This window comes from Ylistrum balloti, unplaced genomic scaffold (genome assembly GCF_031769215.1).
Source record: "Ylistrum balloti isolate Yb309-2 unplaced genomic scaffold, AGI_CSIRO_Ybal_v1 Utg371026, whole genome shotgun sequence".
NCBI classification, from domain to species: Eukaryota; Metazoa; Mollusca; class Bivalvia; order Pectinida; family Pectinidae; genus Ylistrum; species Ylistrum balloti.
This window is the reverse complement of record NW_026782570.1, coordinates 47,564-119,652: the sequence shown is the minus strand read 5'-3', so window position 1 is coordinate 119,652 and position 72,089 is coordinate 47,564. Positions and strand designations below refer to the sequence as shown.

At 34.9% G+C, this 72,089-nt stretch overlaps 3 protein-coding genes and 1 pseudogene across 3 annotated transcripts in view; 1 reads left to right on the top strand and 3 right to left on the bottom strand.

Annotated features, from left to right (window-relative positions):
• Positions 1 to 10,097, bottom strand: part of LOC132560173 (uncharacterized) — a 13,864-nt gene extending 3,767 nt beyond the window's left edge. Inside the window, exons 1-2 of the mRNA XM_060224825.1 lie at positions 9,670 to 10,097; positions 7,900 to 8,130 (exon numbers count right to left, since the gene is read on the bottom strand). Of these exons, the coding sequence (XP_060080808.1) occupies positions 7,900 to 8,130; positions 9,670 to 10,027 (589 nt within the window). The 5' untranslated portion in view covers positions 10,028 to 10,097. The remainder of the gene's footprint in view (positions 1 to 7,899; positions 8,131 to 9,669) is intronic.
• Positions 10,098 to 43,419: 33,322 nt separating this feature from the next.
• Positions 43,420 to 51,505, top strand: LOC132560177 (histidine N-alpha-methyltransferase-like). Its single transcript, XM_060224827.1, has 8 exons — positions 43,420 to 43,590; positions 44,583 to 44,721; positions 45,583 to 45,685; positions 47,419 to 47,522; positions 47,914 to 47,991; positions 49,348 to 49,518; positions 50,352 to 50,509; positions 51,497 to 51,505. Exons 1-8 carry the CDS (start codon positions 43,420 to 43,422, stop codon positions 51,503 to 51,505), a joined length of 933 nt encoding a protein of 310 aa, XP_060080810.1.
• A 1,230-nt stretch (positions 51,506 to 52,735) lies between these two features.
• LOC132560175 (uncharacterized) lies at positions 52,736 to 53,689 on the bottom strand (annotated as a pseudogene).
• A 3,988-nt stretch (positions 53,690 to 57,677) lies between these two features.
• Positions 57,678 to 61,980, bottom strand: LOC132560174 (uncharacterized). Its single transcript, XM_060224826.1, has 8 exons — positions 61,860 to 61,980; positions 61,487 to 61,591; positions 60,064 to 60,162; positions 59,301 to 59,448; positions 58,940 to 59,067; positions 58,703 to 58,833; positions 58,119 to 58,269; positions 57,678 to 57,898 (listed from the first exon to the last, which is right to left on the bottom strand). The coding sequence occupies exons 1-8, from the start codon at positions 61,978 to 61,980 to the stop codon at positions 57,678 to 57,680; spliced, it is 1,104 nt and encodes a 367-aa protein (XP_060080809.1).
• Between the last annotated feature and the right edge of the window lie 10,109 nt (positions 61,981 to 72,089).

Genomic DNA, 72,089 nt, shown 5'->3' with positions numbered 1-72,089 from the left:
TACATGGGTCTATGCCGTGGACAGAGATATTTCAACCCGAGTGTAAGGGTTTGGATGTCCAGCACGAGGCTTGCCGAGTGCTGGTCAGCCAAACTCTTACACGAGGGTTGAGATATCTCTGTCCACGGCATGGACCCATGTTTAATTATTTTTCTCCCATACTTACAAATAAATCAACTATACTTAAAATAAACGTTGATTTTATTCTTACGCCAAAACCATTCAGAAGAGGATTTCCAATTCCCAAAAAGCAATGACGTCACATCCACGACGATTATTATGACGTCATAGCGCGTGTGAGCTGTCTTTCCCTACCCTGTGTGAGACAGAGTTACCTTTTCCCTTGCAACTGCAGGATAACCCAATGAAGTGTCAGAGAAATTTGACTTTGACCTTTTCCCATTGACATTAGTGTGCAGATGTTTGATCAGCTCACCTCTCCTTAAAGTTTGATCAACTGTGCTTCATCATGTCTTAACAAAACATTTATCAGTGCAATGACATTTAGAAATGGCTTGAAAGTTGTAAGTTGGAGATCTTCAGACAAATTTAATAATATGAAATAGACAAGGGGCATTACTATTCTAAATAATGTTGAATCAAAGTGTGATTCAGGAAAACACAACTTCATGTCATGGTGATAAAGCCTACCAAGCTTAAGTTTGAAAGAAATTGGTTGAAAACTGTAGGAGATATTCATACAAACAGAATTTCATGAAGCAGACAAGGACTATAACTCAAAGGATGGACAATGCCATATGATAATATGTCCATTCAATTTACAAGCTTACAAAAACAGGTCCCTTTGACCTTTATTTTTAAGTTGTTTATATAACCCCGCAAAGAAATGGCGGCAAATAGATGGCATTTTCAATCCTGAAAGACCACTTGAAACCATGACAAGACTACTTCCAGTAGGTTTGCATTTAATATTTGCCTGTTACATACATGTAGTTCTAAAAATAGATGCAGAGAAAACAAAAAACAGACATGTCAAGAGGCGTCAAAATGCTGAAGGGTGGATACTTTCTTAAACAGACATGTATTGAGTGGCTGTCCAGAGCTCACTCAAGTGGAACTAACAATCCCAACCTGAGGTAAATACTGGTCTAAAGTTTTTACTGGTGAACACATGTAACTGCCTCCTCTGCCTAATTAAATTAATAAATGAATGAAACAATTAACCAAAGTAGTTAATACCCAAGATACAGAGCTCTCTATTGAGCAAGTGTCAAGTGTTCTTTGAATTCTTTTGAGTGTAAATTCACCGGTACATGACGACGGCCGGGGCAGCGTAAGCATACTCATACACTCTTTGACTGTGTACAAGTTTTCGAAACTGATTCACTCTGACTAAAAACCTTGCACAGTAAATGGAAATGATGCTGTTATAAAATTATATTGTTGCTAAGGTATCCATGAAATGAATATAGGAAACGGGTGCACAGCGAAATTAAGCCCCCGCTAATATGTTCCCGTTAACGAAAATGCAAAATATTGACCCTGCGAATTTAAAGTGCTATACAGTAACTGGAAATTAAATGAATTTTCCAGTTGAAAGAGAAATTGGATATAAATTCCATGAAATGAACTTCTACTCAGGGTTCAATTGAGATGATGTCAGAATCATGTGATTCAGTCTTTCGAGCGAATAATGAAAAAATCAGTATACTCCTATGGGCAGGTTCTGAACTTTAGTGAAGGGCAGTGGGCATCACGTACTAAGTTTGTAATGTCTGCCACCGTTGTCAGCTCAACTGTGATAGAATGATCCTCATAATCACATCGCAACACAGTCGCTGAAGCTATCTGACTATGTGTCAAAGGTATTGAAGTCCCAAATTGGGCCGTCATCAGGTCATATATAATTAAGAATCTGAAGAATCAATTGGTTTTGTACAAATAACTGACTTTGTAGTTCATGTATAATCACATTCCCAATAGAAATGGTGATAAAAATGCGTGAACACTGGGATAGATAACACTCCCTCGCATTTGCATAACTAATGCATGAAGATGAAGGAGAAAAAGGAGGCCACAATAATCCAATATGGCTTCGTTCGACGTTCTCGATAGTGGCATCTGCCAGAAAACTGCATTGTCCACTTGAGGTTGTCTTTCTGCCATAAATGCCTGTAAACTAATGATATCCACCCCAAAGTTGGCTTGATTGTTAAAAGTTCGGACATGTGCCAAAAATTTGGGCTAGCTCGGCATTGATGGAATAAGGCATTGTTCTCAGGTCAAGGTCGATCTCATGCTGACTGGGAATGTCACTAATGTCGTATGAAGCTCTTACACAGGGAAACCCCCGGAAGTCTGAGAATAGAAACCAAAAGTAAGACACATCTGAACACTTATGCAATGAACAAACAAGAGACCCAGAAGATCTGTATCACTCACCTGGATATAGGTTCATAATCTCAAACAAGATTTGTTTGTAAATATACTATGACCCTAATGAATAGCTATTTCAAAGATGCATTTTCAAGTCCCATAACTCCAGTGAATAATGACAGATTATCAAACTCATGCAAGATGTTATTGATATATAGCAGCAAGCTAAATTTGGTTGCAATCTGTTGAAAAATACAGTCGAGCCCTATTAATCCAGTTGCTGTTAATCCATTCCCCCTGCTATCCAACAAAAGAACATATTTTCCTTACGTTAATTTGTCCCATTAATCTGGTTCCCTCATCATCCCTCTCCAGCCGGTAAATTTACAAACAGATTGTCATTTTGCTATATAAAACGCCTCTCTTATTCGGCTGGCTGAACAAGTGGATGGGGCTAACCGGCCAGTCAACTAGACATATCATGCCGCCAGCAAAAATCGTTGACACTACACAAATGTACACTCAATACACACAATGAGGTGAATGGTTAGAAACATAATCAGGGTAATTAAATTGTTTGTTCACTAATGAAACACATCAAGTTGCGGCAATGAAAGTTAAAAGTCCATCTTTAAAACTCTAGGTTAATCAATTCAATTTCACTTAGCTTATATATCTTGAGATGAAATTGTTTTACGATTGCGACCGTATAAATAATACAGCGACCTGCTACTTATGTGTTTTACCGATGTCTACGTATCATGTTATATTCAATTAGATTCATATAATTTGTTTATTTATATACCAATCGATTCTAAAATATTTCAAAGTTTTGATTTTTTAAATGCTGAATGACATACGAAACACTGGCCATTCTGTAATGTAGGTCCTGAAACAGAACATGATCGTGTGGGATTGTGGCTGCGACTGGGTAAATGAAATAATGCTGAAAAGATGTAGAAATTAATGGCATATCTATCCATATTTTTTTATAACGATTGATTAAGATTGTAAAGCATGAAGATATCGGTACAACTAATTACCCAACACTACTACCGACAAGACCAGCAATTTTGCAAGGTTGACATTTAGTAAGCAGATAGTCTAATTCTTATGTAATATACTTCAAATTATATTAGCATTCTCTACTAAAATCTTTGATGTGTTGAATAATCAAAAACCTGTGTAAGCATGGTGCGAACTACAACTATGCAGAATATTATCATTTCTATTTTTCAAAATATGTGTCCACTGTAAAAATCAAAGGTTTCCCTGTTTACTGTGTGATGTGGGCCTATTTGACGGGATTTTCAAAATCATGAAATTTTTTCTGCAATATATTTATGGTAATAATTATGTGTATTTATTGATTACATAAAAATAGGCAAACGTATTGTTAAATACAGTTATATCTATATTAATACTACATATATACTGTAAACATATAGATCTATATACGTAATATTTCTGCTGCCAGGGGCCATAACTCTTATGGCCAATGTTTTGGCCTGCTTCAGTTATCCAGCTGCTTCATTATCTGGACATTTTTGCTTGAGAACTGAGGTGGCCGAATTAACGACGCTCAAAGTTATTTGATGGAAACAATGAAATCATCAATTTTCATTAATATCGACGGATTTTCACTAATATCAAACCTCTATGGGATATTATTTATAAACAAACCATAAACAGTACATATACGCCCGCCTGAAATTTGGTCCAATAATTTGGTCAACAAGGAAAATTTACAAAAAAACCAAAGAAGGGGGCATAACTCTGTAACTATGCATGCAAGACGGATGATTTTTATAAGTGACATTCTGCCATCTTGAGATATACAAGTTTACAAAGTATGGTGACCATAAACCAAGGAGTCATAAAGTTATGGGCCGGACAAGGAAAATTTATGAAAAATCAAAGAAGGGCGCATAATTCTGTAACTATGCATGTGAGGCGGGTGATTTTTATACGTGCGACTCCGCCATCTTGAGATATACAAGTGTACAAAGTATGGTGACCATAAACCAAGGAGGTATTAAGTTATGGCCCGGACAAGGAAAGTTTACGACAGACGGACGTACAACGCCATACCATAATACGTCCCATCATTTGACGGGCATATAAAGACTTGTACAAAAGTTACTCATGATCATCAGTCACATATTACTACTGAATGTTGATTGTCTTGAGTGAAATTTTCTTAATTTTGTATCCTATACAAATGTGTAAGGGAAGTTATGTCAAAGGTCAATATAACGGTTACCAAAGGTCACAGGTCAAACTGGTCATGAAAACTTGTTAATGTGGCATACTTTTCATTTGCACATATCAGAATTAAGTCAAGATATGTCAAAGGTCAACATGAAGGTCACCAAAGGTCACAGGTCAAACTGGTCATGGATACCTGTCAATGTAACATACTTTTCATTTGCACATATCAGAACAACGTCTAGTTATATCAAAGGTCAATATATAGGTAACTAAAGGTCACAGGTCAAAATCGGTCATCAATGCCTATCAGTGTGGTATACTTTTCATTTGCACATATCAGAAAAATGGTAAGTTATGTCATTGGTCAATATATAGGTCACCAAAGGTCACAGGTTAAATCGATCATCAATGCTTGTCAATGTAACAAAATTTTCATTTGCACATATCACAAGTAATGAAAGTTGTGTCAAAGGTCAATATATAGGTCACAAAAGGTCACAGGCCAAATCGGTCATCAATGCTTGTCAATGTAACATACTTTTCATTTGCACATACCACAAGTAAGGAAAGTTATGTCAAAGGTCAATATATAGGTCACCAAAGGTCACAGGTCAAACTGGTCATGGATAGTAAGGGAAGTTATGTCAAAGGTCAATATAAAGGTCACCAAAGGTCACAGGTCAAACTGGTCATCGATACCTATCAATGTGGCATACTTTTTATTTGCACATATCATAATTAAATCAAGATATGTCAAAGGTCAACATAAAGGTCACCAAAGGTTACAGGTCAAATCGGTCATCGATAACTATCAATGTGGCATACTTTTTATTTGCACATAATAGAACTAAGGAAAGTTATGTCAAAAGTCAATATACAGGTCACCAAAGGTCACGGGTCAAATTGGTCATTAATGCTTGTCAATGTGACATACTTTTCATTTGCACATATCACAAGTAAGGCAAGTTATGTCATAGGTCAATATATAGGTCACAAAAGGTCACCGATTAAATCGGTCATCAATGCTTGTCAATGTAACATACTTTTCATTTGCACATATCACAAGTAATGAAAGTTGTGTCAAAGGTCAATATACAGGTCATCAAAGGTCACAGGTAAAATTGGTCATCAATGCTTGTCAATGTGGCATACTTTTCATTTGCACATATCTCAACTTCACAAGTAATGAAAGTTGTGTCAGAGGTCAATATATAGATCACCAATACTTTGACAAATAACGTTAACACAACCAATCAATATACGGTAATGGCAACAATGCTAAATGAATTGCTTTAAGCTTTCCAAAATTTGTTCACATTTCCCATATTCAACCAAAATGTAAACGTAATATTTGCCAGATATAATCTCATTTATCAATACCATATTTCATTCCTGTAATTAAAATTCAATAACACACTTGTCAACAACCCATTTTTATTAGATATAAGATGTTGGTAGGGGAAAACGACAAATTTAATTGGTGCTGGAGACACTACTTCAGTCCCAGGCCTTTGTTGACCTCTATCTCATTAATGATATTGTTTTCCCTGGTGTGACTCGCAGACCAGGTGCTCTAGCATCAAACTAAAGCTTACATGTTTGGGTACTAAGAGATTACTTAGTAACAAATAGCTGGACTATGGAAAGCATGGTTATGTTATGTCCAAAATGATTAGAAAAACTGAAGTCACTATATCTTTCTAGAAAAGACACCTATTTTCTACAGACGGAAAACAGCATGTATGGTGCTGTTAAAGGCAATTGTTTAGGCAATTTAGATAAAATAGTTATGGTAATCTAGTTTATATAAAATTCCATCCAACTATTGAAAATGGACAGGTTAAAAGATTACTTTTACTCTAAACTTCAATCTGGAATACAGTCTAACCCTGCCCTTTGGCCCTAGTATGGGGAATAAGGTGTGTACATGTACCTTAATATACAATTAAATTACATATATCAGTTCTATCCCTATAGCTATAAATACTATTTTTATTGCAATAAATGATGTATAACCTGAGATTTCTTGTTCAGAATAAATAACAGAGATATCAAGTCTCTCACTGTTACAACCGCGTAATTAAAAAGTCTGTTGTTGTCCAAAAACTGATTACAAACCACCATTTGAGGATCTGTTTTCAGTTCTTGAAGATTTGGGTTTTTTTTGTTTTTTTTTGTTTGCTGCAGGTGTTGTAATGTTCATGAACTAGTCTTCATTGAATGTACTCAATGATGACACAAGATATCTTTATTAAGCACCTATTGGCAAATATCATTTGAAAAAGATCCCAAAGTATTATCAGATAGCAGTCAGTCATAGGTGGATAATGGACATGGTCTTGAATCAATATGATAGAATATGGAAGACGATAACAAACTACTGTATTACTGTCGACATCCAAGATGGGTGCCTGTGGGCCACCTGGATTTCAAATCAGACCAAAAAAGGTACCATGCTCAACTAGAGACCAAGGGAAACAAATACCTATGAAATATCAGAAGGATCCATCCAGTACTTCCTCTGAAATAGCGGTAACAAGGTTTTACTCTCAAAATCCAAGATGGCTGCCTGTCAGTCATCTTGATTTTGGATCAGCCCAAAAAAGGTAAAATGCACAATTAGGGACCAAGGGGAACTTGCATATAAAATTTGAAAAAGATCCATCAAGTACTTTCCCAGAAATAGCGGTAACAAGAATTATTTACGGATGGACGGATGACAGACGGACAGCAGGACCACGGACGGACGGACCACGGACGCAAGGTGATTTGAAAAATAAAAATGTGACTGTAGATCTATATATATAATTTAGCACAGTTACAATCAGGACAGGAAATTCAGATCTTTAACCTTCAGATAACAACACATAGTGTATATAATGCATTTTGTTATAGTTATACCTATGTATCAATACTATCTCAACAGTCCCTGGTTTAAACCACGTGTTAGACACCATTAGGTACATGTAGGCAAGCCTAGCAGACGACAAATGTGTGTAGGGCTACGTGGAACTATTTTTAGCACATCTATTTCAACATCGGTGTAGCCTTTTATATATATATATATACAAAGAGGTTTAAGAAGAGGGTTGTCCAAAATAAATTAATTAAAAATCAACCTCATATCATACAGCACTGTAAATCAATAGGTGTCTGTCTAAACCCCTTGCGACAACATATTCCAAAGATGAAGTCAAATTAATCCGTAATTTTCCCGTTATCCGTTACACAAGCACTTTTTTCTGGCACAATACTATAAGCTGGTGGGCGTAAAAACACTGTGATGGATGTAAGCCAACAATGATGTGTCAGCTGGAAACATTCAACTGTTTGTTTTGCATGATAACATACCTATACTTGTATCTCCAAAATCTCCTGACAGTACACAATCATTCTTTTCACAAGGGCATAAAGGACTTGTTTTCTTACTGCCTCTTCCACCTTGTCCTCTACCTTTGCCTTTGCACTGCTTGTCAATGGTAAAACATGAAGATGTAGACAACTTGCCAAACAGATGATTTGCAATAACTGCTGTCAGTTCTGTCTCTGTATACATTTCCATGTTTTTCATAATTTCAGCATCTGAAATATAGTGGAGTTGATATGAATAAGAGGTTAAGACAGCCTGAATTGTTATTAATAAGTTCAGAATCTCAAAAATTTCAAAGATATATGGCTCAAAAATTAAATTTCTGCAAAGGATAGAGACCAAACCCAACAGTCAATTTTTAACATACATGTAGGTATATGCTTGTATGTGTTCACATTATTTGATAGCCAGTTAAGGCATATATGGTTCTTGATTGGGGATTCATAAGTCCTTTGGGATTTACTTAAATCCCTCTTGGACCCTGCCCCTCCAGATGTAGACCTATGCCAGTCATCATGGAGAATTTATTTCCCTTCACAACAGAGTATGCTTAAAACCCAGTTCTAGTAAATTATCCTGTCGTTTTAAGAACAAGTAGGTATTTAAAGAATTTACGAAATTTAGCCCTTTTGGCCTGCCTCTATAGCCCCAGAGGGCACAAATCCACTGCTTAAATACAAGTAGGAGCCAATTAGGCACCTTTGTTGCAGTGTGCATTGTCCAAAATGAATATTGAATCGTATAGACCGTTCATGTTTGAAAAAAAATTGCTATATCAGTATATCGTAATTTATTGAAAATCATCGCTCACCACATGTACATATGTTCTTGCAGCGGTTTTGCACAAAAATGTTTTCATTTTTGTGTATGATTAAAAAAAAAATTGTTGCAATGGGTTGGAAAATCCACAGCCTTTAATTATAAGTTCTGTTAAACATCTTCAGTAATAGGTAATTGTAGTGGAACTGGACTGGGCTGATCATCCGCAAGTGAGTTAGCTCAGAAGGTATAGAGCATGTGTCTGGAGTGGCTGGGTTCAATCCGCAGACTGGCCGGCATTTTTTCACTCCTGTAACATAAACATTACCCCCCAACGCCCCCTCCCCCCAATGAACTTGGGAGGTTATACGGGCAGTAGTATGTCTGTCCGACCATCCTCCATTCGTCTGTAGACACTACAGAGTACCAGCTGAACTCTTGTATGCTTGTATGGATTTCAATAATACAGTTAATGTATTTGCTGACAATAATCCTTTTTTATTCACTGGCTCATGTCAACAAATTCATTTGTAATAGACTTAAGAGTGTATGGAGATGGGATCAGTTCATTATATATCAGCAGTATTGTATAATGCACTTGTATACATTTCTAAATATGTTGAATATAAACACAACAGGTATATTTCTGATAATTTATAAGTAACACACAGCATATACATTTCAAGTACTTTCAAGTTGTTCAATCTATAGTTTATGTTCTTACAATTTCTGTGATATTTTTATATGTTTGTCATAATAATAGCTCTTCTAGGCTAATGTTTCATGTTACACTTTATACGACAAACAATAAACTTTCTTGTCTCTTGTATCCCATTCCGTGAACAGGTGAATAGGAGTGGGCGGAAAGGGGGGAGAGGCAGTTTTCCAAGTAAATTACATCATGTATTTTAAAAAAATAACTCATACATTTTTAATGAACGTGAATTATCAAATCACATTCCGTTAGTGCATGATATATGTACATGTATTACCTGTGTCCAGGTAATCGAACAAGTAATGCAAAAGTTTGCTCAGAACAAATTTCTCCTGCTTGTTGTCTGGCACTGTCCGATGAAGCATGAACTCGATCAGCATCGATATGCCTTTCCGGAAAACGGATCCAAACGAATACTGAGTGGAATATTTTTCTGTACAACAATATGCTTTAGAAAATGGAAATCCTTCATGGCAATCCGCAGCATTTGAGTTTAAAATCTTGAGAGGCGTTAGCGATATATATCCCATCCAGTTTGTTTCGTCCATAAGGCTATCTAACCCAATGTTGAGTGCGTTAACAAGCGATTTTGGAAATTCAACAAATACTCTATCATCATCACTGTCGTAACTCATAACACCAGGTCTAACATAAGAATCATTACGTGATTTTTTGCATACAATTTCAATGTTCGACTTTCCACCAACACGCATATTTCACTTGGAAATACAGATAATGAAAATGGCCTAGGTCTGTATAGATTTGATTCATATCGCCTCAAACATTTAAAGTCGGTATCGCCCCAAACATTTAAACTCGATTTACCTCAAATCGTACAAAATGTTTAAGCGCCCCACAAGATATTTCGCCCCAGAATCATCGAAGATCATTATACGGGACATATAAACATGCAACACATGCATGCGATTCTATCTATTCAGTTTCTAACTTTGATAAAGACACATTTAACAAATTTTCGATGGCGATTCCATCATTTATTCAGTTTCTATCTTTGATAAAAACACATTTCACAAATATTTGATGACGTTTCCATCATTTATTTAGTCTCTCTCTTTGATAAAGACAAATTTAACAAATATGTGATGCCGATTCTATCATTCAATCTGTTCCTTTCTCTTTTTAAATATGCTTTTCCAGATATTTGATAACGAATCTATCATCTATTTTATTTCTAACTTTGGTGCAGAAACATTTGACGGATATCTGATGACTGACGATTCTGTGATCTATTCAGTTTCTAACTTTGATAAATATTTCATGACGATTCCATCATCTATTTAGTTTCTATCTTTGGTGTAGATACATTTCACGGATATCTGATTACTGACGATTCTATCATCTATTTAGTTTCTATCTTTGGTGTAGATACATTTCACGGATATCTGATGACTGACGATTTTATCATCTATTCAGTTTCTACCTTTGGTGTAGATACGTTTCACGGATATCTGATTACTGACAATTCTATCATCTATTCAGTTTCTAACTTTGGTGTAGATACATTTCACGGATATCTGATGACTGACGATTTTATCATCTATTCAGTTTCTACCTTTGGTGTAGATACGTTTCACGGATATCTGATGACTGACGATTTTATCATCTATTCAGTTTCTACCTTTGGTGTAGATACATACATTTCATTACGGATATCTGATGTACTGATATCTGATTATTCTATCATCTATTTAGTTTCTACCTTTGGTGTAGATACATTTCACGGATATCTGATGACTGACGATTCTATCATCTATTCAGTTTCTATCAGTAATAAAGATGCTTTTCCAGATATCTAATAGCGATTGTGTCATTTATTTAGTTTCTATCTGTGGTAAAGACAGATTTCGCAAATATTTGATGACGATTGTATCATCTATTGAGTTTTTATTGTTGTATTTGCTTCTATGGCAATATTTTAAACCCCACTTTTGTCTCATAATTTTGATTGAATTTTACTCTTTCAGTGCAAACAACATCGACCAACATTAAGATACTATGGTTCCAGATGATTGATCTTATAGGTTTGTGCTATTAAAGGAAATTATTATCGTGATAGATTATATATATGCAATTATGCATACAAAAGTCATAATGTGTTGTCGACATTGCATATCTCGTTTTTAAATTATTCATTATTGATCATTCATTGAATCAATGCCTAGTAATGTAATGGTGAAACAGCTGTTTGAAGTTGTCTATTCCCTTATTTGGATATACGCAATTTATATTGAAATGAATATTCACTTGTGATTTTTTTGTACAATATTTTGGAAAGCATTTTGCACTCGGACTTAACTTCATGCACCCGAAATTTACAGAGAGCTGTATACCACATTTCATTTCATTTTTGTGTGTTAAATTATTTGACAAAAGTGGAAAGGTTCGTTTGTTTATATCCACATTGAACGCATTAACATGGGCGATTTTCTGTATACTAATCGCATATTACGGAGGTGGCCTAGTTGCCATGATAGCCAACTAATGTTTTACACGTTTTCAACGTTAAGGAAACAATCGGCAAGAAATACAGCGGTAACACCTCAAAGAACTGTCCAACCGATGTCTTTCAAACTTTGTACAAATCTGCTTTAGAGTTTTACAAACGGAACTCTTGAGTGATATTGGGCGGTACCTGGAGGGGTCTGTCGTGGCTTTAACCTGTGTTTGGATAGGAATCACAGTTGCCATTTCCCATGACTTTGTGGGACATTTCCCGATCAAAAAAATATATTAAGTTATTTTGCATAATAGTCCATATCTGCTGACAAATTAGGTAATAATCACACCAATCAATTGTTGACAAGCACGAAAAAGGGAGACATTTCTTTAAAAAATGCAAACTAGTAGGTGGCCGAATGGTATATATAACAGAATATATGGCAAATAAAAATTATTTCGTGATCAATAAATTAATTTACGAAAAAATATAAATTTCCTTTTTTTTTCATTAGTATTCACTTTTGTTTTATTGGGAAACCCCGCCCGTAAACTGGAATATAAATTTCGATATACTTTTGGATTCTGATTCTTTCTTACACTTTCTAAGTGAGTTAAGTCCATTCGGTTCATCATTCGTGAATGAATTTGCAGCATGATATCAAAAATGAAAACATACCGATTGGCTTTCCTCGATCTTAATGTTAAATCCACACTTCAAGATTTATTTGACAGGTATGATATTTTGCCTGCAGATAAAGTGTCCAATACGTTAATCCTTGTTTGCAATCACTATTACATTTCCAGAACTAGCTTGCAAGATATCCAACGGAAAAGGGCCTATATTTCATGTATTTTTTTTAAGACGAAGATAATCACACTCCAGTAATACAATCACTTAGATTACCTACTCATGATAGGATCGGATACCCCCCCTCGCCCCCCCCCCCCCCCATACCAAACAATAATATGTAATATATGTTGAGTAGTTTATTTATATAAAGTAGAGAAGCAGTTGATTCATGTTAACATTTTCAAGATTTAAAAAAACAACATATTTTACTCTTAAAATTAACTTATGCTATCATTTCTCCACCACAATCTTCAAAGATATTTTTCGTATCTTTATACAATGCTTGGACACAGATGTTCGTTCAAATTGACGACATGGACAAAGGGAGAAAAATGAATTTTCAAAAAGACAGCCTTATTTCTCTGTTTTATATGGGGGGGTGGGTGGGGGGTACTGTCAGTTGATAGTCGGTAGTAATATTGATGACTTTATTGATAAACGAAAAAAAAAAAAAAAACACGCTAGTGAAATAGTCTGTGGTCGAAATGGATAACAGGCGGTCATATTCAATTTCATACACATCGTTTGTAAGTTCAACTAAGTCCTGTGTTGTGCATGGCTCCATTTTGAAATTGATCCGAAGCTTACAGGCGACAATCATTTAATGACAGTTTTTATTTATTATCGATATATCTAGGTGTTAGATATATTGGTTCCTTTTTGAGCCGTTTTCTTTTTGGAAGTAAAACAAATCACAACTACCTGAGATGCTGTTATCTAGGATTTGAACTATTCATCATTGTTGCAGCTACTTCTTCACAAATATGAATAATAAATACATCTTTATTATAATTCACATCTTCGTATCCCTTGTTCCCAGGATGTGCCCGTCTTTGATTGTGAGTTGTTTAAAAGACCAAAGTTGCCTACAGGCAGTCATTTTGGATTCTGACCTTGCAAGACTGGTGTCACTATTTTTTTAGAAGTACATGATGGATATGTTTTGAGTTTCTTTGCGAGTTTCCCTTGCTTTTTTCAGAAAAAAGAAATGCTAAAAGGCGACCATCCTTCATGTGGATATTACGTATATACTATTATACTAATCAGAAGTAATACCACAGTCAGTATCATGAAAGTAATTTATCTGCTTATGGAAACAATATTTACAGGTTAGAAATGAAGAACATTCCAGCACTGTGTGGGGCCCAACTTGTTGTAGCATGGACTGCCTAGCAATGAATGTCATGTTACCACTGATGGATATCGGAGAGTGGGTGAATGTCAGCAACGTAGGAGCATACTCTTTCTGCCTCTCGACCGATTTTATCAGCATGTCACGTCCAAAGACATATTGCTTTTGTTCCCGTGACACCTGGTAGGGAACATTTTACTTTAATGAATGTAGACAAGATATATATAAATACATGTGTTCTTGTGCTCATATGTATCTTATTTTGAATGCGTGTTGAAAGATGCAGTTCGCTCGTTTCATGTACAATCATCTTTAAAAATACAATGACAGTGTCTTTATTGTAGGACATCTACACAATGTTCAAAGGATAAATGAAAATAACCCAAAGTGAAATCGGTAAGTATATATTACACTTTGTGGCATCCATTGGAATAAATATATATATCCGAGTTCAGTATAGCATGTGCTTTTTTTACATGGTGATATTTCTGGAATGTGTTCAACACTGCACCTGATGTTAACATTAGTGTCATTGAACTACGTATACATTCCCCATATATTGCAAAAGATGAATACCTGCTACAGGATGAGTGGTTGGTCAGTCTCGTTTGCTGATTCATATTATCATTGATATCAGGCATCGCGCGTGAAGATATAGTAAATGCTAAAAACATTGTAATGTATGTACATATAATATATAAGTTTCCTTTCAAATCAAAAAGGTTTCAAATTTTACACAGTTACTGTCAAACAAATAACATTAACACACATTTATTTCATATGCATTTGTAAATATTACATGTCATGTGTCACGTTATAAAACGTTGTCCTCCTTACCTACACATTGCAGTATTTGTTTGATCGCAGTCTGTACAACTTTTCTACTATTCTCCATTCCAGATGAGTAGCCATGCTTCCCATTGTATACCACTCCTTGCGGCTCACATTTAGACGTCATATCTGCTTAATTCAAAACCCATTCAACACAAATTTATTAAAAATACCACTAATAGTTAATAGACAGTCTATGTGCTTGCACAGGGAGACGATGAAATGAATATCAGTACGAAAATCTTACTAGAATGTTTCATGTTTATTCACTCAAAAGCCCCGATAACTATAATGTCTTAGGTTGATCGAATGGCATGCTATGTCTGTTTGGTAGATGTAAGTACTTACACAAACGGCATAAATTGTCAACTTTTACAGTAGTCGTTGTTTTCCACCACGATAACTATCTGTGTCCCCGCTGTGTTTGTAGAACTCTAAGAATATATTTACTGAAATACTGACTAAAATGTGTTATTGCATTATACACCACATATTGTGCAATTTAAATTTTCAAACTATCTAATGTCTGTAGTATGTTCCAGATGTTCATATTATATTACGAAAAATAAGATAACCTGATATGCGAAATAAAATCAAATATTGGCCCATCTTTGTTCAAATTCTCAGAAAATTTTAACAAATGATCACTTCTTAGGCCACCCTGAGTTACGGTACGCAAAATGTACACAAAATATAAATAAAAGCCGTTATCAAACCGATACTTAATAATGTGTGTGCACTCCGCAAAAAAAAAAAAAAAAATACACCAAATTCTGTGTGACTGGGAATCGTTATATAATATGGACGATAGATGATTTCGATTTCATTAATGTTAATATTCCATTTCTGGATAGCGATAGGCGGGAGGAGGTCGTCAATGAATTATAAGCTTGTTTTTCCAGATAATCTGGTCTTATTTCCCTTGTACTTTTTCAGGAGTCACTGAGTAATTATATCATAGTTTGTCCTAGTTTTATTGAATTTGAGTTTGTTTTATGATATGTTGACACATCAGTATTTTCTTGATGATTTATGATTACCCTTTCCTCTCTGCTTTCATTCTAAATGATAATACCTTTGTAGAAATAGCAATGATGATATTAAGCTGACAAATCAAAATGCTTGGAAGGAATTTTTCACTTCTGAACAGTTCCAACATCAAATATGTACAAGGAGAGAACAAAGGTAACATACGTACTAAATTTGAGAGATATGTATTCAGTATTTCTTTAGAAATAGCAATCTATACTAAGCAAAATTCAAGATAGGGTCCATTCGACCATTTTATTTTTCTGATCATTCTCAGACTCAAAACGGCCCAATTAGGGACATATAGGAACCTATAAAAGAAATTTTGGTGATATCTTTAGAGTAGTTCTGAAGAAATAGCGATAACAAACTTTCGAAGTCAAAATATGGCCGCCTTTTGGCCATTTTACGTTTTCTAATCAGACCCACTATTGGATGAATGGACAGGAAACATCTAGGGACTACGGGTACCCTACATATGCAATTTAAGAAAGATTCATTCGGCACGTCTCAAGAAGTAGCGATTGCAAACTTTCGAAGCCAAAATCCAAGATGGCCGCCTTTTTGCCATTTCTTTTCTCTAATCAGAATCAAAATTACATGGCACAACTAAAGACCAAGAGGAACCTACATATGAAATTAGAGAGAGGTCCATCCTTTCCGTTTTCAATTAATAGCGATAATAAACTTCACTGAAAAAAATATCCAAGATGGCTACCTGTAGGATTTTTTTTTTTTTTTTTTTTTTTGTCATTCCAAAAATCAAGCGGGCATAAATATGGACCAAGGATAACCTACATGTGTACATTGATAAAGATCCATCAAGTACTCCTCAAGAAATAGAGATAGCAAACATTTTTACGGGCGGACGGACTACGAACCCAGAGCGATTTGAATAACACTCCATCTGATGATGATGGGCTACAATGATGACATTACCCACTCACATATAATTGTTAAAGCGAAACGACGAAGAAATCATCAAGTTAGCAGCAGATCTTTCAGTGTGGTTGTTAAAATGAGGTAGTCACTAGCAAGAAATTGTCCTGGAGGATCTCGGGAAAACCCGACAGACCCTCATCTTGCTTTTGGGATAACGGAGGCAAGATGTCAACACTTATTGACAATTGACGGGCGGGTTTCTTGTTAAATGTTGATGACAAAATACTTGTGAAAAAACAGATCCATCTCTTGTAGGTAATTGCGAGTCTGTCTTCCAAGGAAGCTGCGCGAGCTCACCGACACTTAAAATGTCCTTTTTCTCATGTCAATCATTGCAAGATATGTATCACTAATGTGCACTGGAATTATGACTAAATGTTTCCATCTCTTCAATTGTTCATACAACTGCATACTTATATTATAAAACGAAATGTGTTATTCAACTATACAACATTGAAAATAAATACAAACAGTTATTATAGTATACTTCCAAACAGACTAAACATATATGGCAATTCTGAAATCTCATTTTATTTTCGAAATCTTATTTTCTAACAATTTCAATTAGAAACAAGACTGATATTTAAGAATGTACTGCTAACATATATGTCTATTATGAATTGAAAAAACAAACTTTGTACTCGCTGTTAATGAGCGAAGTAAATATCAGTGCTGTATTGAAAGGTGTAAATGCCCTGCTGGCGATGTAAACTAAAACAGATAATCTTCTGAAAACATATCCCAGGGAAAGAACAATTAAACAGATATAAACTCGTGATTAAAAAAGTTTGTCCAATATTGTTTCTTACTACCCGATGATTAGTATCCTTAAGCGCAGTGTCTGCTACGAAACGTTTAAATCAAATATTATTTATGTAATATAAATGTGTAGTTGCATTGTTATATATTGTACAAATGTATGTTTGAAGACATAGTTAATACAAAAATACAAAACCTAGATTTTTCCTACGTTTGATATGCTGCTGTCAATGTTAAAAACTCAAGCAACATCGTTATATATGTTAATATCCTAAATTGTAGCCTGTATGAGAATAACAAATATTTTGAGGTTCTTTGGCCACTTACCCGATTGACCCGGAGCAGTAACCAACTGAAACACAGAGAAGATCCTGACAATGGTTTATATGATTTACAGGAAGGGAAGAACGAGGACAATCTTGTTCATTTTTGGACGACCAAACATAGACAATAAACATAAAGAAAATACCAGCACGTAAATATATTCATAATACAAACTCAAAACTAAGAAATATAACCAAAACATATTTACACGGAGTATCCTGAAAAAAATGCAATTAATTGTATTAATATGATTAAAAGACCAGGTGTTCCGGTAAATTAAGCGCCTCCTACGTTATCGACGACACCCAATTTGTAAGCATTAATCAATCCAAGTAAGTAATGCCACGTTCTCAAATGAGCATAAATTATACAAAAAAGGAACCAACGGGCAAACTAACTAGCATCAAACACGACTAGCATCATATATCGCGATGAAATATGTTATTTCGCAATTAGATCCATATGACGACCTTAAAATTTCCCCCATGCATCCCATCAACCTGCATATTTTGAAAGCCTCTATTACGAGATTGTCAGTCAGCACACCACAAAGAGATAGATTTGGAACAAGACGACAATAAGGATCTATCTCTTTGTGATGTACCCATTTCGGTTGTTTAGCAAACCGAATTCTTAGCTGTAGCACTGGTAGAATCAGTATACTAATAATAGATATATGATAATAATATAAAGAGTCAACATACCTTACCCATTCCGGCAGCACGTTTCATTGAAATATGTGAAATTTTGTCGTGGGGCGAAAATACTTGTACAGTACAGGTCAATGTTTTGTTCGAATCATAAGGTGTCAACGGCTGTGTTATCTTAGTTTATGGTCCGTGAAAAATTTCGGTTCATAAAAGGGTCAGTTAGTAGCAATATGTATAAGAAAAAGATTTGGGAATGGTCAAAAACTTTGACAAGAAGTAAATGATTGTAAATTATTATTACCAACATGAATCAACAGTAGTTTCCCAGGCGTGACTTCTTTGTCTCGGTATATATTAAATTCTTGGTTTTTCCCACATGCACCCACTGTAAGTTAGAATATGTTGTTTTTGTGTTTCCCACGTGTACCCACTGTAAGTTATCACACACACACACACACACACACACACACACACACACACACACACACACACACACACACACACACACACACACACACACAATAATATTCAATATAACAAATTCAAATGTAAAATTAAAAACGACAAAAGAAATATATAAAATTTTTTTCATGAAATATATACATTTGTGTTAGATGATTACTTTATATATTCCTGTATATACATATGTATAATTGTCATAATCCTACAGATGCTCTCCACATTATAATGTTATGTAAGTTGGCTCTTGCATAATTTTGTTATTTGGATTAAGATTTTGAACTCTGGTGACCATCTGTTACCATATGTAGTTTGTATCTCTTGTTATTTGGATGTTATGTGTGCACGTGTTAGCGAGGGCCGTGTAGGGCAACTCGCTATGCGGTCACGGTCTTAGCTTGATCAGTCAGCAGGGGCTGTTCACGTGACCAGGGGCAGTAGTCGTGATGTTATGCGGTCAGGGCCTGGATTGACCAATCAGCGAGGCGCGCACCTCTTCGTGATTTTGACCGCGTTATATCTTCATCACTCCTCACCTGGACTTTGTTTTATCGAAGTGTCTTAGATATCGATGGTAAGAACTTCGTGCCATATATAGGCCCTTGCTTACGTAGTGTTTCCCGGATGGATCATTTCCTTTGTGGATAAACCTACATGAAGACTTTTTCCAGCAGCTAAACCAGGTATCGTTTAACCAATTACTTTCTCCTGTACATTTTTCCAAGCTCACGTAGTCGTTGTTTTGTCTATCATGGGTTTCCCAGTTTTGATAATGGGAAATTTTTACATTCGGAGGCTGAGCGACTTCACCTCGAATGATCGAAATGAAGCGGAAAATTTAGGTATGGTTAGAGAACAAATCCAGGTTTCGTTTCATGGTATCGACGGGGGGATCGTACGTCAAGGACCCAAGTCACTATAACGCCTGTAAATGAGTGAAAACAAAATGACGTTTGTGCAATATTAAAAAATGGTAATGTTTTACATTACAAAATCCAAGGGTGTAACCAAAATCATTCAAGCGTGAAAGTCTGTATTAGCGAAAGAGCTGCACGAGGTTTTCTGCGACTAACTTGTATCTTCGCTTGAATTTAATAAACATTCAAACTGACAACTGTTCCGTAGATCCTTAGGACTTAGAAATCACGTAATCTTGCTATCTATCAACTTTATCATTATGCCCCGGCTGCCACAAGTACAGAAAGAAAGGGCTGTAGGCATGATCCAGACTGGGGAGTCTCGCCGTCGAGTTGCCCGGCATTTTGGTTGCAGTGTTAAAACAATTTGCCAGTTGGTAAGTCGTTTAAACCAAACATGGTCAACATCCGATCGTCCCCGAAGCGGCCGACCCCGTAAAACGACCGCCAGGGATGACCGTCGTATACGATTGATACACTTGCGCAATCGATTCGTAACCGCGGCAGAGACTACAAGGACATTGTTTGGGCGTCGTGTGTCTCCCCATACAGTCCGCAACAGGTTGAGGGCCTACCAATTGAAAGCGCGGCGTCCCTACACTGGACCCAATTTGTTGCGACGTCACCGTAATAATCGGCGTAACTGGACCCGTGTTCACCGTCGTTGAGCCTTACGACAATGGAACAATGTTCTGTTTTCAGGTGAGTCCAGGTTTTGTCTGCAACACGGTGACGGAAGGCGCAGAGTGTGGAGGTGACGAGGAGAGCGTTTTGCAAACTGCTGCGTCGCAGAACGGGACCGCTTTGGCGGCGGTAGTGTAATGGTTTGGGGTGGTATTTGTGGGGGGACTCGTACCAGGCTTGTTGTGTTAGATGACAATTTAACCGGGATTCGATAACGGGACGAAATTTTAAGACCAGTGGTTTTGCCATTCTTAAGACGCCATGGCGTTGGCGCCATTTTTCAACAGAATAATGCACCAGCGCACACCAGTCGCGTCACCAGAACTTTCTTGCAGCAGAAACGTACAGGTGTTAGATTGGCCATCTAAAACACCTGATTTGTCACCGATTGAGCATGTCTTGGACGTTCTTGGGCGACGCGTGAGAGAACGTCAAAATAAGCCGTCAAACTTGCAGGAGCTGGCCCAAGCCTTGATCGCCGAATGGAACAACATCTCTCCTCGAATTATCCGCCGGTTTACGAGTTCCATGCGACGACGCTGCAATGCTGTTTACTTCACAAACGGTGGTCATACCCATTACTAATGGTGTCCTTTACAGTCGAATAAAATCAACTGAACGCAAAGTTTTATAATGAACCATGACTGCAGTTTTATCAAAATTGATCAACTACTTTATTCGTACATGATTGGTAAGGATTTATGAAGGAGTTAATTAATTAATCACAGAATAAAGTAGTGTTACCTTTTTTTTTTTTTTGTTTAGTATACTACGTCTAACGCGTTCCTGATTGGTTCTTAATTCTTCTAACACGTTCCCGACTTGTACTTACTACGTCTAACCCGTCTATGACATGTACTTACTGTGTCGAACACGCACCTGACATATTCGTTCTGCGTTTAACAGGACGTTTTTGCGACTTACACGTTCCTGACAGGTTCTTACTGTACACGTTCCTTACTACGCCCACGGTCACATGGGCACTGCGTCTTATACGCTCTTACTTGGATCTTATAGACCTTTCTACGCGTGCATTGCGTACCTATCACGCTCTTTTAACTTGTAGATAAAACAGAAGGTGGTTGGTTTTGTCGTTGATTCCGCAATCGTAGAAGTTGATAAGGATGGTACACAACCTCAACATGTTGTGACTGCATCCTCTACATCAACACACATAACGCAAACGCAATCTTACAGGCAGAGGAAGCTTTTCTGATCAGTCTAGAGAAGCATGGCAATCAAATGCTGACCATTCAACAGTAGCTACCAGATCAACTGAAGCCAAACGAAGACAGAAAAGATGTTTTTATGGACATCGTCCGTAGTTCATTAAGTGTATTACAGAATATAGAGGCGCTGCCGAAATGAGCAACACGATTTACAAATTCACCAGTGATAATGATCAACTGAAGAATATCGGTCTTCTGTTTTTAATTCTATCGTGAGGCGTTCATAATAGCTAAATTGCAATCTGTGTTCCGTGGCAAACCATGGACGAACCTAAAAAAGTCTTGGTTGCCTTCTAATATCAAACATGCATCTTGGGCGTGAAAAAGAACCTGTTGTTCTTGAATCAAAACAAGGTGACGAAGTAAATCTTGATTCTGTGGAGTCATTTACCCTAGTGGGTTATAGCGAATCAAGTCCAGTATTTATTACCTATTAATTAAACTTGATATAGGAAAAGATATGATGGTTGATACAAGAATTAGTTACGGTTTTTAGAAATTCAAGATATCCATATTCAAAATGCAGTTATATACACATGTAGATCTACAAAGATAAATATTGACAGCTGAAACGAATACATTCATAATATCCCATTACCAATGATGTAAACCAGAGATATGTCTTCTTGCGTCAATATTTAAACACTGTACTCATGTATTTATACCTACATGTATAAATCTTTATTATTGCCAATATATTTTAGTTTGATTTGTAACTAATCTATATTTCTCGACACTTCTTGACAACATTATTATTGCATAAATGCATGGGTGCCTCTATGTGAAATTAAAAGTCCCAGCAAAATTCTAAGAATATGAAATTCATGAATCACACATGAACATACTACTGCATGAATACATTAAATAATCGTCAACTAACGACCGCTGCTTTTTTGTATACAAGGATGAGGGTGTCGGCTTGTCCGCCGTAATGTTCCGCAGGACAAGGTGTGTTCATGTCCGAATGGAATACCGTGACTTAATTTATGTTGTCCACCTTTCTCGCGATGTCGCGTTTGCCACATCTACCAACTCCATCTCGGATCCCTCGACCTCGAGAGAAATGTAAGCAAACCGGTCGTTCCAACATGATTTGAGTTCCGAATCACGTGAAACGTATTAGAGCGAAATAAATTAGACTAAAAGTATGTGAATTATGGATTGTATAGCTTTTTCAGTTATCGAACGTCTTCCTTTCTACAGGCAGTCATAATTATTATGGTATTATTGCAGTCACAACCACTGCCAACACCAGATATGGCCTGAAAAGTCAGAAAGCAATTGTGGCACACATCACACACCGCAAATCATCATTTAAAGCAACAAGTATTACAACACCCGCAGCGCCAGAACGTCCATGTGTGCTTGTTGTTAAACACGACACACGCCACAAAGATTTTCTCAATATTCCAAATACGAGAAAGCGAAGAAAGCATGGGTGTGTTGTTTTTAAACTTTATTATTATCATTGTTGCTATTATTAGTATGACATTCTTAACAACCCGTCAACACATAAAATGCATGAGGGCCATCAACCGGTAAGCATATCTAGCAGTTAATATCTATGGCTATTCCAGCGAAATTTATCACGCAAAATTAGATATAGATAAGTATGTACATTCCAAACGGATTAAAGACAGTTGAAACAGTCCTGAGCCCACAATTTTTATAGTTTTTTGCGTAAAAGCTGCGGAGGGAACAACATATATACTACTCACAATTTGATAGGGAGCACACCTAATAATTAGCAAAATTTTCTTTTAAAATCAAATAATACGTATTCCTTATATTTTTTGGTTTATATATGTACCGAGGTCTATGTGTATCGGGTGTTAATGTGGCCAGTCACCCGTAACGCCTACACTTCACTTCACGTGTACACGCAGGAGTCTCCTACGTTCAAATTGTCATCAATGCGTTTGTGGCAGAATATCTCGCTTTTTGCTTTACATTTTGAATTTTAATGGTTAACATACTGATGTACATTTAAAACGTTATCATTTTTAAGACAATTATTTTTGAAGATACCATTTATGAAACAGATCTTCAACTACACAACTAAATCATTATTCGCTTTCCCGACCCATATGTCAGTCCAAAGAAAACTCTTCATTATAACTTAATATCAATTTTCTTCAGTTAATTCATGCATTCGGTTTTGGCAAAAATCATGAACGCTGACATGTTTTCATCTGTGACTCTCGATAATTGAGAAAATATGATTTAAAAAATGACATTATTAATGCATTCTATAGCAATTGACCACGCCATTTTCCTCATCGTATAGTTCTGATTATGATCTTATTTGCTATCGTTAAAGAGACTAAGCACCCACACATTGTTCCAGAAGAGAACATAACAAAAGCAATAGATCTTTTAAAAATTGGGGAAAAGCCCTGATAAAAATCTAATAATTGTTCGTTTCACCAGATGGTGACTTCGTTGGGATGAGTTAATAAGAAACGGTGTAAAATCAATAGCTCCCCTCCTACTTTATAAAGAAACTAATTAAAATACAAACATGTAACATTTGAAAAAATATCCTTAACATATTTTTCCGTCGCGTGTCTGATGTTCATCCTGGACATGATCTATCAGACCTTTAATATCCTTTACCTGTTTGCATTTAAATTAAGAGCAATAATCAAGTGGTTACGTTCAAATAGTACAATCCTAACCTGACAACTCTTAATGAGGTATAAATGATTCGTTTACTATTCTTAGACTGATCGCCGATCACATTGGTTATATTGTGATTGCATCCATAGATGTTATTGGATGAGTTAAAGAACACTGTTCATATATTTGCCAACATGTCTACATCGTCATAATCCAAACTCATGCAAACCATGATCAATACAAAAAAGTAAAATCAAATATTCAAATAAGAACGAAGTGTACAACCAAGAGATCAATTAACGGACATCAGATAGTCGTCCAGCTTCATATCGCATCGAAAAGCATATTATTCCTCGATGAGATAACTATGACGACCGTAAAACTTCCCCATAATTTGTATCACCCCGCATTTCTTGAAACTGTGTTACGACTTTTTTGCGCACAAATCTCGATAACTGGAACAGGTCCAAGAATATCGAATCAACTGCGACATGTAAACACGATATAGTTGGGATAAAATGATGTTCCTATCCAGAAAAGGAAAATTCACAATTGGGAAATTGAAATCATGTTTAACTTGGTTAAATTTGTCATTTTGGTTCCGCAGGTCGAGATGAGCGGCTGATATCTGCGAGGCTGTCGTTTATTTGATACCAGATAGCGGGAGAAAGCAGACCCGCCGTTACTCTCCTCCGGTTGGATATGTTTCCCCCGATTATGTCGAAGATTCACTTTATGTCGTGGAACGTAACTTTCATCATCATTTGTATAATAACAGAACACTGGCTTCTCAAAGCAAATTTCAAATGTATTCATATATTCACCAGAACTCTAAATCTGTTGCAATTGCTGACTTTCCCTTACATCCACTAACAGATCATCTTCCAACACCCAAGATATGACATGACCTTATTTTATGAATACATTCAAAATCAGGGCGAGCTTTGCACGACATTTTCCCTGTTTGATTATGATCATGGGGGTTTCAATACATGTTCACGTGACTCGCGTATCCCTGGTTATCAAGACTTAGGCGTAATGCTTCTTCACAACTGCCTTGAGTTGTATGCACTGTCAACTTGTACTCTGTTAAGGTCCATTATACATATATGCTCATTCCGAATAAAGTTCAATTTGGGAGAGTAATTTGCAGATGCCTTTCTCTCTTTATAACAACCTCTAGCATGCATACACGTAATGCCAACATGTCCTTGAATGACTAAATCATTCAATTGTTATGAGGACGTTAGAAACAATATATTATATGACCAAATACTTATTATACATTTATCCTAACATTATATCATATACTCTTATATAACCTAAATATACATTGCTCTTTTGACATTATATTCTATAATTTCTACCAAGACAGAAAATTTAAACGCCTTATGCAATGTGGTAAGTCAAGAACTCCTGAGTAATGAGTTACCTGCATATGCAACTATTGCAAACTCACTCCAGTCGCTATACTTTGTTGTTGTACGTAGTAGGCAGGCTGCAGTAACAGACTGTGTAAGGGCTGTGATCGGTCCAGTGCGCTTGGTCTATCGTTGGCCAGTGTCTTCCCGGGTACAGTGTTTGTGTCAGTTGCTGATTGTGCCAGGGGACAGACTGTCTCTGCCTGTGAGTGTCGTAGGACAGGCCGGGTGTATGGTCTATCATAGGACGCGAAACACTTCGCAGATACGACGCGCTGTGAGGACAGAGATACTGTCCAAGCTTTTACTTATTAGATTTTCATTCTTGTAAATTGTTAAGCTGCGCGGCAAGGTAGCTAAGAATTCCCAATCACCTCTTGAGGGGGCAGCTCTGTATAGATTGACAGTAAACGTTGCACTCTCGCTACCAGAAGGTGAACATTACAGTACCAACAGATAGCAATAAACACTCCTTCAGAACTTCCTCACAGTTCAAAATGAAACTCGTAACGTAATCACGTTTTATACTTTAGTGAGCATATGATCAACACCTAAGGTCCTTTTGTTTAGAATAGAAGTCTGTAGTAGTTTTCATTAAAGCGCTGTACACTCATTTGAGATAAAGTAAAATGCGATAATTTCTTGAAACTTTAAACATCATTCTAAATTATGACTTAAAACGCAAGAATGTATTCTAAATGTGTCCTAGAGTACCATTTGGGTAATGCAAACATAATAAGCATAAATGAATGTAATATGGCTGCTATTGGCCAAAGGGGGAGACCCATAATAGGAGATTGTGAAACTAGGTATCAATATTCTTCTTATGTTCATGGACACATTTAACTTAACAATTATTGGAGGAGAGTCATCGCAATTTAGAGAACTGCAAGTATATCGTCCTAAGGGACAAAGACCTGAATTGTGTTCTTGGGAATTGGAAAAAATAAGGCCTATTTGGGGTATTGGTGAATTCGTTTAAAACGTTTACTCGACAATTCAAATCTGAGTCAAAACTTTGACATGAAAGAAAAATCAGCGGTGATTTATATAAATATAGATATTGAGAATACTAAGAAACCAGAAATTAAGCCTTACATTTCTACCAACGCGGTTGAAATATTTCAACGAAATATGGCGCGAAACATTTGTGAAGGATTATAAGAATAGCTACTAATGAATATATAAATCGAATCAATTTTCATATCTTGTTTTCTCCTATCTCCCTCTCTAATATACCTCATGAATAGTTTGTACATTCGGGCATTGAATACTCAGGGAGGACAATTGTAACTTATGGAGGTACTCTACCCATGGGGGCCAGGAGGCGAGGCCCGCCATGTGGTCAGTTAGGGAATTAGGCTTCAAAATTCCTCTTCGACAAATCAAATAAATTATTATCATTTACAGTCGTAGCGGCCTGTGAACACATAAAAGGTAATTAGGGTCATCAACCGATGAAACACAGCGAACCAAAAAGGGAAAAAAATCCGCAAACAAACTAAAAGGTAAAAGAAAAATGCTTGAAATATTAAGTGATTATATTATCACAAATGTTTAAAATTGTAAATCATAGTCTAAAGTACAGACCAGCATATTTCAGATAGGCTAGAATTGTATCAATCCAAAAAGTTCGAAAAGGGTCGTTTGACTTGTAACGTTACGATAAAAAACGCATTGCAGTCCAATAAAAATATGTTTAACGGTGAATAGCTCATCACATCCTATGTACCGAGGATTATCTTCGCCGTTCAACATATATGAATGCGTTAGGTATGTATGGCCTATCTCAAGACAGGCAAGGACAACTTCGTCTCGGTGGTTGCCTCTATTATTATTGTCTTTACTTCCTCCAAATATGAAGAGCATACAAATATAATATGAAAAACGTACAATTGAATTGAAAAATAATGTAAATTATGCAAATTATGATTATGCATAGAATAGAAGAGTAATTTTTTTAAGTTTAAATACATTGAGCCTTTTAATGTGCAACGCTATACATAGCCATATACTTCCAGCATCCTTTTTATAGAACATGCTGTCTTCATTCTCTGGCAATGATAGTAAGTATGAAATAATTTCAATACTCGAAAAGGACGCAAATGCGCGCTATAAGTCATCACGGTCAATTTCTGCTTTTGAACAATGCAAAATCGCATGATTCACAATGTCTATAAAACAAATATCCACAATAATGACACTCAAATTATATATTTGAATTTCGTATTGGAACAATAAGTTTGATTACATAACGGATATCGTCGAGAGAACTAGGGTGATACAGAGCTAGTTTCCACAAACAGTGTGGTCTTAAACAATCGTTCAGTAGTTTGAATAGTGAAAATTCTACATCGTTAGACATTCTTTGTAGCCAGGCGTTTGTTTCGTAGTCTTTCAGAGAATTATAAAGCAGTTTCTTCCAATATGTTTTATTTGGGAAGGTACCATCATCTTGTATAGGTTCAAAATGCTGAAATAAATCATTTTTTTGAGGATTCTGACAGTATCAGGTATATAACCATTTTGGACATGTTCGTTGATTGTATACAAAAAAAAAAAAAAGATATTAGAATGAAATTTTTACTAGTCAAATTATTTCATTTCGTTCTACATATTCTGCCTACAAACAAAAGTTGTTTAGTATATATGTACACTTCTATTTACGTCCACCCAAGTAAAAAGTTACACATGTTAGTTCTTGCTCTATTATCGAGACCCTGCGTTGACTTTACAATAAAGCGCTGAGCCCTTTCTAACACCAGTAACTCAGTACTCGAAAGCAACCATCTATAAAGTGCAGAAGAAGAAACTTTTAATTTCATATTTTTTGAAACTGTTAATGGGTTTAGAGCACATTGATGGACGCCTAGGAGTAAAGGGCCATTACACCACATTTTAATTTATTACAAACATAGTTTGTTCTTTCAATGAAATTATGTTTACAGTTCAATAGAATACCATTATAATAGTATATGCAACAACTGTTAATACACTGTTATAGAGATAGAGATATAAATTAGGGTTTATATCTACAATTATTTTGCTTTAAAATACAACAATTTTACTCATTGATGCTGAATACCTGAACCTCCCTTATCGACTGTAGGATTCACAGTTATTTCACATTTTCTGTAGACTCTCAATATTTGTACTTACTAAACAAATATCATCTGCTTGGGTTAGAATGGTATGTCAGTTATTCTTGCATCCCAACCAGAATGTTCAACTTCAATAAACAGTTTATTGATAAAAACATTTTGGCAGATAGAACCCCACCTTGTAAAATTCCTCTCTCCATTTTCAGTGGTGAAGAGAATTCGCCACTAAATACAACAGATCTTTGTACATGTGTATACATATATCTTAGTATACTCCATACTTTACCCGTGATACCAATTTAACTAATAAACCGTCGTGCCAAACAGTATCGAAGGCCTTTCTGCTGTCCAAAAATGACACATATACATCCGAGCTATATTCCATATTATAGTGTATGCATTCTTGCAAATTAAACGCTTAGCTATTTTTTTTTCAAATGCCGAATTGTTCGGAAATATATCATACTCAATTATTTCAGCAATTCTATCTGCAATATTTCAAAAAAAAAAAAAAAAAAAAAAATACCGACAAAAGTGTTATTCCTCTATAACTATTGGGACTTTATTTAAGCTTCCCATGACCTTAGTGTACATTTAGTATAATGCCCTGTTTCCAGTCTTTATGTATATATTCCTGTTTAACAACAAACCTGAATAAATTCTGTATATGGTGAATTAAAGTTTTCCCTGCATATTTACATATACGAGACCTTCATGCCCGCCTGCTGTATTTCGACAAACTGTTTTTAAATATGTGATTCAAAGGAATTTCGAAGTTGCCTCCGAAATTCTCTTTTACGATTTTTATATTCAGTAAATAAGTTATAGCATTGTCTATACTTTCCCAATTGTATCCAGGTACTCCACTTTTGTAACATTTCTTTATGCAGTTCCATCAGACTGTTGTCCGAATAGGATTTTAGATATTTGTTATATTTATTTTTTGGTATACATATGTTTGCGGCTTCAATTAGGGCAGCGCATATGTCATTATAATAACGATATATATCGAGTTGCATTTTCATCAGGAACCTTCATACAGCTCATTATTTTACATAAAATGTGTAATTACATATAGAACCATCACCTAAGGTTTTTTTCCACTTGTATCTATTACAACGTTGTAACCTATCTACAGATATAGCCTTAGGTAAACGTAACGGACAAACTATAAGACAATGTTCCTATATATCTTTTTACTGTCATTTAAAGCTTTACAGTATCGTACGAGATATATAGAGTTTGACTCAATCAATATATGATCTGTTGCTGTAAAATTCTCCGTTTCAGGATAAAACGTATACACGGGACGGATACAATCAGATATTGCATTTAAAAAATCATATTAACCCTATTTTAAAAGTTCTGAAGAAATCGTGAGCGGTTGTTCTCTGTAAAATCGTATCGTTCCGCGTGTATCTTAACGTTTAAATCTCCTACTATAAACACTTCACCTTTTTCTGAATATCCATTATACGGGCATTCACGGACCAACGTAAAACCGGAAGGTAAGCTCTGCTTTCAAATGGTAATATCAATAATTTATATACTCATTATGAGCATAATTTATATTGTATCTGATTCGCAAATAGTGCTAATATTGTTGTATGTATCTATCTGGATGATGATAGACTTAATCTGCGTATAAGCCTTATAAACATGCGGTCTGTTTGATCCAAGCGGGTGTAAGCTAAACTATCAGCCCTAGCTAAAACAATAGAACAAATTCAGTCGGAGTTTTAATTTGAAACTGAAGATTTGATAAGCCTCTAATCGAATGACAATCTTCTGTGACGGAATGGGGAGCATGATTGAATAAAAAAACAGGAAATTTTGACCATGTGAAGGCTCGGTCTATTGCTTTTTTTTCTATTTTGAACGCAAAGCAAAATAGTGTTTCCTGATGTCAAGTTTACAGTGTTGCATGTTTTTGGAGTGACCCCTTGTCCGCTAAAGTTGACCTTTGTCGATCCACAAACTCAAAGGAAGTGTTAAAAGTCACCTCCTTACAAGTTAGATAGTTATTAATATATATAACATAAGGCCCTTCCCGGTAGGAGAATCCAAATTTTTAGAAAACATAGAAATATTGTTCCCGATATTATATGCAGATTCGAACACGGTCTATTGCTTTTTTTGCTTTAACTTCAGTGATTCCAATTACTTGTGGACTTTAAATATTTGTTCTTATCAAAAGTTCGTCTAATGTGTTCCTTAGCTGATCGGCGTTGGTGAATAAACTCTTTAAAGACGAGTTGACTTCCTTCCTCTTTCCCCCGACGAGTTTTCTGCTTTTCTTTGGCTTCATCTCTGAGTGCCTTTTCTGACCTTCTTTAATTCTCTGTTAAATCATTACTGATATTGATGGCGTTAGAGATGGCCTTGTCCCGTAGATTGCTAATATTGTGGAATAAGTCCCGCTTTATTTGTTCGGATTCATAAACTACTAGCATGGGTCGCTTTAATGCTTCAGCACTTTCTGGTTTTTTTTTTGTTTTTTTTTTGTTTTTTGTTTTTTTGCTTTTTGTACTTTCCTAGTCTTGAGATTTGAAGGATTTCCGTTTCTTCCAGCTCCAATTTGCATGCCGAGAACATTTCCCGTATTTTCTCTAAATCTGTTTTCTTCCTCTCTTGAACAGATGTACTTTTTTCATCCGGAATACCGTAAACAACAATATTTCTCTCTCTGTTTTTCCTTTCCGATATTTCGGATATAGAAGTATCAAATGTTCGAGTCATTTCCTTCTTCTCTTCCGTTGTAGCTGTAACACGGACATTTTCCTGACCAGTCTCCTCCTTTACTATCTCGCGTTCTCAATTTTCGTCACATTTGCTGACAAGACACTTCTCTATTCCTGTGTCTAGTTCCCTATGTTCCTAGAACATTTCGTTGCAATTCTCTTCTATCGTTCTGTCGACCGAAATGTTTTTCTATATAAGGCCGGCATTCTATACAAAACACCATGAAGTCGGTTCGATTTTATATCCTTTGTCCTTTATTTTCAGGCATTTTATGCAAAATCGTTCTTTGCAGCGTCCGCATTCTAAAAGTGTTTCGAACTCATCGAAACTTCCGCTTTACACACAAAACATGCATCCGATTATTATATACATCGTCACAATTCCAATTCATTTGGAAAGATGATTCATTTTCCTTATATCTGCTTGCGCTGCCTTGTATTCGCTCCTACTAGACGATCGCGTTGCCCGCGTTTTGCCTGTTGACTCCCTTGGTGACGTGTAAGCCATGTTTGATGTCTTTCTCCTTGATTGCGGTCATCGTATCCTGATCTGTATCTTGTTCTTCTCTGGCTTAAGTAGCTCAAGACACCAGCCCATTGTCCTGATTTCATATACAACGGATTCTACACGCTGTCTACGCCATATATCAAGGGATTACCTGATTAAGTCAGCTGGGCCAACTATTGTACACTGCATGTATATACATTATTATGTACCCACCCTCCACATTTTACACTTTCCCCCAGTCCCAGTCCTCCGCATTTATCCTGTCGACCAATAGGATAATGCCCTAACTCACATGCTTCTTAAATAAGATGTGTTTATTATAAACTGTATATATTCCAGGCATATTCATTTGTCAAAAAAATGTTATACAATAGTATATAACGAACTTCCCTCATGCCCGACCCCTCCTACATTGTCCAATGTACGTACCTATATCCTCAGTCTGTGCTTGTCAGAAGTTACCAAATTCGTCATTTCCAATACCAGATATGACCGGCCTGACTGTAAGTGCGTTAAGAACGAAGAAATAATACACAACTCCTAACATACCTTGCTTTTCTTGTTTTCTGCTGAAGATTACGTATATTATATTTACATACACTCGAATTATTGATATTTTATCGCTCCTCACTGTTAATATTCCACTGAGTTATGCAAATAGTTTGACACTTGTCAGTGTAAAACACGTGTTTTGTCGCGACCTTATATCGCATCTATCTGTACATTTCCCAGCCAATGGACAATATTTCTAATGAATTCAACCCCTCTTTAATTAACAGTTTGAACCGCTCGTAGCCTATCTAATGGTAAGCACCCACAACATCCGGTTAGATTCTCAGTCACCTGGATGTTTTGATAGCAAATTTTCCTCCATTTATACGTTATGATTATTTTATACCATGACCAGATTTCCCCACATAGACCTGAGATGCTACTTATCTTGATATTTTTTCATCCTATGTTGTTCTGTTTCCATTTGTTCTTGTTTTCACTATGTGTATTATGCCAACCATGTTTTCAGAATATACACAGATATACATGTCCATCACCTGTTACATATTTACAAACGCATTACCATCTTTACAATTGGTATCTCCATGTCACTGGATGCTCTACGTTGATAATACATACTTTTAGTGCATTTCTGTTATTTGATAATGGTTAAATGTATTGAGCCTTCCTGTATCAGTGATGCATTGAGTGGTAAATCATTCCGGTATTATTTATGATTCTCTGACATTATGTTCATTAAAGATTGCGTATTTATTGCTGATATATATTTTATTGATATCATGTGGAGATATTCACCCTAACCCTGGTCCTGATAATGATACTAGCTCTTTCTTTCAAAATATTTCTATTTGTCACATTAATGTATGTTCATTAAGAAACAAGATCCATCTTCTTGTTTCAGAAATCTCTGACTATGATATTTTATATGTTAGTGAAACTCATCTCAATAATTCTATTCCTGACAATGATGTATCGCTTGAAAACTATGGTAATCTCTACAGAAAAGATAGAAATAACTGTGGTGGTGGTGGTGTTCTTATCTACTCTAATAACAATCTTAATATCAAGCAAAGAACTGATCTTGAGTCTGCTGAATTAGAATTACTTTGGGTTGAGGTATCCACTCATAATAAGCCTATTTTAATTGGTTGTATCTACAGACCTCCAAATTCTCTTGTTAATTACTGGCAAAAACTTGAAAATAATTTAAATGTTGTGTTTGATTTACAAAGAGAAGTAATTCTGGTTGGAGATATTAATCAAGATATGCTAAACTTTAGTCCAAACTCTCATTTTTATAAACTCTTATCAAAATACGGACTACAAAATACTGTTACTGCACCTACCAGGATTACTCCTCAATCTTCAACTTCACGTATAAAATGGTACATAGTGTTCCATGTTTTATTCGCCGCAGCTTCATTCACATGTATACCTGCCATGTCGTTTTTGACATAAAATGCACCAACGGCATTGTTGTGTTTGGTAAGCGCATCGTAACAGTCTATAAGGAGACAAATAAACCCTACTGTTACACAGCTTTTTATGAAACTGTTGATTTTTACAACACCTTCGTTGAAAGCCTGTGGTCTTGTGCTTTCTGTCTTTGTTTTATAATAGTACAAATCCCGATTGCTGATTCCGGAAATGCTCTTTAGACATTGTCAAGTGCCTCAATGATCTTGATTGTCACCTGATCAGCGTCGTTTTTCGCTGTACTTATGTCATTTGTTCCTGGATGTAGAAGAACAATCTCAACCTTCTTATATGTTTGTATATGAAATGTAACGTTTCTGTTTCCATTTATTAAACGAAAGAAAAACAATAAACAGCTGTCACAATGTGTATTTCGCAATACACACATCAAAACGAAACGGCAGTTATATTTTGAATAAGCAGAGTGAACTATATCAATGAAATATCTTAGTAACATAACATTGGTCATCAGTAGTCGAGTCATTTATTCTGGTCGAGAAACCCCCAAAAAATAAACATTATTTTAGGGTTTTTTCATGTCAATAATTGTAGAAGGTAATTTTAATTTCGGTGTATACTTAACGTGCATATATCATGGTGTCGCGCTGTATATAGTACACACACGTGTGTGCCGTCTTTTGTGGTTCTGTAAAGTGGCTTGGGTATTGATAGTTCGTAATTCATAAACGGCTGGTAAATTCAAACTTATCTATATCACACCTGCGAGATTTTTTCAACTTAACTACAATCTATTTGCCCTAATGAAATGCGTAATAAATCTACTCTGGGGGCAACCGGAGTATCCGGGGAAAACCGAAGTCACCCAATACTTTTTCACCTCCAGTCGGGAATCAAACTCCGGAAGTCTAGGCGAAAGGTAAAGGTGTTGCCACCTCGCCATTTTACCACTGTTGGAAGTGTGGCCTTCAATGTGTCTTACAATAACATACATTCCTGACCTTCATTATCAATGAATGAACTTCGACAAATCTGTGATAGAAAGCGTGTACATATTTATGTTCATTCCTTCGAAAGAATTTAAATAACAATATATGTCAATAAGAATATATCGTCAAGACGACTGTGTTATGATATCGGAATGAGACACATGCTATTATCACTGAACTTAAAATGACCAAGAGTGATCATGGTAAGAACATTCCCATCAAATCTGAAGTTGATCTGTTGAACGGACTATGTTTGTTAATTGAATAACAAGGGCAATAACTCCAGAATTCCGGTCCTAAAATTGTTGTCATCAAACTTGCTCGGTATCATGGTAATGAATCTGCTTATGAAGTGTGAAGTTGATCCATTGAAAACTACTTGCGATGTCGAGTGTAAACTGTTATCATTTTATTTATTGATTCTTTCGTTGTTGATTTTACAATTGTATTAGAAAGTGTTTTGATGTGTGAGTATTATTCCTTATACCTTATGATAGCAAGGGCTCTGATACATTGTTTATATATTCTATCTGAAGGTGGCCTGTTTAAAAAAACAGTCCAGGTATCCTATTCTAATTAATGGTCACACAACTCTGACAACTTATTTAGTGTTCTTAAATGATCATCATCTTAATATTCTGTTCTTACAAAACAGAAACATCAGCTTGCTCTTTTATCGGTTCATAGGGCATTTACAACAAAACTTTTGAAGGGATTTCGATCAATTAAAAAGTAAACTGTGCTTTGAGTATTCCAGGGGAACATCGTGTTAAGCTTTTAACACACTACTCGTAAGAAACACATTAAAAATATCTTCGATCTTTTGCTACTAATTTCAAGTGATTACCATCTTAATGTGTATTGTTTTAAATTAATTTTAAAAGATCTGGGTCCATATCAAAAATGGTTTTGCCACTTAATTACTGGAGTTAACACCTCGTACACCAGGTCGTTATACATATATCATACAGATAATTCACAGTTGGATGGGCTTTACCTGTAAATAATGATCTAATACGGGTTTCAGGTGAACAGAGGGAAAAGTCAAGATGCCCTGGGGTACGGGTACCTGATACACCTGGATTGATCGTATTGGAAGACTGCAAAGAAATAATTAAACCGTCTACATATATGGTACAATGCTGAAAGGATATATATATTGATACTGTGGTAATTAAGATTTTAAAACAAACATGTAGATACAGTCCTTCAAATTATTTACTTCAAGTAATTGGCATTGGATAGATCCATGTTAAAAATAATTAAATCACAATAAATCGTGTTTATAGAATGATATATATATATATTCATTTCATAAAATTGTACGATCCTTTAGGAAAATAGCAAACGAAATACAATGGATACGCAAAGGAAATGGTACAGAAGCACTACGCTTAAAATGGAACAGAAAACATGTATGTGTCACTACATGTATGTTTACTTGACAATGAACCATACCTCGAGAAATCGAAGGAGTCAAATCCTGGGGTTTCTATTCACTTATTTTTGTTATGTTTTCAATCCCGAGGCACTAGATATTAAAAAAACAATTCATTTACTAGAATGAGATTCTTTGCTTAGAAACAGCACCATTGTTTGTATTTAAAATCAGCTGTGGTTATTTTCTATATATTATTAATATCAAGCTTGAATACCTTTTATTCAGCATCAAACACTGCTGTAAAATAAATAGCATACCCAAGGGACATGAAAGGTGTCTTTATTAGACTCCCAGATGACGAAAATATCAACTGAAGCGAAATAGGTAAGCTACCATGCGTAAAAGGGTACCTACTTTAGCTGATTCATTTCACTTATTTGATGTATACTGTCCTCTGATATATCTATTCAGGGTGGGTAAAATTGAATTCGCTGTTTTTATAGTCCTTTATCGGCTAGCCCTGTTGTATTTAATGTGGTATATGAAGGCGCTTTAACGTCACGTGTCTTTAAAAAAATAATTTATATACCCAACAATGCATCAACCAAGCAGATGTACACAAGGTAAATTATATTAATTTATGTCAATATGGTTTTTACCTAACAATTATTCAGAAACCACATTGAGATGTTTAATGATGGCCACAATTACTGACTATTAATTTTAGCTATAATATGAACATTTAACTTCGATGATGGTACGAAATATAGTCCTATCTTGAAACTGAAAGAAAACAACTTTGCAAGCTCAATGAACTCACGCATGAAACTAAAATTCTCCTATTAAAGCTTATAGTTAATGTCTTAAACAGACAAAAAGATTAAGTCATTTGTGTATATATTTGGTCATTTGAATGAGGGATTAATTGAGAGTAAATCTTTACGCATAACGTATCACCAAAAGGTCATTCATGAATGGGTTTTTCATATTTCAAATGGAAATGTGTAAAAAAAAAAAAAATACAGAATCGAAATTCCTTCACCAGATAAATCCGTTGTTTTTTTGTTTTGTTTTGTTTTGTTTTTTGTATAGAATGTAAAATATTTAGTTGTTTTTTGTATACGTTTGAATCGACTCCAAATTTGAGCAGATGGAAATGGCTAAAATGATTCACAATCAAAAACAGATTGTATACGTTATAGAACAATAGAAATCACACCAGTAATGAAATCGAAATCTGTTTAATTCAGTTTAAGTAGACTTTTCACTTAATGAAACAGTAAAATCAGACACTGACAGTTGTACCTTTCGTTCATCTTTCTCGAAATTGCAGTGATCTTTTTCTACATTTACATACTGATGGTTCAAAGATAATAAGGTTGCTTCGGCCTTGGTTACACAAGATGAAGACTATGGCTGTCGACTACCGAGCAACGTTTCAATATTCTCGATGGAAGTGGGAATTATCTACGTCGCGATTGAATATATTCAAACAAAGTAGTACGAGCTGTGATCAATTCAGATTTTCTTTCTGTACTACAAAGTCTTAGCAATAGAAATATCAACAATATTTTTATTTCTTGAAACATTAATACTATATCATGAACTTTCCTTTACATCGGTGAATAGAGACAAACACCGAGACGAAGTTGTCCTTGCTCGTCTTCAGATGGACCATACATACCTAACGCCTTCATATATGTTGAAAGGCGAAGATAGGATGTGATGAGCCATTCACCGTTAAACATATTTTATTGGACTGCATTGACTTTTTTTATCATAACGTTACAAGTCTAACGACCCATTTTGAACTTTAGAGATACATAAAATTATAAGCTACCTGAAAGATGTTGGTCTGTACTAAGACTATGATTTACCATTCTAATCATTTGTGATAATATAACCGTTTGATATTTTAAGCATTTGTCTTTTACCTTTTAGTTTGTTTGATGTCTTATTTCTTTTTTGGATCGCAGTGTGTTTTGCCGGTTGACGGCCTTAATGACGTTTTATGACCTTTTATGTGTTGACGGGTCATTAAGACTGTAACAACAGTTTTCTCTCAGGTGGCATGTTGTCGTTGAATCCTCCAATCGTTATCAAGAAGGTGGAATTAGATGGTTTTCTTTATTATCAAGAAAACCGACAAATCAGAAAGCTTCCTTTCCCATACAAATAATGACAAAATAACTCATAACTCGGTAAATTTCATTTGCTATAGCTGTGAGGCTATGGTATTTTATCCAAGAAGCATAGGTCTGCCTTTACTAGTATAATAGGTAAAGTCTTTCTGGTCGACGGATCGTGTGCAGTATCAAATGTATAGGTAAGTCAGTCATCATGTTTATAGAGTACCTACTGTGCTGAATTATTATGACTTATTATTCAGTTTTACAATCCCTAAGATTATAAAATTACATCTCTCTTCAATTCTGGTATATATGCCGTGTATGATATTTGCCATAAATACTGGTTGGTCTTCCCTTCAAACTGTAATCTCCTTATCCCTATTTCCCGGCGAAAAGTATATCTTAACAACTCTCTGCATCTTCCGTTCGGTATAATGTTGATCAGTCTTTAAACAATTACCGTGGTGTGAAATTTTGTTCACACATCTGAAAAAGTTGCAGAATATTTGTGCCATTTTTTTTTCAAAATGAATGCACACTTTTCTGAATATGGAATATTAATTTGTAGTCGTTTCAGACATGGTTGTAGTTGTCTTTCGATGGTAATCATATGCCTAGATCGATAGCATATAATGAAGTCATTGACATAAACAGCGCCCTCCATTGAAGTTGATAATATTTTGACAATACTGTTACTTTAAAATCCAAAAGTGTAACCGAAAGAATAATGCCTTGGTACACCCATTTCCTGCTGATGAACATCGGAAAGTGTCATTCCATTCCTGACTTAAAACACTCTGATAAAAAAATTGAAATACAATTTGGTAGATTACCTCTAATGCCTATATCGTGCAGATCTTTCATTATGCCGTATTTTCATGTTGTGTCGTAAGCCTTTTCCAAATCGAAGAAAACAGCAATTAATTGTTCCTTCTTTAGAAAAACTTCATGCACAAAGGTTTAATGTCTAACCAATTGATCGTTGGCAGCTCGCTTATATCAAAAACTGCTCTGTAGGGGTGTTATTATGCGATTGAATTCCAAATACCAAATTAATCTTGAATCTATCATTCGCTCTAGACTTTTACAAACGCAACTCATGAGTGATATTGGGTGATACTGGAGAGATCTGTTATGTCTTTACCTTGTTTTGGAATAGGAATCACATTTGCCATTTGCATGACTTTGGAATATTATCCGATCTGAAAATATATGATAAAAAATATCAAGAAATTTTTCTAATGACGGTAGATGTTTTAGGAGCTGATGATTAATAACATCTTGTTGCAGAGTGGTAGGTTTTTTTTTCAACGATTCTCGAAGTTCTAGTATTGAGAAAGTTTGAGAGTAAGTTCCATTGATTTCGGAAGAGACTTTCACTTTATTTTTTTTCTTATTTTTTATTTTTTTTTTAAAATGGTTATTTGCAGAGGAATGTTTGGAAAAAAACAGATTCTAAAACATTTGCAATATCAAATTTTGATGTGGCTAATTTTCCATTAATTTTCAAATGTTCCATTGTTTTGAATGTTTTACCACTGATTAGTTTAATCATATCCCATAGCTTTTTGCGTGGATGTATTGGCATTTAATTTGGACACAAAAGACAATTGTTTGTGTACGTGCATAGCAGTTCGGGCTTTCGCCCTAATAATGTTGTAGTTGTTTAAGTTATCGCTTGTGGGGTAGTTTTTTAATTGTCTCAAAGCGGATTCCTGCTTCTAATATCTTTATCACAATCTTCATTAATCCAATGTTTTTTTTATTGCGTTTTCACTTGGACTTTGGTATACATTCTTCGGCTATCTCAAAATGTTCGGTTTTAAAGTAATCCATCGGGTCTTCTGAATTCAGGAAATCAATGGTGTTGAGAATTGTGTTACTGAGATGTTCAAATCTACTCCAATTTGCTTTATATTATTTCCAATGTGGTACATGATCGCTCTCTGTAAATCTACAATTCCTTAGAAATATTGGAAAGTGGTTGCTTCCACAGGGATCATCATATACCGTCCATTCGAAATCGAGTAACGAAGATGGGTGATATAAAATTAAATCAAGGTGAAAGAATGCTCACTGATACCAATAAGTTTAATATTATTTCTTATTGTAAAGACAAAGAATATTTTCCAATACATATTTTTTTCAAATGTTGATCCACTGTTATTAGTGTCAGTGAACCCTAAGGTTGTTATAACTATCAAATTTACCAAAAAGTATGAATGGGGGAGGTAATTGCGATAGGAGTTAGTCTACAATGCCATTTGATTATTGAATCCATTATAACTAACACAAGTAGAGATAATTTGGGGGACCATTGATAATTAGCTAGACTACTTACTTAACCTAAGGGATCTTGAAGGATCTAGAGGTAGCTTTCTGGTACTTCATATCAGCCAGAGAGCCGAATTTGTTGAAGGTGTAAATTGGATAATCAGACCATTGTTTCTTTGTATCTGAGGAAATTTTATTTATTTATTTATTTTTTTTTGTTAATTGTTCCTTTATTGATTTGGAGTTGCTTATGATGGGGGTTGAAGTTTCTGACTTTGTTTTGATCGTGATGGTGATCATGACTGTGTTGAAGAAGACGTTGATGCAGAGGGCAAGGATTACTGTTATACACCATGTAGCAGCATCACGGGTCTGCTTGATCGTAATACCAGCCTTTGTTCTCCCTTGCCTCAGGAAAGTTGTTGTTGTAGGAATACTTTAAAAATTAGACATAAAATAAAATAAAAATTTTAAAATAACATTATCTGTCTAAAAATACAAACATTGTTTCATGAAAATATTACAAAATGCTTACCAATAAGACAATATAAAAACACATTATTATCGAACAAGAAATGGCTTAAGACGAGTGCGTTACCACTGCGCTCCCCAGCCACCTGATGGTGATGACATTGCAACTACTTGACAAAATTTAACGAATTAAACGCCACACATACGCTTCAGTGAAGCGAGGAAACATTCAGTTTAAAATGTAACTTTAATATTACACATGAGTGGGTCTATACAATGATTCATATATGTTGAGATTGAATCAAACCATGTGATCTCGATGCTATCTTTTCAATCAGAATTTTGAGCCAGATTTATACAGGTGACCAGTCGGTTGTCAAATAAAGTGAGCAGAGGAGAATGATCAGGGTAGCCAGACGCCACCCTATTTATAAACTAAAGTGGGTTTGTAATGGGACTTTTATTGTAATAATCATTCGGCTAGTCTATATGATACCACGTTTAAAAAGCAGTAGTCGAAAACAAAAACAATAATTTACACCAATCCTGTATCTTCAACTAAATGGTTGTAAAACCTATTTCCACAAAATTTAAAAGTTTTGAATTATTGTTTCCAATCACCTCCCTATCTATTCATGCTATCCGACGTTCTCGCTGCTTTTATGCCGTCTACTATTAAACTATTATCACTGACTTGTACGTGGTTGAAAACGTTGTATCACGTAACTGGCTCAGCTTTACACACACACACACACACACACACACACACACACACACACACACACACACACACACACACACAAACACACACACACGCACACACGCACACACACACACACACACACACACACACATATATATATATATATATGTATACTGGTTATATGAATACACTTTAGTATGCAAGTGGAATTTGTTTTACAATTTGTTATAAAACGTTCGATAATGTTTTAATTGTAATCCAGCTAAAGACCTCAGCTTAGGCAGGTACCAATTTGTTATTCGAGTTAATGTACGGGAAAACATGTAAATACAGTGTACATGTCAAAATTCTGATCATTTATTAAACTAATTAACTGGTCAAGACTATTTCCTGTCGTCGATACTCCATCAGAAAGCAGGATAATTGATGATGCAAATAAAACGTCCTCTGCAAAAGCCACCTTTACTGATTTTTTCATAAATTAGACATTTCAAAATTGCGGAACAAAAAGCGGCAAAACCTGCTACATACTTATTATAGACAATATATATTAAAGTTTTCTCACTAAACCGGGTATTGCATTAGAAACTTTGAACCCGTATAAAAAAACTAAAAGCGGAAGAGACTCAATTAGATCTATTGTGGAAAGTGTTGCAATAACCCTATGCACACCGTTGTGCATTTTTATTTTCACGGTTTTGGTATCACATATGTTATGAAATTCCAACAGATTATCGGTATACACATGTAAAGTAACTGCATCCCCCTTCTGGCAGACCTGTTTTTCAAACGTGGCTTAATTATTGAAAATGATCATAGAAACCTTGATTGCTACGGGTTTTTAAATAAGAGAATAATTATCGACCACGTCCATCGTATATACCAATCAGAATTAGAAAACAAGTACAAAAACATTTCATATACGTCAGCCATTAGCCGTTTATCTAGATCTTTTTTTCTGCAAAGAAAACAACATGGGCAGCGAACCATCAAGCTATTTGATGAGCGTGACGATTTCAAATCCCCTATTGTGAATTAACCATTTTTAAATAGCAACATTCATACATCCTCAACACGTCAATGTTTTCACAATCAAAAACAGTATGCTTTTTTGTCAACACGACGATCTAAATCTATCTCTTTGTGGTGTCCTCATTCTGGTTGTTGAGCAAACCAAATCCGTAGGTGTTATATTCGACAGCTCATATCTTTAAAACAAATCATCATCAAAACAAAAAGTGTAATTCTCAAAGGCATACATCACTAAAAGTATGATTTAAGGAAAGACGAAGACTTAAACAACTAGATCTGTATGTGAAAAAAATTTATCTCTGAAATTGTCCATTATGTCATGAGTATTACATTTTGGCACTGTCATCCATTGCTCTCTATTGTTCAGTCACACTAAATCGTTTTCCACAAAACGTAAACAAGATTTGTAAAATAATGTGTGTTAAAACGATGTCCTTTCAGTAATATGGATATGAAAAAAGAAGTGGTGATTGGGCTGCAATCGACACCTAAATACCTCCCTGCATGGTATCGTTACGACAATGAAGGATCGAGACTGAATGACATGTGCCTGGAGAAAAACGAAAACTACTACTTTCATAGGTGTGAACTGGGAATTTTGCAAACTCACATTTCGGTGAGTAAAACAAAACAACTGGTATCCTCTAAATACCATACACGTAACTTTTTGTCCGAGATTAATTTGTGAAAAAGTAACCACCATTCGCTAAATGAATAGTTAACTTGCCAAATTGATTGCGTATATTTCGGCTTATTTTGCTCAAACGACGTTGTGCTATGGCGGCGAATGCTCTATTGTAATACTTGCTGCTCATTGGTGTATTTATACAAACATCATGTACTATTTACATTTCTATGACATCATAGGAGCAGAACTACGAATCTTTTATTTTACATTTTATTGTTTCCCCTTCTTAATGTATTCATGAATGTTACCTAAATATGAGCCAACAGCATTACGTATATAGATTATGGCCTAAATGTGGCAAATAAAAAAGTGAAAATATATCATAATTGTCAAAACGTCCTTAAGGAAAATCGCCTTGTACCATTGTGGAGAAAAGGGGTTCCAATGAAAATGACGAATTTGTAAAGTTCGCAGATTTAAACGGATTATTGACTGTTCTTGATGGGAAAAAATTATACTGATTCTTCCTAACAAAGTAAAGCCCCAGGGTAATTATGCTGTACTAACCTAAATTAAGTTGGCCTATAAAGGTAGCAGTTAAAACAAATGGCAATTTCACAATATAAAATTTAAGGATAAGTTTACTTGACGACTGTTTGTATTACTGATTAGTAGTTCTGTGAAAATATTCTGTATGTTTTGAGGAAGTTTTCATAAGAAACAAACTAAAAAAAAAAAAAAAAAACATGGCAACATGATCCTAGTCCAAACTAAAATTCCATAAAACCGGAGCAAAATATGAAAAAAAATGCATTGAGACTTTTGAAAAGCATTACAATTAGTTTAAGACCAGGAGTTCCAGGATATGTACTTTCAGGCATCAGTTGACATTATCACTTTTCGGTTATGAGGATACATATATAATAATGCTTGTTGTAATGTACAATACTCGCTACTAATAATCAATTTCTATTTATCAGAATATGCTTGGATTGGACATGAACAACAGTGTCCTGGTTGACATGGGAAGCGGAAACTGTCAGAAAACACGCATGTTTATTGATGAAATTTTGAAAACGAAAAGTCATCTGGCTTTTTATCCAGTTGATATTTCACATGGTAGGTATAAAGCATAGATGTTGTACGTCACATTCGTATTTGCTATTTATCACAAAAAGATATACATATGATATTTGTTTTTGTGAAGATTTCTCATGACTTGTCGAATTCAACCTTGCATCAGTTCAAGTGATACAGCTGAGCCCAAAGTGGCTTTTTCACTATATTTAAACTTTAGTGCCATTTTAAACCTAATCAAATATATCCGTAACCTTTACCGATATTTAACTTTGTTTACATATCCTATACTTCTTAATTTTCAGACATCATTTATTTGCCTCAATATATTCCACGTGTGTGCAAAGTGATCTGTGTACTGTTATATCACTCAGAGTGCACCCTCAGGCATGAATATACGTTGGTGGACCACTCGTTACTTCGCCATTTTGGCATGTGACATGCATAAACCGATAAAATATCGATTATTACCATATGCATCGCATTCATTTAATTCATAACAATCAATGGGAGAGGTTGATGCTGTTGTATGGGGATGACGAACTCATTTAATATGCAGGGAGTTAATCACAACAGAGGGAGTTAACCAAAGAACCCATAAGTGTTTTTCGCAGAATAATGCATTATTTCACTGTCAATATTCCAATGACGCAACGTTGTTTCAACGACTGTGCATAACTGCACTGGTTGACATGCGAGTACATTTTACGTATTTCATTAGTTTCTGTTTAAAATGATAATGTTTGCATTTCTGTGTGACGTAAAACAACAAATTCACTATGAGCAATTGAATGAACATGCGGTATGGCCAGACATTATTTGGTATTCTTGCTACCGAGGCGCAGGTACCTCTTGTACTTGCATTATATATAGTGCTATTTATTTTACTCTGATTTGTTTCAGAAATGTTACTAGACACGTGTAAGAAGCTGTCTGATGAATATGCAGAGCAACTGGATATCAACCCGATTAGTGCTGACTACGAAACTGGTATCGCAGAAATAAAGTAAGCAAGAGTCTTTCCAAGAAAAATCCTGTAGACCAATGAGAGTTTGTAATGCTCCAGTTTCGCTGCTCACTATTGTCATCACCGTCGACAGGCAGTTTTTACATTGTATATCTAAACACCCCAATGGTATACTTGTTTAACCAGATTCTTTTATTCTCTTCATGGCTGCAAATGATATATTCTTATGTAATGATCACCTAGAACATTAATGGTGTGCTTTTTCACATATACAATGTAGCAATAAATGCTGTGGAATATTCCTTCCATTCCACATTAACAATAACAAACGTTACCAATTTATTCACGTCGCAATAACATTTTAGTCTTGCCGTGTTTAAGTGTTCATCACATACAAATTCCATCTGATATATGAAACGAAGAGAAGTAACTGTATGAGAAGAGGTAAATACGACAAAATACTTAAAACTAACAACAAAAACCTGCAGCTTCTTTAACTGCCGATTAGGCGTTCTAAGCTCAATACCATTGCAATATATATTATGATTCAATTTCCCATTTACCTTCATTCTTTGTGGACCTAATGAACACATCAGGACATCTTTATATCCCTGTACAGTCATAAACCATTTGTGTTAAACGGAACAGTCGTCAAATTTGTTCATGATATATGCAAATAGAAACTTGCCGTTTTCGGTATAACATATATATAAACAAACTTTATTTTACAACAATTGCGAAATAAGCTTTGACCTTATATTAATCACTCTTGTTGCCCCGGGCCCGCGAGCTGTGTTCCAGTGGGGGAAACTAGAGTAGCTCGGACCCCATACTTTTCACTCCGTTCCAAGATGAAAGGCCAATGCGATACCACTGCGCCCCCCCCCCCCCCCTCCCACCCGACCGACCAAACTGATCGGGTGGCAAGTGTTCGATGCAAGTGGGTAGGTCTAAAATTTATGTTCGCTATAGAGGAAAGAGAAGTTTAAATGCCATTGAAATTGATTCTAATTTTTAAATCTGAACACACAAAAAATGAAAATTTGCTCTGTATGTATTTATTTGCATTCTGACAACATCCTATTAATACTACAGAAATAGCATCCTTTATAATATGTTCTCTTTCATTCAAACAGAGTCTGCCTCTACAATCTTATGCATAACTTGATCTGATTACCATATTTGACCTCATCTTTCTTACCCCAGGAGGCTGAAACCATCCTTTATACAAAATTGATTCTCATTTCCCCCAAGAATATTCCTGACAAAATTTGGGCAAAAGTCAATCAGTCCTACTTGAGGAGAGGATTTTAAATGTGTTGTTCTATTTTCATTATTGCGCCCCGTCCCTTTCAACTAACCAACTGTATAAATAAAGTTGGTTCTTATATATACAATAATTAATCCGTCCTATTATGGTCAACATCCACTGATCTTAACTGGAGCAATAGGATTTTAAAGACAATTCTCTATTCCCCTTATTGGCCCTGTCCTCCTTGTCTCAGTGGCCAAAACCCATCATTTGACCAAAATCGATTCCACTTCCGCCAGACCAAATTTTGGCAAAATCCTATTATAATAAATAAGAAGTAGGAAATTCTTATAAAAATCAGGCGATATCGCTGTTAAGTCTTGCTAATTTATTTATTTTGCTAATGGTTTGTTGGTTAATTTAACCTAGACACATATTTTGCCACATTCTTCGCTTATTGGTTTTGTTGTCATTTTGTTTTGCACTTGATATTGTAAATCAGATCATCTCTTTCTTGCAGACAATATACCTGTTCAAAACTGATCCTATGGTTTGGTAGTATCCAGAGTCTAGAGCCTGACGACCAAGTACGAAAACTAAAGCTAGTGAAATCAGTGATGACAGGTTCGTATTTTCATTTTTTTTCATGTGAATAAATATTGTCGGTTAATTACGAAATATCAGTGGATATCATGTGATTTCGGTAGGTTTGTTATGTTTGTGTAATTCTCCTGGTTATACTAAACTGACGAAGACCTTACTGTGCTATCACATTGCTAAAAGGGATGCAACAGGGCACTTATAGTTGGCGCAACCCACACTAATTAGTGTCAAGGCAGACATGAAGAAGGTATTTCTTTTGCAGATCGAAATAAAGGCACCCAAACATAGTCGTCTCTTACGTGGCATCCAGCGGTTCCTTTCTGATTTCAAATTTCAAAGCATATGTTTGTTGTGCTGTTAGGTTGAAATATATATTTATTATGTTAATTTACACCAATTTATTATTTTACAGCTGGCTGCAGTTTGATTTTTAGTGTCGATATAACACAAGAAAGAGATGATATCATGAAGGCCTACAATGATTTCCATGGTGAGAGTTTTTCTTCATATCTAAACACGAGTAAAATGTCATCGTGGTATTCTCCACAAAACAAGTTCTTTCGACAATTTCTGTTGTATTCTTTATCGTAACTGTTCTTGTGTGTAACTGTTAAATTGGAATTGAGCATGCACCTGAAATGTCCCACGAAGTAAATCTATATTCCGTTCGTAATATATAGAAACCAGTAAATGTGTGTGTGTGGTGGTTGGGGGGGGGGGGGGGGGGGGTATAGCTTGCAACATTACATTTACTGCGAGAAACATGCATTTGACTGCATTGCAGCATATTCAAGGAAATTAAACTTCTTAAACGGTTTTAACATTTAGCTACTGCCCCTTTTCATATATACATTTATACTATTATATTTTTTTTCAGATTTCCTTTGATTGCTTTTTAAGCTTCATGAAAATGGCCCATAACATCACTTACTAATCCTTCAAGGACGATATGACTGTATGATGTATTCTATTTCATTGTTTTGTTGTACTGAATATAAATTTAAAATTTGAAGGACAATATTCACTTTTGTGTCTTTTACACTATCTTCGCGTTTGCAGGTGGTAGACGTTTAGTCCTATAGGTTTGTGTAACCTGCAAGCCACGTTTTATTAATTTCACCGCTTGCATGGCTCGTGCTATAAGAAGAAAAAAGAAATAATATGTGTCATAAATAATAATTAAGTTGATTCGATTTTTGTTACTTGTATCACGATATAAGTGCAAGTCGTGAACTGAACTGACGGAAATGATGCAATTTGGTGAAAAGTTCGGAGGATTTTACGGTCGTCATAATGATCTTGAGAAATTTTCAATTCAATTGTGCGATATTCTCTCTTTCAGGACTGTTCGTGTAATTCTTTCTTTTGTCAATATCTTGCATTAGTTTATCTTAATATGATAATGTATTGTGACGTTCTAAATACACGCACTTCCTGTTACAATAAAGTAGAAAAAATATACATACACGATGAAGAATTGCTTTTTATCATTCCCTGACCGATTGAGAAAACGACTTGCATCACTAAATGGGTAATAGGGTTAGCGATATAATGAAATAGACATTGAAGTTGATCCGCTGATATATATATATATATATATAAATATTGTTGTTAAGTGTCTGAAGATTGATGAAGGGGGGGGGGGGGACATGTCAAAAAGTAATATGAAAAATATTAAAGTTCTTCCGGGGGGGGGGGGGGGGGGGGGGGGGGGGGTTGTTGTACTGAATGACCGTTTACAATTTAGAGCCCCTTCCTACCATAAGGGGTACTTCATAAACTGATGTATTGAAATGTGCCATACTTTATTTAGGTCATTAAATTAGAAATACATTTTATTATTCAGGAAGACAGCTCTTTATGAACTTCATATGGCGGTTGATTCGAGAAGAGAAATGTACAATCAACCCAGACAATTTTGATTTAGAGGTGGAATTCATCAAAGATGACTCGGCAGATAAGATGAGTTCTGTCCAAGTGATATTCAGAGCAAAGCGGGATAACTCGTTTACACTGCGTAAGTATATGTGTTGAGATCTTTAGATATTTCAGTAAAAAGTACTTACGAAATTATGAACATAAATGAAAACGCAACAAATATCATGATTAGTACTTGTAGATGGCGTGAGGAAATTGTGCCCACGGTCCTCATTGTTTGATCATTGGACACATTGGAAACTGGATTACAATTACTTTAGCTCTCTAAAATATTGGATGATTTCACGGCAGAATCGAAAGCAAAAGCGAACGAACTTTGTTGTTCTAGAGCGGATACAGGAGAAAAAAACTAACCACAGGTTGATACGATACTTTTTCAGATTACATGTTAATGTCGTTTTAAGTGTAGTTGATATTTTATCGAGTTCCTAGCTTGATCCCTTCGGTTGCCTTTTCTTCTATTTTGAGCCTGATCAGAAATTTAAAAAAAAATGTAAATATTTGTTAACACCCTTTTTCACAAGGTATATGAAGGATTGTGTGTTCTCAATAGTCCTTTCAATTTAGGTCTACTGTGGTACCAAAACAAGAGTAGCGTCTTTGATATAGAAATATAGCGTTTCATACAGCAGGGCCAGACCTTTCATTAAACTTCATCATACAGCTTTCATTTAAGCCTTCTGGGACTCATTAGTGATATAAGGGCCTTAATTTGGAAGCGAAGATGCGACTAAAAAAACCAATGTGATATTTAATTGATATCAACAACGGCAAGTACATGTTTGTGTCGGAACCGGAATGAATTAAAACGTGGTAACGACAATCCTTGGTGACTAAATTTCTACCAGTAGTGATAAATTGATTTTGCTTATAAGAACGCTACCTTACATAATTTTGTTCCTTATGTTACAGCTACATTAGGTATCACAGTGAACATGGCGAAGGGCGAACCATTGTATCTACACGACGGGCCCGGTATCAGCCATAAATATACACCGACACAGGTACAGACTCTGATAAAGCGCGCCGGATTACAACTGGTGGACAAGTGGGTTGATAATGCTGAGCATGTAATTTTTTGTAAATGTATTATTTGAATATTTTTGTGGTGAGAGAAATGCATGTTGTAATATAATTCTTCCTACAAACATAAAACAGAATAATAGTTAATCACTCCAATGTTCATGATTTATGGGGATATTGTTATATGTTAAATGTAGGTAAACTATAGAAAGTGTGATCATATAATCAATATGCAGATCTGGTAACCAGACTGGTCGGTGTTGATACATGGAATTAAGGTATTTTCTATAATATGTTGTTAACTCTTTTCGTACCGGATGTACTTTTAGTCTCGCCCCCCTGCAGTTTAATATCAAGATATTGCTTTTTAAAGCGTTGTAGTTTTAGAATATGTCTTTATTGTATTGAAGACGCTTTTTCTCATCGTGGAGAACTGGTATTATATCCTGGTTGTTCCGAGAATCTTCTGCCTTTCTGGTTAAACTGTTTTCTTCATGAGAATGTACAGTGGATTGATATCACATAGGACACCAGTTGGCCATCGCAGGATATCATATCTCTGTCACAAAAAGCCAGTGTTAATTCATATAGAACAATGTAACGCTATTTATTGGCAATAAACTTGCATGATGATATATTGTAACTCTGTCAAATGCAAAAGTGTACACGTATACGCTATGTACGCTATCAGTACTTTTGTCAAGTGTTTACCATATGTCAGCGGATCAAGAGATGGTATTCAGTTGTAAATATTTCACAGACGTTTGTCCTATTTGTAATCAATATGAAGTTTTTTTGTTGTTGTAGAGCTAAAACATTCCAAAGTAATGCCTATATGAATAACTTAATCAACGTGTTAATGTGCAAACCTGATTTGAAACATATCTTATTGTCATTTTAGAATGTCAGTATTAGAAAGTAAGTTTAACTAACTGTTAACTGATTTCTCAGATAAAAATGAGGAATATAATGTTTTCTTGCTTCATAGTTTGCTAATTGTTTGCTTAAATAACAATTTTATTATTATTTTATAGGTACGCTGAAATTTTTCATAAAACTTGTCGCGTATAGTTTAAAATATACACACCTGGTTATATACATCTTACGTGATTACATAGAAATAACTAACCTTCGTCTTCTGATTAATATTTTACACACAAATATAAATTAGAATGTGGCATAAAGGTTTCGCTAAATCTGGCTTAAATTTAACTGAAATAGCAATGTTTAACAACAGCAATCCCGAATATTGTACAAACGACATACAAATGACAAAAAGTTTCAATACATATTACGCATAATCAAATAGTGAATTATACAACATCGTATAGATGTTTCATTATTACGAAACTCGTTAGACATTCCATAAATGTTTAATTTTGAATAATTTCAAAAGAATTTAGTTTAATGATTTTATTATGTCGGCATGATATTCGTTTTGAATTACATTTTTTCCGAATAAGAAACAATCTAAAAAATATATGAATCATATTTTCTCTCTAGTCATAAAATTCCGTCTTTTCGTAACTGTATGCCTGTAAGAGTTGTCGTTCTTGCGGGACGGTATATCAACTTCCGGGATTAAAGTATAAGGGCGTTTTTTTCCAAAAAAAAAAAAAAAAAATATTGCCGATGGATTATCTCGTCATAAACACTTCACCTTTGCCCATATCGCCCAGAACAACTGTAGAAGATATCATCAATCATACAAAAACGGAAATACAAGATTTTTGCGACAAAACAACCTCAAAACAAGCGGTAGCAAACTGACATTCTCCCAGCGTGTTGTCGACACGATTCAAGCAAGGCTGATTACTGCAAGTGATTCGTTTAACGGTAGGCCTGAAGGAAACGTGAATGACACTTAATTTTCATCTTATTCTGATGATGTAGTCCCAATAACTGATTTGTGTAGTGGTTGGACTGAACAATCTAATTCTTACCCAACAGTAACTGTTTAAGATGTTGAAAAGTATTTGATTCATAGCTGTCACATGACAGAGGTCTCTGAGAAAATGCAATGCTATCGCCAGTATATCCGTGGGCTCAACTTTTATAAAATGCACCAGCTTTAAATGTACTTTGAATAAATATTTCTGTGCAATCAAGAACAATTCTTGTATCAGAAAACAGTTTAAAACACTGTGACACTCGCATCTGAAGAATATTCATTTGTGGTAATACAACATTAGACTGCAAGCACTCAGACATGAATATTATCCAGGAATTAAATATCTTTGATACAGTACTGGCAGAAATTTTAAACCGGTATTCTAAGTCCTCACTAATGAACCAAGACGCAGTCTCATCATTACAAGTACAAACTCATCAATACGCCTTAGTTTCCTTTTACGACCCAAGCCATCTGTATTCATTTCACCTATAGCTTCTGTAGAAAGTTTATCAGCACCCTGTTACATTAGCGATTCAAACAAGGCATGAAAAGTTCTGATGTCAGGTAGACCAGTATAAAACAAGATCAAATTATTGGAGTGGCTGATACTCTCTATAACTAACTCTGACATCACAACTTCAGTGCCAAAATGTTTCACTCATGACTGACATGTCTGTGTGGCTTGTGTTGTTACACTACTGCTGCTACTGGGAGTACCATACAAAGTTCTGCGGTAGAGTTGGACAGCTGAACCTGTGCATAGCTGACAAAAAAACAACAGGTCACAGGTGTTTAGTATTGCACATATGTTTATGTAAAGCATTAAATATAATTATATTAAATATTTATAGATGAAATATGATCAACAAATCTACGTGTTATAGACACAGATTCATAGGTTTAAATGTGCAAGCCAAATTAAAAACTCCCAGGCCTTAATATTTATCCCTTGCATGATTTTTGAAGTAAATTTATAAATATGAATATAATTTACTATGTGATTATTTTGCTATATTCTTTATCCATACATAATATACATACTTAATATATTATTATTACAATTATGTTACAGATTTGTTAGGTTTATAATAAATTGGCTAATTGCAACATATGGATTTTTGAGAGAGTTTGGGCCAACACCGTCCATGAAGTGGTCCGAACACACACGAGTGTAACTTGATGGCATCCAGTTTTTCCTACTGATCGCTCGAATCCAGGCTCTTCTTGTATACTGTTCCTTAGGAATTTTATGTAAAGTCACTTTAGTCCCATATTTGCCTACTCTTCCACTGAAATTATGACACTCAAACACTGAGCAATAGTCCTTCCCCATATTCAGCTGATTGTTTAGAAAAAAAACGGAAGTCGATATACCTTCCCGCACGAACGACAACTCTTCCAGACAAACATTACGAAAATCTGGAATATTAAATTTGGTCAGTGTTGGTTGTACAGTGAAAATTATTAATAAGAAAACAAATGCGACGATTTTACGGTATAGCCGATCGCCGATGCTTATGTCTAATTATTTTCTGATAATACATGATGTTTCCTTTCATTTCATATATGCAATGGCATGTGAGAATTTTTTTTGTGCAATACTTAACCATAACCAAAAATATCGATCAACAATTCTTAAATAATGATATGTTACTTTTCATGATTTAATTCCCGATATACTCGCGAATTGTTAAGTCGTTTCCATGGCGACATCATTGCATTCGAATTGACGCTAGCCGAATTACGGTGACCATCTTCACTGTTGATGCAGATGTCGGTCCAGACATCAGAGAAATTTATGATAATGACGTGTTGAAATGTATCATCGAAATGTTAGATATACAGAACGCCAGAAATATTCCAAGAGATTTATTTCAATTTTCTTTTCTCTGCTTCTAACTAGGTATATTGATTATATCAAAATGTTGATAGATATGATCACAGGTACACTATGTAATACTTTCCTCCTAGAGATCAATTGTAATAGCTCATCTATGTAAAATCACATCAATTGGTATAGCCTCCCACCTTTTCTTGATATTTCTATACCAAATCTTAATCTTAAATTGAAAGAAACATGCTGAAAACTTGTGATGCGTCTAAGCCTCTCCAAGATGTTCATTGCTTTCTGCATATATTTCCGTGGACGTATACGATTGCCATTCAGTGACAGACATGAAGAACTTCAGGTATGAACACAAGGAATCAATGCAAAGAATAGATAGATAAGCCAAGCATTGAAACATTTTAAGGCTTTCCATATGTCTCGATCTATATCCTAACCAGAGTCCTTCATCTCGTGATAAAAGAAACGACATATGAACCCCACTCCACTGTATTGATAGGAACAAGCATACTATATTCTAACTATACTTAATACAGTTCTAACAAAAAGTCAGATTTCGACTTGCCCATTACATTCATTTATGTCATCATTTCGCTTCTGGTAGAAGTTCCCACTAGCTTTCTCTACTGTCTGTCGGCAGAAACTGTTTAATTCAAAATGGATTACGCATAAGTGAAACACACTACTGTAGTTTAGGCCATCTGACCAAAGGACTATGATAACCTATAGCCATCGTGTTTTGTCCGTCGTCATGCGTCGTCTGCATTTTTTCCATTGAAATGACTTCTTCTCAATAACCAAAATGGCCCAGAGTGTTTATATTGAACATGTAAAATGATGGGATGAAGGACAACTAGGTTTATTCATATGTTTGACATTGACCAGTTTTGTACTTCATAGGGGTCAGATATGTTTAATCTAAACGGCTTCATCACAACATTCAAAAGGTTCAGGGTGCAGCTATTACACGCATCGAATACTGGGATGAATGAGTACCAAATTCATGGTCAAATGGTTCAAATATTAAAAATCTTCAAACGACTTCTTCTAAAGCTCATGGGTCTCCTGTAATATTGACGGCGGTACATTCTAATTATACTCCCGGCAGTTCCTGTAAAGGATATATAAAAACGGATACCTGTTAGGGTATATCCATGATAAACGACTACCGAAGTCAAAAAATACGAGGACTGTCACTATTCTAATCCGTATAGATTGATACAAGCAGAAACATGATAATTTACTGTCATCTTATTGTATTGTTTCAAAAATCTTGCTTTACTCGGATATTCTATAAATTGCGAACGATATTTTACGTTGAATTGATTTCATGTGGTGCAGGGAACAACGACAAAACACGAAGATGTTATGGTTTGAAAGTACTATGAACACATTCTAAAAACAATCAGCATCATATCTATGGATATATAATCCTGGACATCTATAAATGCCAGCTGCTTAAATGAAAATTCAGCGCCGACACGCATCATCGATTTTTTCCTTTCCTGCATTCATGTCTAATTAAAGCTGATCAATGTTTAAATAATCACCCAAGATGACCATGTGACCGGCTGTATATATGGTAATGAAGTATAATATTCCAGCGTATCTCATGAATAGCGGAAATAACTAATTTGACACTTGTGTTGCGCATTCTGTGACATTATGGCATTATGCGGTGTGGAAGAGGTAGGTGAGCGGCTTTATTTCACTTTTGTTCGGCTATATGTCGAAAGAACATATGGACTTCTTTTTGAAAAATTACTTTGTACCATTAACATTCTTATTTTTTCCGTATATCATCTGTACAATTATTTACCTAACCGAGACAGATTGCTACATATGCAACATATTGGAAAAATGCAAACATCAAATACTTAAAATTAAAACTTACACGGATGAGTACACAAAATATAAAAACAGATAACTAGTATTAATTTTGAAAATCAAATCGATTTTACTTATTATCATAATACCAATAAAATGAAGTGGTGGAAAAGGGATAATTTTACCGGACGGTTATTGTCAAACGAACGCCTTCAGACAGACGAAACCGAAACTGAACTCGCGGTATGATACTCGTTAGCCTTATTGTGTATATCTAACAGGTGTTCATTGGTGCTTGTATATTTTGTGAACCCGTTATAGTTATATGACAGGTAGAATTAAATTGTTTAGAGGATATAGATAAGAGTGCAACTAACACCATGGAGCATTGGCCAGTAGGAGTCATGCTGTGCCTACTTCCCCTGGTTGAAGGGATGACCCAGCTTATGTCCTACAGAGTTGGTGATAAGAGATGAAAGGTTTAGCCAGCATAGAGAAAGGGAGTGTGATTGTTTTATAAATATAATGTATTGGTACTTATAAGTTATAGTTTGTATGAACAGAGAAATAGCACAGTTAATAAGAGTGAAACATGTAGTTTCCAAAGATATTTTTATAATTTAAAGTATAGTATAGGGCTGAAGTTGTTAGAGTATAACTGTAATTTCAATGTCCTGAAAGATTATATTTCTCAACTATCATTTAGCTATATAAATGGAGATGTATGAATTGGGTATTGTCAGAAACTAGAGGAAATTACAACTTTTTCATATTTTACATACATATTATAGTTAATTTGTAAATAAGAGTTATAGTTAGAAAAGAAACACAACCTGCCTCTAGGACATAGTATCTAGGAAGCCCTAGGGACCATGAAAGGGGTGCTTTCTACTAGGGACTAGGAGTTGGTATATATATATATATATATGTAGGGGTTGTCAGTCCCCGGAAAGAGAACTTACTTAGAGATTGGACCAGGTTGTGGTTGTGGAAGTGAGGTGGTGACTTTTGTAATGTATACCAGGATTGAACTAATAAAAACTATAGGATGGCTGTCCAGTGTCCTAGTAATTCTTGGATAGTAAAATGGTGACATCAAGTTTCTAAGGAATTATGGCCGTGCGACGGCCGGTCATAATTACAAAGTAAACAAAAATGAATGCGTTTAGGGTAAACTATTTTGATATGTTCCGGTTGTTCATACACACGCAATACATGGAACCACCATAAATATTGTAATAAGTATATATTAATCAGGCCGTTAATCCTGCCTTGTAGAAATTTCCATAACTTTGAATCATGCATCTATGACTTATGTATACAATGTGTATAAATTTCTATGTTGTACTTTGTGTACACGTTTATATTAAAATCCAAACTTGTGCATGCTTATGTTGTCGTAACACTTAAGAATCAAAACACTTTCTTGTACTGTCAATCAAGAGTTCTGCAAAGCAAAACGGGATCATGTGAGAAGTGTCTGTCTTTTACACTACTGTTATCATATAGGACAGTTTGCTTGATGAACTTCATTGGTGGTCAACATCCATCCTAGAACATTGTCCTAAATATACATCCAAGATTTTTTTCAGAAAATATCTTTAGTGATTGTCTGCTTCACTTTTAAAGAAAAATGCTTCGGTTATAATCATGTACGTTTGGCTATCACACTGGCAGTTCTGTAGATAATAGGACAGAACGTGGTCATTTGCATGAGGATATTTCGAAGCATCTTGAAGTAGACATCAAGTAGTCTTTCCTTATCAGCATCAGTTCGGTCCGGGGATAGACCAGACACCAGGATATTATATAACCATGGCTTGATGCAACAAAGTGATCTGTCCACAAACATCTCTCTGTCTTCGATACCTGCAGAGTAAATAATTTCTTCAAATCTGTTTTGATTAAAGGTTTGGCGGAGTTAATCACTATTCAAAATATGGTATTGTAATCTGCAAATAAGTTTTCACTAATTTGTTAAATTATCAAAAAATATATCATATTCATTATGCAAATTTCCTCCAGCATCAATTAAATAAATGTATCCAACAAATGTTTAACAATTCATTCAATTCGGTGTGAGACTTACTTGTGTTATTTGGTGGACAAGGAAGAATCTCAACAGTTTTTTGTGAACACGAAACTAGAGTTAGATATCCGTTCATGTCGGTGTGGAACGGCTGCACCAGCTCTGCTTCGGTCGGTATGTACGTCACACACGAAGTGTTGATATACTCTTCCTAATCATAACACAATGATATCAGCTGTGAAATTCTTTTAAAAAATGATCACATTACCAAAATAAGTGTTACATATGAACATTTGATTATATACTACATAACGAGTTCGACTTAGAGACCGGAACTATCCCAGTTGACGGTTTACATTTAAACTTGTAATGCTTTTTTTAATCTGACGCAGAAATGATTTGATATTTCGTCTAGCAATTGCTCGGCGTCGATTGTCGATTTTAAATTTGTGTGATGAAAATATGTATGACAAAAAGTAAACAAATAAAAAAAAAATAGACGGCAAAAATATTTGTTATATTTCATAATTACCTCAAGAATATGCATAATAATTTTACGCTGTATAACTACTATTTCATTACGACGATGGAGGAACGGGTATGTAGTATTTTCAATTTCAGTTGATATACATTTTCAATGTTACCTCACTGATTTTTCCAGTTTGCTGAAACTCTTTCCAGATACCGGAGAAAATATGATACGAATCCTCTCCCGCATGCTCGTTACGGCGGCCATTTTCGTCAGTCAGAAAAGAAATCACAGCTAAGTATCCCCCTAAGGAAAGAATATTGTAGTATAGTAAACAATAATAAACTTGAGTAGGAGAATAATAAGAATAGTTATTGAAAATTATTCACTTGCACTGAGATTCTGACATTACCTTCTCGTAGTTCTTTAGCACGACACCACAAAAACTGTTGCCAATCAATCTGCCATTGTTGTCGGAATGATTCCAGTTCATCGTTGTTACAATCATCCTGGAATACCCCGTCATTGATATCACAGGGTCTTGAAAGTAGGCATGAAAAAGAAAACTAATGACTCACTCAGCGGGATATTACAACAGACAGGCCAGTCAATAACATCTCACAAAACAGCTATTTTGAACATGTAAATTAAGCTTTGTGACTCAAATAACAGCAGGTAAATCTAATCAATTCAATCTAATCTGAAAATGTCTTCTCGGTTTGAGTTTTAAATATCATCGAAGGTAGGAAATTGAGTTCCGATTGTTAACTTACTTTTTACTCAGCCATTGGTTTGCCATTGAAGAGAATGCTAGATCGACTGAACCAGTTGGGAGGCAAATCCGGTACATTGATGTTGCACTGGCTAGGATGTGTACGTTATCATTTGCGGACAATTCCATGCACATATCAGAACCGACTGCTAGACAAATATATAATATTTAATTTAAGGTTTTATGATTGTACCGCTGTATTAATGTATTATCTTATGGGTTTATGGTTTTTAAAACATTTACTATTGATACTATTAATAAATATAATAACTATACATGTACCTATTGCTCTCATTTCATTACTTGGATCAATTAGTACGTTGTAGATGTAATGTCTACAATCCTTCAAATTTGGATTACTTCCAGAAACCCCAAGGTACATGTGTTTCTTCATTGATTGCTTTTTTCTTCTGTGTTCTTAACATCAATGTCCAAATTATTTCATATATACAATATATTCACACTTGGATGTTATACAACTATACTTAAATATGCAAATGTACTTTGTTTCCTATTCCATGTTTAAATGTTTATTTATTTTAAGAAAGCAATACCAGATATGTATTAAAAAAAGAAAAGATGATTTTGAACCACATTAAATATGATAACGTTCATCGGAATTACTACTACCGAATATCAGCAAAGAGGACTTGATTATTGTTTTCTTTTCAATTTTAAACACGATTTTGCTATATATTATACTAATTGAAGGTGGTGTATTTCCTGAAAACAAAAAACGGCTAAAGAATAAAAAGGTGACTTACCATTGACCGTTTTAAACAATACGTTGAAGTCGTTAAATAACTGATCTTCATACACAATGGTAATATCCCGGATACCGCTTGATAGTTGGTTAATATGATCTGAAATAATTGAACCCCCACATATGATGAATTGGATTTGTATAGTCGATTAATGAATTAAACGTGCCATGCCGCTGTTTAGTTTAACAACTACTAATGAAGTTTAGATATATTGATCAGAGTAAAAACTGTTGAATAAAATATCTAAATGTAGATAAGGATGTGCATGACTTTTGGAAACTTCTGTTTAGATTGATGAAAACGTTGCATGTATGATATTGTTTACCGATTTCTTTAACGAGAGTGAGACATCATAGCATCACTTTTGTATGTTTTATAGTATCAAACGTGAGAGTTTAGTCGGACAGTGTATATATCACGGTGTATGAATGTATGTGTGTTTCTAAACTTCTGAGTCATCAATTACAACATATAGTTACGTATGTTTTGTTTGACTAACAAGGACGAAATTTTATGCTCGTTATTTTTTCCTCTTGGTCTGTTGTTGTATACCTTATTATCATTTGAGAAAGTGACATTACTTACTTGGATTAACAATGGTTTATATGTCGGTTGTCATGAATGAAGCAAACTACGCTGGTTTTTCAGGAACACTTGGTTTTATTATCCTTGTATTTTTTCAAAGTCTGCGTGTATTTTATTCCTCTGCTTATATTTTGCCTTTGTTTATGGTATTTTTTTAACAATTCTGACGATAATACTTAAAATGGTATATCAATTTAAAGTAAGCTTTTAGATAAAAGTAGAATGTAAAGTACAGATACAGATACATGTACAAATCTTCATATCTGGTATATACGATGTAACAATGTTAAAATAAGATTGCAATCGACTGGTCTATTAAACCGAGCAGAGTTCAAACTGTACTAGAATAATGCCATGTTCGCCGTGATTGTTTAATATATGCATACTTTTGTAGTCGTTTCAGCTGATTGCAAATATCAGTGTGCAAGAATTTACATAAGATACGATTCAGTACAAAAGCCTAATTTGATACAGTTAAGATAAAGTAATAAATTAAACTCAAGTCATCATATTTTTTCAAGGTATCATGAGTAATGACGTTAGATATCAAAGAAATAAAGATAACTTATCGAAATATAGTGCATTGCCCTATATATTAAGAAACGGTTAAATGACAAGATATATTTACACTTTACTTCAAAATACGTATGATTTAACAATAATTTTGTCACAAGGAGAATGACATGGCATAACATGCATGATCGGTTATCAATAAAATACTGTCTAATTTTTATGTTAAAGATAGATGTGTATAAACGTGTTTAAGAATAAATGTTTATAATATTTTTGTACCGATGCACGTATTCAGTATAACAAACTATAAATTATATGCACTTACCTATCACAGCTTCCATGAGTTCCAGTGAAACGCCTCCGTCAGCAGCGCCGAACTCTGCTATACTTATCGTTCTGGACTGATCATGCTCTGATTTCATCAAATTATCTTGTAAAATGTGATATAACAAAATTGGAAATTACCAGACAGTTGCGTCTTTTATGATATACATGATGTGTATATTATTCTAAATATACATATATTTCTTGAAATTTTCGGAATAAATATTCTTATTTTTTGTAAAAATAAAATCCTTATTTAGAGTAAGACCGAGTTGTACTAACAAATCTCTTTCTTTGGAGTGTGTCACCCAAAATTATTTTTCAACGATCACATATATATGCTCAGTCACCTTATAAAATTTTGTCCTCCTTACCTACACATTGCAGTATTTGTTTGATTGCAGTCCGTACAACTTTTCTACTATTCTCCATTCCAGATGAGTAGCCGTGCTTCCCATTGTACACCACTCCTTGCAGCTCACAGTTAGACGTCATGTCTGCTTAATTCAAAACCCCCTTAACAAAAAATTATTAAAAATACCGCTTATAGTTAATAGACCGTTTATGTGCTTACACAGGGAGACGATGAAATGAATATCAGTACGAAAATCTGACTAGAATGTTTCATGTTTATTCACTCAAAAGCCCCGATAACTATAATGTCTTAGGTTGATCGAATGGTATGCTTGGTCTGTTTGATAGATTTAAGTACTAACACAAACGGCATAAATTGTCAACTTTTACAGTAGTCGTTGTTTTCCACCATGATGGCTTTCTGTGTCCCCGATGCGTTTGTAGAACTCTAAGAATATATTTACTGAAATACTGACTAAAATGCTTTATTGCATTATACACCACATATTGTGCAATTTAAATTTGTAAATTGTCCAATTTCTGTAGTATGTTCCAGATTTTCATATTTGGAGTTTTAAGATTGTATGACATATACTTGTGAATAACACTTCCCAATACATTTTTAAAACAAAGATAGAATCAGCATACCAAATGAGGAATCGAACTGTTTCATACAGCTGTTTTATCCTGATATACTAAGAATTAAAAGAAACGAACATTCAACTTAATGAAAAATAAGATAACCTTATATGCTTATATGCGAATGGATTATTTTAAAACAAATATTGGCCCATCTTTGTTCAAATTCTCAGAATTTTTTTAACAAATGATGACTTCTTAGGCCACCCTAAATTAGGGCACGCAAAATGTACACAAAATATAAATACTAGCCGTTATCAAGCCGATACCTAATCTTTTGTGTGCCCTCCGCAAAAAAGCTACACCATCCCAAAATTCTTTTTGACTGGGGATCGTTATATAGGGCTAAGATATAATATGGACCATCGATTGGGTTGAAAGTCCCTACAACGAAATTATCATAGCTTCAATCAAGCTGTGTGCTAAGTGTGACGATTTCGATTTCATTAATGTGAATATTCCATTTCTAGATAGCGATAGGCGGGAGGAGGTCGTCAATGAATTAGAAGCTTGTTTTTACAGATAGTGTGGTAATATTTTCCTTGTACCTTTTCAGGAGTCGCTGTGTAAATATATCATAGTTTGCCCTAGTTTTATTGAATTTGAGTTTGTTTTATGATATGTTGACACATCAGTATTTTCTTGATGATTTATGTCAGATTACCCTTTCCTCTCTGCTTTCGCTCTAAATGATAATACCTTTGCATAAAAAGCGATGATAATCTTAAGCTGACACATCCAAATGCCTGGGAGTCATTTTCACTTCTGAACAGTTCCAACATCAAACATGTACAAGGCGAGAACATACGTACTAAATTTGAGAGATATGCATTCAGTACTTCATGAGAAATAGCAATTTTTACTAGGCAAAATTCAAGATAGCAGTCGGCAAAATTCAGGATAGCTGCCTTTCAACCATCTTATCTTTTTTAACACTCTCAAACTCAAAACGGCCCAATTAGGGACATATAGGAACATATAAATGTAATCTTTATAATATCTTCACAGTAGTTCTCAAGAAATAGCGATAATAAACTTTCGAAGTCAAAATTTGGCCGCCTTTTGGCCATTTTACTTTTTCTGATCAGACCCACTATTGGATGAATGGACAGCAGGGCACATCTAGGGACTAAGGGTACCCTACATATGCAATTTAAGAAAGATCCAATCGGCACGTCTCAAGAAGTAGCGATTGCAAAAATCCAAGATGGCCGCCTTTTTGCCATTTCTTTTCTCTAATCATAATCAAAATTACATGGGCACATCTAGAGACCAAAGGGAACCTACATACGAAATTAGAGGGAGATCCATCCTTTCCGGAGAGAGATCGATCCTTTCTGTTTTTAAGTACTTGCGATAATAAACTTCACCGAATAAAGTCCAAGATGGCTACCTGTCGGTCATTCTATTTTTTTTTCTTTTTCGTCAGTCCAAAATCAAGCGGGCATAACTATGGACCAAGGAGAAGCTACACGTGTACATTGAGGAAGATCCATCAAGTACTCCTAAAGAAATAGCGATAGCAAATATTGTTTACGGGCGGACGGACTACGACGCAGAGCGATTTGAATGACCCTCCATCTGATGATGATGGGCTAAAAGGATGACATTACCCACTCACATATAATTGTTAAAGCGAAACAACGAAGAAATCATCAAGTTAGCAGCAGATCCTTTAGTGTAATTGTTAAAATGAGGTAGTCCCTAGCAAAAAATTGTCCTTGAGGATCTCAGGAAAGCCCGACAGACTCTCATTTTGCTGTTGGGGAAAACGGAGGCAAGACCTCAACACCTATTGACAATTGACGGGCGGGTTTCTTGTTAAATGTTGATGTAAAAAAACAGATCCATCTCTTGTAGGTAATTCCGAGTCAGCCTTCCAATCATTACAAGATTTGTATCACTAATGTGCACGGCATTATGACTAGATGTTTCCATCTCTTCAAATGTTCATACAAACTGCATAATTATATCATCAACCGAAATGTGTTGTGCAACTATACTACATTGAAAATAAATACAAACAGTTATTATAGTATACTTCAAAACAGACAAAACATATATGGCAATTCTGCAATCTCATTGCCATTCTTTAAATCAACAGTCTCCTGTGTTTTTTATTTTCGAAATCTAATTTCTAACAATTTCAATTGGAAACAAGACTGATATTTAAGAATGTACTGGTAACATATATGTCTATTATGAATTGAAAAAAAAAAAAAAATGTTGTACTCGCTGTTGATGAGCTAAAGAAATATCAGTGCTGTATTGAAAGGTGTAAATGCCCTGCTCGCAATGTAAACTAAAACAGATAATCTTCTGAAAACATATCCCAGGGAAAGAACGATTAAACAGATATAAACTCGTGATTAAAAAAGTTTGTCCAATATTATTTCTTACTACCCGATGATTAGTATCCTTAAGCGCAGTGTCTGCTACGATACGTTTAAATCAAATGTTATTTATGTAATATAAATGTGTAGTTGCATTGTTATATATTGTACAATTGGATGTTTGAAGACATATTTAATACAAAAATACAAAACCTAGATTTTCCTAAGTTTTATATGCTGCTGTCAATGTTAAAAACTCAAGCAACATCGTTATATATGTTAATATCCTAAATCGTAGCCTATATAAGGTTCTTTGGCCACTTACCCGATTGACCCGGAGCAATAACAAGCTGAAACACAGAGACGATCCTGATAGTGGTTTATATGATTTACAGGAAGGGAAGAACGAGGACAATCCAAACTCAAAACTAAGAAATATAACCAAAACATATTTACACGGTGTATCCTGAAAAAGATATAAAGATTAAAAGACCAGGTGTTCCGGTAAATTAAGCGCCTCCTGCGTTATCGACGACACTCAATTTGTAAGCATTAATTAATTCAAGTAAGTAATGTCACGTTCTCAAATGAGAATAAATTATACAAAAAAGGAACCAACGGGAAAACCAACGAGCATCAAACACGACCAGCATCATGTATCACGAAGAAATATGTTATTTCTCAATTAAATCCCTGGTAGAATCAGTATACTACTAATCAATAATAATAAATCAAACCTATTATCGGTGAATGGTGACTATACTATAGAGTCAACATACCTTACCCATTCAGGCAGCACGTTTCATTGAAATATGTGAAATTTTGTCGTGGGGCGAAAATACTTGTACAGTACAGGTCAATGTTTTGTTCGAATCATAAAGTGTCATTGACTATCTTAGTTTATGGTCCGTGAAAAAACTTCGGTTCATAAAAGGGTCAGTTAGTAGTAATATGTATAAGAATAAGATTTGGGAATGGTCAAAAACTTTGACAAGAAGTTTGATTGTAAATGATAAATTATTATTACCAACATGAATCAACAGTAGTTTCCCAGGCGTGACTTCTTTGTCTCGGTATATGTTAGATTCTTGGTGTTTCCAACGTGTACTAACTGTAAGTTAGTACATGTTAAATTCTTTGTATTTCCTAAATATAACAACTGTAAGTTAGAATACGTATGTGTTTGTGTTTCCCACGTGTACCCACTGTAAGTTAGTACATGTTAAATTCTTTGTATTTCCTAAATATAACAACTGTAAGTTAGAATATGTTATTTTTGTGTGTTTCCTATGTGTACCCACTGTAAGTTAGTATATGTTAAATTATTGGTGTTTCACACGTGTACCAACTTGTCTTAGTACATGTTGAATTCTTTGTTTTTCTTATATGTATACACTGTAAGTTAGTATATGTTTAATCTATGTGTTTCCTATGTATGCCCACTGTATATTATTACAAACACACACACACACACACACACACACACACACACACACACACACACACACACACACACACACACACACATCTATATATATATATAATTATATATGAAGAGAAGGTAAAAGTTAATACGTCATTAAATAATGTAGTTTAAAAACACATGTTTAAATAACCTAACATAGATCCTTTTATAGTATGTACGCATACTTTTTTAGAAAAATAACCTCGTTTAATAATTTGTGACAACAAAATCATGCATACTAAAAGTCATTTTGATATGACCATCTGTACCTGTAAACTAAGAGCAGAAACATTTTATAGGATTTTTTTAACCGGGATCACAAGAGACTAAATACAATATGAATAGAACAAATGTAGTTTTGCATTTTAAAAAAGCTTGAATATCAACATAAAAATCTTACTTGCTGTCCTTGTTCTTTGCAATGTATTGTATAATCCAGGTACTTACTAAAGGTCAACCAACGAAATCCACAATCGGCTGTTCTTTCCAGAGATTCGTTTTATACACATATGCCGGTCTACACCTTACTTCGGTAACTATCCAAGAGCCTAATGAAAGGCAAGATATTGTTGGAAAATGAACGTACTGTACAGATGATCTGGTCTTTGACTTGTTGTGTACACATACATTAAAATAATCAAAAATATTCTCTTATTTGACAGTAAATTTGATGTACGCCATCCATAATATTGTAAACACATTTATAACAGATTTCTACTTTTTTCTAGACACAAGTGTATAATATCCATCTAAAGTATTAACTCAACCTTTATATGCTCTAAAAACAACATGGCAACAACAAAATTGCTGCAAAAATAAATTAAGTTACTCTCGGGATACTCACTTTCAGAACTTTACTGTATTAACATAAACGAATACAAGGTTATATATATATGATTTTACATCAACCTGTTCATGAACATGGCCCCGTCGTAAATATCGTGACGTCATCGATTCGGAATATGTAACTTTGCAAAAACTTACCAAAATCAGCGTAATTTCAGGGAGCAGCATTAACATACATGCGTTGACTTTATCACAAATAATGTGAAGTTCATTGGAACAATAGGGATGGCAAGTTTTATGTTAGGAATAGACTGAATTATGATTTTATTTATTAAACGCCTCTAATTGATATGCTTGAGCAAAGTCTTTGTAATTATATTTCTGATATGAGGATAGTTGGAATGTGTCCACATTTTGTGCTTTATTTGGTAAAGGATAAACGATTTTGTATAACTGATTAGCCTTGGCCCACTGGAGCAGGAGATGCGAGGTTAAATGCGGGACATAGAGCAAACGATCGAATATATTTTTTTCATCTGTCGGAATATCATCATTATATTCAATGAAGCAAACAGTCATATGAGCGAGGGCTCGTCATGTGGGTCTCTTGTTAAATAAATATTTGTATATAATCCGTTCGTCACTATATAACAGATATTTCATTACAAATGCTTTTAGAATTACTTAGAGCTTCGATATTCTTTTGAAAAAAGTAGAATTTGTGAATATCAAAGCTCACAAGACCTTGAGCCAATGATTGAGCTTCCTAAATATGAAATATCAATTCTTAAACCCTGTGGAACTTGCGAAGAAGTTGCTACTCAAAATAGAAAGTTCAGGTTTGACCTCAATCGAGAACAGGAAGTTGAATTTTAGACAAGGTTTTATTGATACATTTCATTGCAATTGATTACAGCATGCTACTGATAAACTGTCCTCATCTATGCCTTTCGATAATTGAGAAAATACATTTTTGTAAAAATGACATATTTGAATCCTGTGACATCGAAATAACAATTTTGCAATTTGACTGAAAACCAGAAGTTGAATTTTCAGACAAAATCTTTATTGGTGCATTCTATAGCTATTGATCACATAATTTTCCTCACTGTGTTCATTTTATTTGTTGATAAGATATTATTTGAAAGTTTTGATATCATTAACATGTGAGCTTGAAAAGATGCTTTTTTCAAGTTTGTTCGTAATTTTCAGTGACGTTGAATTTCAGACGGGAATTTATTAATGCATTCTACGGCAATTGATCACAGTATGGTACTGACTATGATCCTTCTTGCTACTGTTTAAGAAATTAAGCACCCACACATTGTTCTAGAAGAGCATCCCAAAAACAATAGGTCTTTTCAAAATTGGGGAAAAGCCCTGATAAAAATATAATAATAGTTCTTTTCACCAGATGGTGACTTCGTTGGGATGAGTTAATAAGAAACGGAGTAAAATCAATAGCTCCCCTCTTACTTAATAAAGAAACTAATTGAAATACAAACCTGTAACATTTGAAAAATATCGACATCTTCCTCCATTTCGTGTCTGATGTTTACCTTCGACATGATCTATCAGACCGTTATTCCATAAGATTATCTCCTTTGCCTGTGTGCAGTTCAATTAATTGCAATGATCACGTGGTTACGTTCAAATAGTAAAATCATCACCTGAAAATGTTTAATGAGCTAACTACCTAGTAAATGTAACACAGATTCTTAGATTGATTGCCGATCTGATTGGCCATATTTCTATAACTTCTATCATTGTGATTGCAATCATAGAGATTATTGCATTAAAGCGTTGTATACTGATTTGAGACGATATAGCACAAAGCGAACATTTCTTGAAACTTTAAACGTCATTCTTAAATGACTTAAAACGCCTGAATGTATTTGAATCAAATTTGTCCTGGAGTACCGATGGGGTAACGCAAACATAATAAACATAAATGATTGTATCATGACTGCTATTGGCCAAAGGGGGAGACCCATGATAGGAGATTGTGAAATTAGGTATTAATATTCGTCTTATGTTCACGAACACATTTAACTCAACAATCATTGGAGGAGGGTAATCGCAATTGAGAAAACTGCAAGTATAGCGTCACCTTGGGACCAAGATGAGAAGTTTGTTCTGGGAATTGAAAAATAAGGCCCATTTGGGGCTATTGGTGAATTCGTTTAAAACTCAACAATTCAAATCTGAGCCAACTTTGGCATGAACAAAAAACATCAGCGGTGATTTATATAAAAGTAGGTATAGAGAATACTAAGAAACCAGGAATTAAGCCTTACACTTCTCCCAACGCGGGGTGAAATTTCAACGAAATATGGCGCGAAACATTTGTGGAGGAAAACAATAATAGCTATTAATGCATATATAAATCTAATCCATCCTCCAAGAAAATGGGAAGTATTTTGTTTTTTCTCCTATTTCCCTCTGCTCTGATATACCTCATAAATGTTTTGAACATTCGGGCATTGAGTACTCCGGGAGTAACTTATGAAGGCCGAAAAGTGAGGCCCGCCATGGGGCAGTTAGGGAGTTAGGCTTCGAAATTCCTCTACGACAAATCATAACCGATTGTTATCATTATTACAGTTTTAGAGACCATCACACACATAAAAAGTCATTAAGTCCATAACCGGTGAAACACCAAAAAAGGAGAAAAAAACCCATCAAACTAAAAAGTAAAAGACTAATGCTTAAAATCTTATATGGTTATATTGTCAAAACAAATTAAAACGGTAAGTAATATTCTCTAATATAGACCAACATCTTTCAGAAAACAGAATTTTATCGATATCAACAGTTTCAAATAGAAATTCACGAGTAGACAGGAGATAAATGCAGTCCAATAAAATGTTTAACGGTGAATGGCCCATCACATCCTATGAATTATCTTCGTCTTTTAACATATATGAATGCGTTAGGTATGTATGACCAATCCGAAGGCGGACAAGGACAACTTCGTCTCGGTGATTACCACAATAACACGTAGACCATTCATCGACCATAAGGTAAGTTCATGATATAGTATTTGTGTATTAAGAAATAAAAACATGATCGATATTTCTATTGCTAAGACTTTGTAGTACAGAAAGAGAGTATGAATAGATAACAGCTCTCAATACTTTGTTTATTTGAATATATTCAAGGGCGAGGTAGATAGCTCGCACTTCCGCAGAAAATATTGAAGCGTTGTTCGATAGCCGGATTCCATAGCCATCATCTTGTGTAACCGTGGCCGCAGCAACCTTATCATTAATTTTTGGACCATCAGTGAGTAAATAAGAAATTAGCAGTAATTTTGAGAAGGATGAACGAAAGGTGCAACTGTCGGTGTCTGATTTAATCATTTCATGAAGTGAAAAGTCAATTTCAGTTGAATTAAAAACTTTTCTATCTCATTATTGGTGGCATTTCCAAGTACCTGAATTTGGTCAATATGCATATTTGTGTTTTGTAAAAGAGCGTAAATCCGAATACCTAGTGGTGGAATGGTCTTTGGTTTGTTTTGAAACAAGGCTTTATATTTTGGTAAAAATACAAGTGAAAAAGCAGAATTTGAAGAATTTGACTTATACTGAATGGTGTATTGCACAGCCAATTGATATCGACGACTATATAGTTATGGTTCGTTAGCATCCACATACAGACTTGTAGCTGTGGCCTTAAAACCTCCCAGAGCGAGCCTCAGACCCTGGTGATGAACAAAGTCTAATAATTTGGGGTATGAAGGTCTAGCAGATCCATGCACAATGGATCCGTAGTCTTATTTTGATCTAATAAGAGTAAATAAAGTATCTGCAAAACTTTTCTATCAGCTACAAAATTAGTGTGGGACACAACTTTAAGAATATTCAGTGCCTTAAGGCATTTGACTTTAAGGTATTCTATAGGTGGAAGGAACGACAAGTTCCTGTCGAATATTACACCTAAGAATTTGGTTTGCTCAACAACCGGAATCGGTATACCACATAGAGACAGATTTGGATCGTCGTGTTGTTTCCGACATTGACAAAAATGCATACAAATTGTTTTTGATTGTGGAACATTTTAACCATTTTCATCTACCCAAATTTGAAGTCGATTCAAACGTTGCAAACAAAAAAAAAAAAAAACAACAACAACAAAAGGACTAAATTTATACATTCTATACAAACAAAAACGGATTTATTTGGTGAAGGGATTTCGATTTTGTATGTTTAGACATTTCCATTTGGAATATGAAAGGTCCATTCATGAATGACTTGTTGGTGATACGTTATAAATAGAGATTTGCTATCAATTAATCCTTCATACAAATGACCAAATATGTACATTACTGTCTTAATCTTTTTGTCTGTTTAAGATATTAACTATAAGCTTTAATATAAATAGTTTTAGTTTCATATCTGAGTTTATTGAGTTTTCTCTTAGTTTGCAGATAGTGCTTTAATTCGTACTAGCATGGAACTAAAATGTTCCTATCACAGATCAAATAAATGGCCAGTAAATGAGGTCATCATTATACATCACAATGTGGTTTCTGAGTAATTGTTTGGTTTTGTTATTTTCGAAATCTAATTTCTAACAATTTCAAATGGAAACAATATTGATATTTAATAATGTACTGGTAACATATATGTTTATTATGAATTGGAAAAAGCCTTGTACTCGCTGTTGAACGAAGTAAATACCCTGCTCGCAATGTAAACTAAAACAAATATCTTCTGAAAACATATCCAACGGAAAGAACGACTAATCAATTATTAAGCTCGTGATTAAAAAGTGTGTCTAATATTGTTTCTTACTACCCGATAATTAGTATCCTTAAGCGCAATGTCTGCTACGATTTAAAACAAATATTGTTTACGTAATATCAATGTGTAGTTGCATCGTTATGTATTGTACAATTTGATGTTTGAAGACATATTTGATACAAAAATTCAAGTTTGATATGCTGCTGTCAATGTCTAAAGTTCAAGCAACATCGTTATATATGCTAATCTCGTAAATCGTAGACTATATGAGATTAACAC

Excerpts from the sequence above, each read along its gene's own strand:
- LOC132560174 (XM_060224826.1), bottom strand. The coding sequence starts at position 61,980 with ATGACGTCTAACTGTGAGCTGCAAGGAGTGGTGTACAATGGGAAGCAC. Across the intron at positions 59,449-60,063 it reads ATTGTTTAAAACGGTCAATG|CAGTCGGTTCTGATATGTGC; the intron begins GTAAGTCACCTT and ends ATATTTGTCTAG. Across the intron at positions 57,899-58,118 it reads TTGTCCACCAAATAACACAA|GTATCGAAGACAGAGAGATG; the intron begins GTAAGTCTCACA and ends TTTACTCTGCAG.
- LOC132560177 (XM_060224827.1), top strand. The coding sequence starts at position 43,420 with ATGGATATGAAAAAAGAAGTGGTGATTGGGCTGCAATCGACACCTAAA. Across the intron at positions 44,722-45,582 it reads TCCAGTTGATATTTCACATG|AAATGTTACTAGACACGTGT; the intron begins GTAGGTATAAAG and ends GATTTGTTTCAG. Across the intron at positions 47,992-49,347 it reads GGCCTACAATGATTTCCATG|GAAGACAGCTCTTTATGAAC; the intron begins GTGAGAGTTTTT and ends TTTATTATTCAG.